General features: G+C 41.4%; 1 protein-coding gene across 1 annotated transcript; it reads left to right on the top strand.

The window, feature by feature from the left end:
* The first annotated feature begins 7,265 nt into the window (after positions 1-7,265).
* On the top strand, positions 7,266-46,588 carry tgfbr1b (transforming growth factor, beta receptor 1 b). Its single transcript, XM_071544424.1, has 9 exons — positions 7,266-7,296; positions 11,027-11,281; positions 22,214-22,489; positions 25,073-25,303; positions 28,543-28,710; positions 29,713-29,869; positions 37,039-37,163; positions 37,657-37,787; positions 46,056-46,588. Exons 1-9 carry the CDS (start codon positions 7,266-7,268, stop codon positions 46,179-46,181), a joined length of 1,500 nt encoding a protein of 499 aa, XP_071400525.1. The 3' UTR covers positions 46,182-46,588.
* The last annotated feature ends 21,387 nt before the right edge of the window (positions 46,589-67,975 follow it).

Here is a 67,975-nt window from a genome sequence, read left to right as displayed (position 1 = left end):
CTAACCCTGTATGGATGTGATATGATTGCTATCATTGTTGTATGGCCTGGCTCAGGTTAAACCCTTTGTAAAACATGAACAAACACATACAAACACATAGGCTACAGAGAATGAATGCCATAGAACTTTATTATGTAGTTTGACAGTCAATCATAACTGAAAAAGAACATAAATAAATAAATCTAGGAATAAATAACAATTCCTTTAAAAAAAACTGTTAAAGTGCAGGCACAATTTAGTAAAATAAAAGACATATAAAATTTTAAATAGTACAGTAACAGTATAAATTTAGTATATATAAGTATAGATTTCCAGGAAAACGGCCGTTTTATCTGGGTGAAACTACTTTAAAGTTGATTTTTTTTTCGGGGCTAATAAATTGCGTGATATCGTGTACTTTCTATCGTATCGGAACAACTCTACTCAAGAGTTCAAGTCGTCAACATCAAGCTACTTTGATAATCTGCACATCTTGGTACAATTTTGGATTTACCTGTTGGTGCAGGAAAGGACTTTTTTCCTGGGGTACACCTTGGCCATAAAACCATATTTCACGATGTGTCTAAAACCATATTGCGCAGTGCTTCATATCGGTGCGTGGGTACATGCCGTTTCCTGCGGGTCGCCGGGACCAAGGTCGTCCTAAGTCCAAACAAAGCCGCACAGGCGGTTTTTGGAAACGTACCAAGAACCTAAAATCTAAATGAACTTAACTAAAAGGGGGGAAAAACCGCTCCGGAGTTCAAAATAGCCGCTGTAAATTAACAAGGTCGTAAACCGCCTCAACACACACATATCCACACACACACACACTCTGCTCTTCCTGCCCGTCCTAATCGATCATCCCCCCCACCCTATCCCCCCCCCCCACATAACGCCGCAGCTTCTCCTCCTTTCTCTCTCCCGGGCTGGATTCTAACGGGCCAGAGAGATTGTGAAGGGCGCCGCGCGGGGGGAAGAATAAATACGACATATTTCACCGCGCCGCCATAAGTTTTTTGGTGGCAGAAGACGGACCTTCCTCCTCTCTCTCTCTCTCTTTATTGTGCTCTCCGTGCCAAAAAAAGCTGTCTCTGTCTGCCTTTTGTGCTCTCTCCGACGTTCATGCCGCGTTCACGTCATACGAATAACCGTTGGACTCGGACGCATTCGTGTGATCAAACCCGTTCGAACCCGTCAAGCCGCCGCGATTAGCTTTCTGTTGACTCTGATCAGCTTTTTCCACACTCGGGGTCCTTTCCCCAATCGGTCCTCTAAAGCCACTTCCCCTTCACCAGCAAAGTGTCGCTATCAATTGCTCCGTCTTGTCGGGTTTGTCCCGTCAAACGCGGGTTCTAAAAGGTTGTAAAATGAGATGCGCGGTCTTTCAAATGTATGGGCAAGACGTTCTTACTTAAGGGCCACAGTGATTGCTTCCTTTAGACGGTTCTAACTTGAAATATCTGATAGGATGTATTATGAACCACACGTTCCATGGTTTTGTAAGGGTACAAAGCCTTGGTTACCCTATGTGCATTACAGAAAATAGGCCTGCTACTTGACAAAATCAGTTGACAGGGAACTTAGATTTCTAAGACGTTTCCTCCGTTCGTCTTCGCCGTTGCACTTCGGTCGTCACGGGGATATCGCAAGCCAGTTCCGATGCGCACTTACTGTCGGAGGCTTCTATAGTCCACTTCCCCCCCCCCCACCCCCCCCCCCCCCCCCCCGCTAATTGGTTTGGGATGCCTGTCAATATGGCTGTCGCTTCAGGTGAATACGCAAACCCGAGTGGGTCAGGGTGAGGGCGAAGGAGAAGGATTGAGAAGAAGCCTTAGTCATCTTGCGTCCTTAACTTGATCCTGTTGGGGGGGGGGGGGGGATCATTCAGAAGTGTAAACCAATGGGATATCAGTTAGGACATGGCTTCATCTCCCTAACACGGATCATTCCCGACACTCGACTGCAGGTACTTCAGAATCCGAACATCCGTGTGACATGCTGCCTCGCTCACGTCCTTCCAAATTTTTTTTTTTTTTTTTTTTTTTAGGTCAGTGGAAGTCTCTCGGGGCAACAGACGCACAGATACTGACGGACTGAATTAAACATATGACCGGGCTACTTTGCATCGCAGCCCAGTGTCTAGAGACAGAGGGGGAGAGATGGGGATATGAGAAAAGGACAGAGAGGAGGAAGACAAGAGACGGAGGAGGGAAAAGTGAATATGACGGGACGAGACCAGACCGAATAGGAAGAGACAAAGATTAGAGACGTCCTGACAAGATGACAGCTCACATCCTCTCGAGCTATTGACACACACACACACACACACACACACACATGCCTTCACACCTCACTGACCTCTTGATACTCAAGAATGTTCTCAAACACAGGTGTCATTACTACTACTGTTCCACTATATTGGGCTGCTGTTATAACACTACTCACTCTTTGCATGTATAGCCTTGTTTTTGCATCTTCTATACAGTAAATCTTGATTGGGAAGCACTTTGGTTTCATACTAAAGTCTACAAAATGGTTTCTCTAATGGTTTTTTGAAGGCCAATACCAATTCTAGAATTTTTTGGTTTGAAGCTGCTGATAGCCAACATTTTATAGTAGGGCTGTGCGATAATTCAACATTATCCTATATCTTTAAACGGGGTCATATCGTGATGAAATTATGATATTGTGATAACCAATTCTGTTGCCCAAATTAATGATACCAAGCAAAAGTTTGGACACACCTGATTGAATGTAGACTATGTTTTTCATTTTGATCTAAAGGCTTATGCTTAAATGCTTCAAATTAGTTTTCTTCAATAAATATAAATAGTGAAATTCATCCTATGTATGAATTTCTTTCCAAAGCCTTTGCCTTTCCATCAAGGCAAAGGGCGGCTACTTTAAAGAATCTAAAATATAAGATAAGTTTTGATTTGTTTGACACTTTTTTTTGGGTCCCTGCATAATTCCATTTGTGTCATTTCATAGTTTTGCTGTCTTTACTATTATTGTAAAATGTGTAAAAAAAATTAAAAATAAAGAAAAATGTGGTGTGTCCAGAATTTTGACGGGCAGTGTACATAAACTTGAATTTCTAACAGAATGACATCTGCCATATTTTAAGGAATGTTATTTGAGTTACGTAATTTTGGATAGGGATCATACTTGTCATTACCATGCGGTTCAATGTAATGAACGTCATTTGGTTTATTTATATGCAATTTCACATATGGGAACACATATCGAAAAATGTCCCTAATGATTATCGTGATACAATTCCTTCCATACCGCCCAGCCCTATTTTTATAGAGAGTTCATTCTCTAGTAAACCCTACCACTCCACAAAAATTGAGGTCTGTGGTAATGCCTATCTGTCCACATGACCAACACACACACACACACACGCACACACCATATTTAAATAGGCCACAGCAGCCTTGACAGCGGCGAGGCAGCCCATTGGTCCATGTTATGTGTGTGTGTGTGTGTGTGTGTGTTTAGTCTGGCAGTCTGCCTGGCGTCGTCCTCACCGGCATCTTGCGTTAGTCCACTAGTCTGGCTGCATTGTGCGAGGCCTGGCCTTGTGTCCGTCTGCCCTTCAGCACTTTACTTCTTTTATCAGATCCGCCGCGATCCGTCTTTTGTTTGGGTCCCGGTGCCGAATTTAACTCCGTAGCTGTTTTTATTACAAGGTATCTGTCCGTCCTTAACAAGTCTCACATTCAATATAAGGCCTTGAAAATGTACTACAGTGCCTTAAATGCAGTCTTCAGAGGTTTTTGTGTCTTTGTTTTGCGTGTTAACTCGGGTCTTCAATTCAATTTGAGGTAGCATTACACAGGGCGGTAAAAAGTTGCAAATTTGACTTTCAGAAGTCTTACCTTATTATCATAATAATTCCGAACATTGGGGCCCATGCTTGTTTGTGCTTTTCAGGGTGTATTAATGTAATTTCCTATTCCTGTTCGTTGGAAACTACGATTCCCGTAATGATAATGCTGTTTTTATGATTCGATTTTTTGAACCTTTAAAGTTTGGCTGTAAGAACTAATTACAAAGAAAAGAAAGATGGATGTTGAATTTCAAGTGAGCGGATGGCAGCTTGGTGTTTATGTGCGTAGGGTTAGACATATTAGATAGGATATATTAGTATGCTGATATTGGTCTTTCACACCTGATAATGAAGGTTCCTCCCTGACCAGAGTTAGCGAAGATGATATTCTTATTTTTAGATCAGAGAAGGGAGGATTTTACTCAACAGTCTGTAAAACCTGTAATGAAACCTGCCTCACCCCACCTGAAGGAGCTGCTAACCCACCTGAAACTATTTCATTCATCTGGGTTTGAGAGTTTTTTAGTGTCCCATGATGCTCTAAATGCTGTTTCTGAGGCTTTTCCACCCTGAGGAGAAGACACTTCTGGGGGAAACACTGAACAGGCTGCTCATTTTTTTGGGGATGAAATGTTCAAATTTATCGGCAGTTTCAATCCAAAAGCATCAGCCTTCAAAAACTCATATCAGTTGTATCTTAGTGTACACATGGGACTCTAAGAACCTATTCTTACAAGCTGCATCCCAGCATCCTGTGGGCTTTTTTTTTTTAATCCCCTCCGCAGACTGCTGGCTAACAAACACTCCCTCAAACCCCCCCGTGCCTCAGGGCTAACCGGCGCTAATGCTAACTTTATGAAGGAAGTAAGAAACAAAAGGGAGGGAGGAAGGAAGGAGGGATTGTTGGGGTAGAGCCAAAGACAGTTTTAGTTATTTTTGTAGCCTAGCCCTACCTGGTAGATAAGTGTGAGTGTTATTTCCTGAACCAATTTGCCCAATATGGCACTTCCGTCTCATTTGTGATTATTACAGCAGAATAAAAAAGGAGCTAATATCACCATTAATATTTCTGCCCCGCGATGCGTATAGTCACGTTTTTGTATTGCGATATATTGAATTTCGATATATCGTCCCATCCCTAGCCATCTGCTATTGGCTGGTCTTAAGGTGCCAGGTGATGTCACCTTCTATACAACAGATCACCAAAGATCAGCCAATAGCAGATGGCAATTTCAGTAGCATGCTTTTTACTAGGGCTGGGCGATAATTCAATATTATCGTATATATCGTCTTTCAGTGGAATCATATCGTGATATGAAGATATTTTAATATCGTGACACACATTTCTGCTGTCTGAATTGATGATGACACGCAAATTTTACTTAAAAACTCTCATAAAAAGAGGTATGGTAGGAATATTATTTGAATATTTCTGTTTTGTTTGACACCACACCTAACATTACTATTCGGTTCAATGAGATGAACATTAATTTGATTATTTAACGTGATTTCGCATACATGAGCCATATCGTGATATATATCGATATCGAGAAAAATCCTTATGATTATCTTGATATTGATTTCAACCATATCGCCCAGCCCTAGGTACAACAGATCACCAAAGATCAGCCAATAGCAAGATGGCAATTTCAGTAGCATGTTTTTTTTTTACCTTTTTTAGATGTCAGGCTTTACACAGATTTGGTTTAAGTTGCTCTTTAAAAAGTCAGAAAAAGTCTTAAATGAACAGAAATGAAGGCCTGATAAAGTATTAAAATGTCTTAAATCCAATTAATTAATTTCCTGGGGTTCTTTTCTTATACTGTCAATTCATAGTTTCAGAACTTGAATTACATTTCTGAAACCCGCAGTAGTAATGACAGAAGAAAGCCATGTTTGTGTTTGCGTCTTCCTGCCTCTACCTCGGCCTTTCACTCGCCTGTTATTGTGTTAACCAGACGCCATTTAAAAAAAAAAAAAAAAAAAAACCCAGCAACAATAGCCTTCATCTAGAAGCCTGTCAGACTGTCTGGTTAGCTTTTCCTCTTCTGCGTCTTCCTCCTCCCAGTGACTGATTCGTGTTCTCCTGCAAGGGGTAGAATCACACCTAACATTAATTAACACTCGGCACACACGGGCATGGCACAGCGTGTGTGTGTGTGTGTGTGTGTGTGTGTGTGTGTTTGCGTGTCATCCGAAGCGTTGCCGTGAGCTTTTCTGATGCGTCTGGTTCATCTAAATCCACCCATCCACACCTTTTTTTTCTATTCCTAACTTTCACTATAGGCCAGTGATTCTCAACTTTTTCATACCAAGGACCCCTAATTTAGTCCACATTAGGGCCATGGACCCCCATTTGAGAGTCTTTCTATTGTTAGATATGATTTTGTCCAGAATTCCATGACTATCTATATTGTAGGTAGAGAGATAACAGAGAGACTACGATCAAAATAGATTCTTATACCTTGTCTAGTTGTGTTAACTTCTGAAATACATGAAATAACGCTAAAATCAATTCGCTGGGGACCCCCAGGAACCCCCCTCAAGGACCACTGGTGGTCCCCGGACCCCGCGTTGAGAACCACCGCTATAGGCAACACTTTTACACCCAAGTCACCGCGTAACTTTCCTACCAGCCGGGAACGTTTGATATTTACTGGTTCAGCATCTCGTTTGAGCCCAACAGCCAAAAGACAGACCCGTGTGGCCTTCAGGTGCTGTCAGAAATATCAGAATTATACGTTGGGAGGGCAGATCTCACTAGATTGGAATAACTTGATAATATAGCAGGCCAACAAGGTGCAAGTACAGTGTTTTGCCAGGCATAACAGACCATAACAGGCAATTTATGGTCTAGTTGTACACAGGGAGCCCCAATTAACTCGGTGCAGGGAAACTAGAATTTGTTGCAACATGTCTGAAAACCTACTCTGACTCATCCTAATGGTTTTACCTGTTTAATAACCTCAAATTGCATTGTTGGCACATAGTTTCTTTCAAGGCTTGTACCAGTTTTTCTAGTAACTAGCCTTAGAAAATGAGAAATATCTACAAAATCTACTCTCATTCTGACACACCCACACACACACACACACCCACACACACACGCGCGCGCATGCATGCAGCAAAGACACACACACACACACACACACTACGGCACATGAAACGTTTCATTTATTTATATTGAGGCTTGGTCGTCTAGACAGCTGAGACATCCGTCACTGACTCACTCACTCTCTGTGTGTGTGCGTGTGTTGTGTGTGTGTGTGTGTGTGTTGTGTGGGTTGGGTAGGGCAGACAGGACTTATCTGACTTCCTGTTTTTAGGTCGAGCGAGACCAGCTTCGGATGCCTTTTGTTTACTCGTGTCTCTCTCTCTCTCTCTCTGTCTCGTCTTCCTTTTCCCGTCTGATTTGAGAACGGAGAGACAAACGCATACAGAACTTGTTATGGTCATTTGCGCATGCATTCATATTCCATTATCAGTTTTCCTTTTCAGTTAAATCAGTTGGAGTACAATGCTGCCACCAGCCAAAACACAGCCTCCTGAGAGTTAAAGGCACCACTGCTATTAGCATTTAGCTTTAATTAGCAATGCTCGCTAATGAGGACGACACTGTGGAAATAGGCTTTCAGTCGGCCAGCCTGAGGCCAGATTTGCATTTACAACATTTATTTGATCCACTTAAGCATTCCAGCTGCCCCCTTTTTCCCAGTTTTTGACAGACATTTGGTATCAGTCAAAAGACCCAGATCCGCCTTGAGTCGCCATTCCTCCAGTGTGTCTGTGTGTGTGTGTGTGTGTGTGTGTGTGTGTGTGACCTGGTTTGTTCGTGAAGCTGCTAATGGTTTGAAGCCCTTGGGATTGCTACGCAGACTTCCTTACTTCTAGCACACTTCTGACTCGGCCAATGCCTGACCTACAAATCCGCGAGTATTTAAAGGTGCAGCGCTTTCAAACATCAATGTATCATTGTCACGTTAATTGCGATGCCTTGGTATAATCACAGTAAACAAATGAGACCTATATCTCACACCGGTGGTATTATTAGAGCGAATGTTGAATCTCTCAAAATGAAGACCACACTGTCCATAAACCCTGTTGCCTCCTGTCCCTTTACTGAAGATGATGGCAGTAGGGGGAAAAAAAATAAGACACCAACTTGATCCCTTTTAATCATGTTTACTGGCCAGCACCTTTAACCAGAAACCCCTGTCTGTGGGTTTATTCGGATGTGGGAACACAACAGCAGATATATCACTGGCACCAGGGGTTATTCCAGGCTGAAATCCCCCTTAAGGCACACCAAGGCATTCGGATTGAGTTTTTTTTTTTTCCATTCGTCATCACCGCACACTAACAAGCTAACTGACCGTTAGCGGCGCCCCCTCGGTTTGTTGGATGCTCCAATTAGTGGTTAGCTTTAATTAAACATGCAGAGAAGGGCACTGTTGAAGTAGCATTCCAATCAGCTGCACACTACAACATTCTTTGGATCCTTTTGCCATTACATAAACTAAAATGTAATCTGGAAAAAATATGAAGGCAGTTCAACTTAAAAACAGAAGTTTCCTTGCTGCCTTAAAATTGTGAGTTGACTGAAGTAGTGCTGAATAGTTAGGTCAAAGATCATTAGTTAGTTCTAATGTAGAAAAGCTGAGTGAACTTAAGACAATAAGTTCAAACAACAAATGTCTAGTCATGCTGATTCATGTTTCCAAGCTGAATGCATTAACTGATGAACTGAAATCCAGTGTTATTTATTTTTTCATAAGGTTTGCTAGGTTTAAGTTCCAGTTCCTCTTGTATCACATGATTAATACACCATAATATGAGTTTTTACAGTGATGACTAGTAGTACATTTGTACTCACTACCAGTCACTATTCTGCCAGTTACTAGTCACTTTTATAAATCCACTAGTTCATGTATTATAGATAATAGTTCTAATGTAATTAATTAAATTTTATTTAAATTTTATTTTAGGTACTAGTGACCAATGTGGTTTTAACTAGTCACGTTTCTGCTTTTACTAGCCTTAATTTACTACTTTATAGTTACTAGTAAATAATTTAATTGTGCTATTGTACTAGTACTAGCACCAACTAGTAATTACCAAATGGTAACTAATGCATACTAACTAGTAGAGTTGTATTTGACTGTAGTAACTAATAAAATAAGTGCTGGTTTTCATTAAATTATTACTTATAAAATCAGAAAAGTGACTGCTAAAAATGAAATTAGTCACTAGATTTTACACTATAAAATAAGTGCTAGTAGTAAGAACAGAAAAGTGACTAGTAAATTAGAACTAGTATCTATTATACAGCAACTAATTTGCAACAGTGACTAGTAACTTGCAGAATAGTGACTAGTGAGTAAAAATTAAGTAATAGTGTTTTTAGTGACCAGAGCATTTCGGGGAAAGCGCCTGTTGTGAAGACAGAGGTTGCACAACTATTAACCGTAACTGCACTTTATAGACTGTTGCCCTTTTTCTGCAGTCAGCCATATGCTCTCCAGCTGTACCACAAGTGTGTGTGACTGCGTGTGAGAGAGAGAATTTGGGAGGAAAATGAGACCAGGAGTGTGTGTGTGTGTGTGTGTGAGAGAGAGGGGGAGAGAGAGAGAGAGTGTGGCAACAGTGATGTAACGTCTCACATTCCCTCAGCGAGAGATCCTTCCCAGCTATTCACACACACACACACACACACACAAACAAACAGGGTTAGGAAATCTCTGTAGCCGTAGCCTCAGTCTCAGTGTTGAGTCATTTATTTTTTGTCACTGCACTACATTTCACTGCTCTTGTTATTCGTGTATGTTGGTCTTGTTATTCCGATGTTAACAGCAGGCTCAATGCCACTATACTTTTTTGTATATTTTCTCCCAATTGTAATCACAACTGCAATTCCATTAATTAAAAGCAAAACGGTAACTTAAATTCTCACTGTAGTAGTTAACTGTTTTTTTTTACATTCAGGTTAAGGGCTTCCCATAGTCAGTAGTATTAGTATTGATTGTAGTATTGATCAATTCTATGATAAATAGCCTATGCAATCAAACTGCATCCTCATATCAGAGGTGGACCACACTGACTGGACCAGATCTGATATTTAATGAAAGGCCAATATCGGTCCCATATAGCCTATTAGTTGAAGCCTACTCTGATGTGTATATATATACCAGAGGTGTGGCCAAGTCAACTTTACTCGAGTCCCAAGTCAGTCTCAAGTCTTGAGTCCCAAGTCTCAAGTCAAGTCCCAAGTCTAAATGTAGAACAGCAAGTCAAGTCAGAACAAATCAAGAGTCCAGTATCAATTTAATATCTTAAAGAAAACTAAATATCTAGGACTTTTCAATGCAATATGGTTTTAATAGGATAAAAACTTGGTAAGAGCATCATGAGTTTGATTTCTAGAATCAGTTTCAACTTCAAATAAATTCAATCATTCCATACAAATTCAGAAAACAGAATTTCAATTCAGTCGTCTGCTGGAACAAATCTCATCACTTTCAATCTAAGTCATTTAGACAAACACAAGATCTCAAGTCAAGACTTTAGAAACCTTTTCAAGTCATCAGAGTACAAGTCAGAGTCAAGTCCCAAGTCACCAGAACCTAAGTCAAGTCTCAAGTCTTCTCTTCACGCATCAAGTCAAGTCTCAAGCAGTTAAAATTGTGACTGATGTACGCTGATATGCAAGGCAGTGATAACACTGGCAGATTTTGTAGTCATGTCAGACACTGACACAACACATTGAGAACAGCAGGTATCTGGGTTGGATAATTCCAGCGCTCCACCATTCAGAGTCCTATGAAAGAGCTGCTTTGTTGACAGATCAGTGGATGTCGCTTTGGGCTAATTATAGGCCTCAACTATGAAGGTTTGTGCTCCAGCCGGATGATAATAATTCCTGCTCCACCTGAGGGAGAACGAAAATATAGAATGTTTTTGTCTCTAAATGGGACAAAAGTTGACGGGGGGATATGTGATTTTTGAAATTGGGGACGACATCTTCTTCTTCTTCCCCTGCGTCCTTCTTCTTCCTCCCCTCTCGTTTCCTCCCGGGCCTTCAGAAACCTAGGAATGCGTGTACGTCTGGTGCCTGGATGTGCTTGTTATTACCAATCTTACATCAAATCAGTCAAGTCTAAACTCTTTATCCCCCTCTCTCTCTCTCTCTCTCTTCATCCCTTCTTCCTCCCCCAGCCCTCCAGTGCTACTGTGAGCGCTGCAGCGCCAACTCCAGCTGCACGACAGACGGCGTGTGCTTCGTGGCCATCCGGAAGTCGGGCAGCCGGCTGACCACCGAGCGCAGCATGTGCGTGCACGAGAACGAGCTGATCCCGCGGGACCGGCCCTTCATCTGCGCCCCGTCCGTCAAGCAGGAGACGGGCATTTTCCCCATGTGCTGCAACACCGACTACTGCAACAGGAACCCCGACCCCAGCGTCTTCCCAGGTAAGAACACACACACACACACACACACACACACACACACTACATCTGTGAAGGCCTAACATTGACTGCGTTTCTAGCTTTTTTTAAAAGGAAGTGACATCAGGAGTAGGGCTGAACGATTTTGAAAAAAATATCTAATTGCGATTATTTTGACTGATATTGCAATTGCGATATGTTTTGCGATATTAGAGGGAATGACCATTTTTACATCATTATTCTCATTTTCATTGGAAAAACGTATTAAAATGATTATGGTGTGATATATTTTTTTTTTTTGCGGGGATCTGTACCAAACAAAGATGTTTTCTTAAGTCTGTAGACTATGATGTGTAGGCCAGGACATCTCTGCAGCACCACAATATTTCATTTAAAATTGTATTTTGACACACATTTCACCTTTAACAAATATTGCGCCTCCTGCAATTTGAAAAATGGCCGTATTGGGGCCATATTGTGATTTCGATAAAATTTTGATTAATTGTTCAGCCCTAATCAGGAGGGTTAACGGGTATAACCACTCTAAACCTATGCCTGCATATTCCATAATAGCCTGGATTGTGTGCCAACTTTGTTATAATCGGCACGCAGAGAAACAAAGTGCCCAACTTGAATGAAATTGTTTATATACTCAGTTTCCCAGCATGCCTTGCAGTACACTGAGCACTAGACCAATGACATTACCTCAGGGTGCGGCTAATTTTAAAAAAGGATGTGGCAGGTGAGGAAAGAAAAACACTGTTTGCTACCACCACAGATCTTGAATGGATAGAATGGTTCTTCCACTGTTTGCCATGGTAATTTGGCTAGTACAGCGTAAAATTTTACTGGTTAATTGCTATGGTGACGCAAGTCTGGCTGTCACGCTTGACTTGAACTGTCAAACTGTCAAAACTCAACTGAAAGCTGACGTTAGTGACGAGGCTAACGTAGCTTTATCACAGACTGGACTTCTCTCGCTAGCTCTTCTAGTCAGCATTAGCATGTTAGCAATCCATAGCAGCAAGGAGACAGAGAAGCGGCTTTGGTTCTTGCTGCAAAAACCTCTCAGCTCAGCGACTTGGTGTAAGTCGGTTCATACAGAAGCTAGCCCAACAGTACACATAGAAATGGCCACCGCTGCGACCGTCCAGGAACATTGATTTGAATGGGAATGCCTAGCTGGAGTAGCCTAGCAATAGTTGGCCAGGACACCTAGAAGTGGTAAATAAAAAGAGAAAAACCATAGGCTGCTTGACTCGTGGTGGCAGCTCGTTCTTGTCTCCTCAGCGATCTAGTGTGGTTCATACCAGAATGGCTGAAGTGTGAACTCTGATAAAATGTGGTCATGTTGCTGTCCATTATGTTTTTGACAGTGGTATTCCTCTCTGTAGCCATAGTTACCAGTTTGTGGAAATATATATATTTTTTTTTATAATTTGCGAGCAATTTGCTGCACTCCCGTAACAAATAAGCCCTTGCCTTTGAGAGGGGGGGAGCGTGGAGCCAACAGAGAGCCATCTCCTACAAGTTGTAGTTTTCAAAATCATCGCAGTAGGATTCAGAATGCAATTTTGATGGAGCGAATACTGAAACGCAGGCTTAAGAAAACTAATATATCTGAGCAGAGTTGGTATTTCCAGTCAGAAACACTGACACTCCTTTGTTTGCCTGTTGATCTACTAATCTGTTCACCAACGTGTTAAATGTCAGTTTTCAGGCTATTTTCATTCAAATGAATGGGAAGTAAAAACCTGAACGCTACAGACTCGTCCAGCTGCATCCGATCTTGATGATTCGTTTATATTCTGGTTTTCATGGTGGTCAAGTGCCAAATAACTAGAGCTGCAACGATTAATCGATTAATCGATTAGTTGTCAACTATTAAATTAATCGCCAACTATTTTGATAATCAATGAATCGGTTTGAGTAATTTTTTAAGAAAAATAAGTCAAAATTCTCTGATTCCAGCTTCTTAAATGTGAATATTTTCTGGTTTCTTTCCTCCTCTATGACAGTAAACTGAATATCTTTGGGTTGTGGACAAAACAAGACATTTGAGGACGTCATCTTGGGCTTTGGGAAACACTGATCCACATTTTTCACCATTTTCTGACATTTTATAGACCAAACAACTAATCGATTAATCGAGAAAATAATCAACAGATTAATCGACAATGAAAATAATCGTTAGTTGCAGCCCTACAAATAACCCCCATGTTAAAACTGAGTGGAATATTGCTTTAAGCCCACTTGCTTTCAGGGCAAGTCAGGTTCATAGAAAATGGCCCATCATTGGTAAGGGCTTAGTATCAGCAAATCTGTTCCAGACCAAAGTACCAGGATTCCTCAGGTCATTGAACCACTGGGGATTACTATTACTATTACACTGGGTTTTTTTTTTCCAAATTCTCTTAAGTCATGGAGTTACAGTTTTATTAATATGAATCTGAGCGATGTCTTCAAAATATGGGAGACAAACTTATTATCATTACTTAGCTTATACTATCGCAACTCTTTACAAAACTCTTTACAAAACCGCTGCTTTGTGCGAATTCCTCGGATACGTCATGACACCGAAGCGAACTGAAAAGGAAGAAACGTCTGAAAGTAAACGCCAAGAACAAAGAGCACAGATGAGCGCTGTTTACCTCAGGCAGCGGGGAAGAATTTGTTTGGACGAAGTGGCAGCCGCTCAGCGCTGACTGATTCAGTCTTCAGTTCACAACATCCACTTTGTTAGTCTCTCTCGGCTCTTTCATTGTCATTGTGCCTCTTTGAAAAAGCCCTCTGGCTTACAGGAGAGGCTAGCCGGGGAGAAGGACAACCTTTTCATTTTGTCGATGTGGATGTGTGTCTGTTCTCTCTCTCTCTCTCTCTCTCTCTCTCTCTCTCTCTCTCTCTCTCTCTCTCTCTCTTTCTCTCAATGCTGTGTCTGTCTAAAAAAAAAAACCTCTGCTCCAAACATGCGAATGCTAGTTTTGACTAATCTCTTTTTCATTTAAACTGCATGCACACAATCACAGACGGAAACCTGTCTTCAGCATAACTTGATAGGATTATCTATTATTCAACACGCACACAATGGTGTTCAGAAAATAGTGGCAATGTAACCTGCTTCCCCGAGCCTCTGATCACTTATATTCACCGGGGATTTTGCCTCGATACTTACCTAAAATTAGACTCAACATCTTACAGGCAGTAACAGCAACTGTAGACTCAATCTCTTCTTAACAGACAGGTAATTTAACGCAGGAATATTGGCAACGGTGGCAATTAAACTGTGTTGCGACACTTGTATATAGCGTGCTATTTGCTCAATATTGAGAGCAGTCACATAAAACAAGTATAACTGCTTTGAAAATGGCAAGATCTTCTCCCTGTGTGGAACAGCGAGACGGCACTGAAAGTACGGGCTTATTTTACTCGGTGTGATACAGGTGCTACCATCAATCTCCCAGCAGAATTCCACCGCAGTAACATGGATCACAGTAATACCTCCCTCCATCCCCTGCCTTCCCTTCCTCTCAGTCCTATCAGACCAAAACACTCATCCCTCCTTCCCATCCTCATGTATATATATGAAGTTTTCCTTCCCCTAGGCTATAAATAAACTTTCCCCTTCTCCTAGACCAATATGTGGGCCTGATAATTGGGTTTATATTAAAAATCTGCATGATGGAGGTATAATAATAGTCTGTAAAACGGGCAATAACATTTTTGCACATTTTATTTAGTCATTTTATTGTTCAAAAACATTTTTTTGTGAAGTAATTCTTAAATTGAAGGCCATTGCCTTCAAATTGCCTTAACCTTGAAGGAATAGTTCACCCAAAAATGAAAATTCAGTCATTATCTACTCACCCCCAAGTTTCTCAGTCCACAAAACAGTCCTGGAGCTTCACAGCAAAACAGCGTTGCAGCATTCTCCTAAACAACCGAAGTTGCTGGGGACTTGTCTTAAAACGTAAAAAAAAACAACCGTGAAAAACCCATAAAATGGCTCCATACAGCTCGTCCGGTGTAATCCAAGTTTCCGGAAGCCCCGAGATCTTCTTCTTCAGATCTCTTCATACCTCCATGTTTACACTGCTACCCAGAAGCTAGCGTCACACACAACAGAGAGAGCTCTGCTGAAGTTGCAGCAACAAGTGCCTCTGTCGGATCTAACGTTACATTTTTGGTCTTTGATCTGTTACCTAACCGTTGTAGCTTCTTTCAATAGGGCCGATATATAAAACGACATATCTTAGATAATCTTAGAGTAGATAATGACTGAATTTTCATTTTTGGGTGAACTATTCCTTTAAAATAAATGCATTTGTACCAATTTCAATGGACAGTTTTTGTGTCCCATGATGGTCTTCAGAGGCTTTTCCACTCTGACAAGAATTACATTTCTTGGAGAAACACTTAATACTTTTCAGCCATAAAAGCAGTCAAAATCAAAGATATTGAATATCAGTAATAGAAATCCGCTATTGGCAGATTCAGTTCAAATATATCGTTATCTGAATCTGCAAAACCCTTATCAATCAAACTCTTTTGCTCCTGTGCTGCTTAGTCACAGTACACCCAAACATCTCACCGCCCCTTTATCTACTTATATTCCTGTATCTGTCTCTCTCTTACATCCCATAGAAAGTAAGGTATTGTCTTCTCTCCATGTACTGTATCCCGTCTCTCACTTCTATTACGGCCGTCTCTCACCGCTCTCCATTCTTTGCCTCATCTTCCGCGTCTTCTCCCCTTGTACTTTTCACTCTATTATCAAGCGAGCGGTCCGTCAGAAAGGCTCTGCCGGCGGCGGGGCTCCGTGGTAAAAGCCTTAAAAGCGTTCGTCCTTCGATTCCCCTGCTCTTCAGCACTTAAGCGTTAGAAAATTGAAGCAGCCAAACGAGTCAACAAGAGGCTGTGAAGAGGCTCCTAGTAGCTGTGTGCACCGGAAAGCATCAGAAAGCCTGCTTGTACTGGAAGCTTCTAGCGTCACCACATTAGACCCAGAAGCCAAGAGCAGGAATTACTTCACATCAGGGTTTGACCGATTATGGGTTTTTAAGGCCAGTACAGATATTTTTGGCTGTCGATAGCCAATATTTTGCGTGACCGTTTTCATGCCCGAAAAATTACCAGTATTTTGTTTTCCCTCAGAATTAGATTCTTAGCAGGATGAAAAAGCCTCTGAAGCAGCTTTCAGACAATCGGACACTAAGGGTGCGTTTGACACCAAGAATTCTTGGAGAGGTTTACTAGAATTCTGGAGTGTTTACTCCTTTCGTTCGTTTGGCCGGGTGAGAGCGATGCCATTTGAACTCAGGTGGCACCAAATAGCCGCACCAAGACGCCAGCAAATGTGGGTCTTGGTCTTCTACCAAGGGTTGCGGTTGGTAGGTGGTTCGGGTTACGAACCACCTACCAACCACCTAGAAATGTCCCCAAACTGTAAGGCTTAATGGGTATATGGAGATCGATGTTGACTCCATATAGCCAGCAGTTACTCCTAGTTGGAAAGCCTGCATTCTTAGAAATCAGGGTTCCACGAGGTTCTAGGTAGATCTAGGTAGATCTTTTTGCCTCTGAAGAACACGTTTACTTGAACACTTGTACTTTTTGTTGAAGAGGTTCCTCGAAGGTTTCTTGTATGACAAAGGGTTCCGAAAAGAACCCTTCTTCATGGATCTTGAGGGCGAGAGAAGCCAAGATAGACGGCAAACAGTTCAGTCTTAAAGGAATAGTTCACCCAAAAATGAAAACTCTGTCAGCATCTACTCACCCTCATGCCAAATGAAACACAGATGAAGTTTGTTAGTCCATATAACACACAGGGAGGTTGCCAGCGCAGCTTGGTAGCAGCCTTCTCCGAAAACAACTGAAGTCAATGGGGACCTGTTGTTTGTTTCCAAAACAAAAACAGCCAAATAATCACACTCTGAACTGTGAAATGATGGTGTAAATATACTGTAGGTCTTTTTGGAACTCTGAAGAACTGGTCCCCACTGACTTCAGTTGTTTTGGAGAAGGCTGCTATGGAGTTGTGCTGGCAGCCTCCCTGTGTGTTATATGGACAAACTTCACCTGTGTTTCAACTGGCATGAGGGGGAGGAGATGATGACAGAATTTTCATTTTTGGATGAACTATTCCTTTAATTTTCTGTTCTATTGTTTGACTTAATTTTGAAAGAGAGAGAAAATAGCAATGTAAACACAAGGCATTATTCAATAATCTGAGAACAATGGGAATTACTGATGGACATTTGTACAATATAGGACTTACTTTTTATGAATTTCTACTACTTAATAGAGAATATAAAGTACTTTCATACGGAGCACCATGATTATGGAAAACATTTAGGATTTAATACTGGTTTTAGATCACACCACTCTAATATAGTAATCCAAAACAGAGTAAGGGCTGGAATGTGAGGTTTGAAAGCCAGAAATCACCTATCATCCCTTTACAGAGGACAAATATTTTGAAGGTGCATAAAGTAAGATTTTTCTTTAGTTCAAGTACTAGATTCAAGTCCATAGTCCATGAATCCCTGATGTTTTTGTACTGGTTTCTTCTGCTGCTGCTTCTGCTACTTCTGCTTCCTCTCAAATTACTGAGAAGGTACATTTTAAAGGCATGAAATTTGGCAGAATGTTAGATAATTGGTTTGCAAATGCTTCCCACTAAATCTGACCCTTGAGCCTGATGGAGGTGCTATAATTCCAGGCCAAATTTTAAAACTTCGAAAGGTCACAACTCCTACGCTGTAAGTCCCATAACCAAACTTGCTTTACTAGAAAAGAAGAAAGAAGAAAGTCTGCTATATCGGATTTGGTGCAAAAAAACGTGTATATTATAAATAGATTTATTTCATCTACATACAGTTCACTAGATAGAATGAAGACATTGTAGTAGCCTCTTGCCTTGCAGTCCTAAGTGAGAGTGTGTGTGTTAACTATAGGCCAAATATCCCATCAGGCTAGCAGATGGCATGTGCCCCAGCTCCACTCAGCCTGTTGCCTTCCTGGCTCGTGGCTAGCACTTTAGGCCTCGTACTGGCCAGGCATCAGTATGCTCAATATGGACGGCTGACCCTCCAGCAGCCTCCAGCCTCCCTCACTTGATCTCTCACTTGTGGATTGCACTTGCGGATTTTTTCTCCCACTAAAGTAATATTGATACATCTCACTCCCGTTTTCAAAATTTAACTGGTTTTCCCAAGGGGGGGCGCTAGAATTTCCAGGTCTTCATTAAACATTTTAACAACCGGTCATATCTCCCATGAGTTGGAATTAAATGAAATCCGGTGCACATATCAGGCTTTCCTTGCTCTATAAACTTTGGACTTCCGGACCATCGATGGACACAACATTGGATTTTCCACCATTTTTACCTTTTTTTTAAAGCGAGTTTTCCTCCCTAAACCTTTATCATGTATTTACTGATAGGGGTGAGTGCATCATTCGTAGATTCACCAATATGCCCAAAAGAAGTGCACACATGGACCTACAAAATGTATTTGCACTAGGCACGGGACGATATGAAAATTTCATGTCACGATTATCCTGGCCAAAATAATTGGGATTCACGATATTATCCCGATAATCATCAAAATATGCTTAAAACTCTTAAAATGGCACTAAAACATACTGGAATCACTTTACCTTACATTTTGTTAAGAAACAAATATTTCTAATGCATCATAAGACACATCTGTTTTTTTTGTGAACATCCTTTTTAGTAAAAAAACAAACAAGGACAGATTCAGACTCTTGCCAACACCCAGCAGGTAATCACGAGAGAAAAAAAATCCATTAATAAAAATAATCTACCTATCAACCTGATATCCAAGCATTCACATGGTTCAATTAGTTATGTGTTGTAAATGCACAGTAAATGAATAACTTGTTTTGAGGATATTCACGCTCATGTGAGGATATTCACGCTCATGTGAGGATATTCACGCTCATGTGAGGATATTCACGCTCATGAGGATATTCACGCTCATGAGGATATTCACGCTCATGTGAGGATATCCACGCTCATGTGAGGATATTCACGCTCATGTGAGGATATTCACGCTCATGAGGATATTCACGCTCATGAGGATATTCACGCTCATGTGAGGATATCCACGCTCATGTGAGGATATTCACGCTCATGTGAGGATATTCACGCTCATGTGAGGATATCCACGCTCATGTGAGGATATTCACGCTCATGTGAGGATATTCACGCTCATGAGGATATTCACGCTCATGAGGATATTCACGCTCATGTGAGGATATCCACGCTCGTGAGGATATTCACGCTCATGTGAGGATATTCACGCTCGTGAGGATATCCACGCTCATGTGAGGATATTCACGCTCATGTGAGGATATCCACGCTCATGTGAGGATATTCACGCTCGTGAGGATATCCACGCTCATGTGAGGATATTCACGCTCATGTGAGGATATCCACGCTCATGTGAGGATATTCACGCTCATGTGAGGATATCCACGCTCATGTGAGGATATTCACGCTCATGTGAGGATATTCACGCTCATGAGGATATTCACGCTCATGTGAGGATATTCACGCTCATGTGAGGATATTCACGCTCATGTGAGGATATTCACGCTCATGTGAGGATGTTCACGCTCATGTGAGGATATTCACGCTCGTGAGGATATTCACGCTCATATGAGGATATCCACGCTCATGTGAGGATATTCACGCTCATGTGAGGATATTCATGCTCGTGAGGATATTCACGCTCGTGAGGATATTCACGCTCATGTGAGGATATCCACGCTCGTGAGGATATTCACGCTCATGTGAGGATATTCACGCTCATGTGAGGATATCCACGCTCGTGAGGATATTCACGCTCATGTGAGGATATTCACGCTCGTGAGGATATTCACGCTCATGTGAGGATATTCACGCTCATGTGAGGATATCCACGCTCATGTGAGGATATCCACGCTCATGTGAGGATATTCACGCTCGTGAGGATATTCACGCTCATGTGAGGATATTCACGCTCATGTGAGGATATCCACGCTCATGTGAGGATATTCACACTCGTGAGGATATCCACGCTCATGTGAGGATATTCACGCTCATGTGAGGATATTCACGATTATCCCGATAATGGAAATTCACCAAGATGAAATTATCTTGAGTGTTTTAAAGGTAAAATCTTATATCCTCCCATCCCTAATTTGCACTGATACATAAGAGTTTGACCTTCCTCACATTTGTAGAACTTGGTACCGATTGGCCTCAAATGTGCCTGCATTGTTCATGCGGGACGAGACTCACTTTGGTAGAAAATCTATCCACTTAACAGCACAGACCTCACCATATAAGTTTATGAGCCATTTTTTTTTTTTTTTTTTTTTTTACTTCAATACAGCTGTCACGATGTTAGCCAACTCTAAATCAAAAATATTTGCCTCTTACCACTGTCTGCCAAATGTGAAATGGCATTGATAACTTTGTAATACTTGGCAGGCATTAAGACGGCGTATCTCCATCTCTGACGCAAAGCCGGCAGCTGGCAAGGCGCCGCTCGTTTTGATGCCGTCGGATTTAGTTTTGATCTCTCCATCCTTCCATCCGTCCTCTGCCTTCCTTTATCTGGAGGGGGTGGGTTGGTGCTGTGTGTGTGTGTGTGTGTGTGTGTGGCGGGGAGTGGTGATAAGTCAGTTCGGTTTGATCCTCCAACTCACCCCCGGAGGGAAGCTCGAGGGCAGTTCTGATGTTTGACAAGAGTTTCCATTTAAACGTCTTGGATGCCCGGTTCCTCGTCGCATCCGTCTCCGCTCATCCGTTCCCCCCCCCTGATAAGAGCGGTCTGAATAAACGCAACTGGTTGTCTATGGCTGAGCGGCTCTCAACGTGGGGCCCGGGGACCACCAGGGGTCCTTGAGGGCATTCCACGGGGTCCCCAGCATTGTTGAACTTCATTATTTTGTCATTTTAGAATGAGTATTTTGATCATAGTTTCATTGTTATCTCTCTACCTAAAGTACAGATAGTCATGGAATTCTGGACAAAATCATATCTGACGATAAAAATATTCTCAGATTTGGGTCCGAGAGACAAAATCTGCAACCTGAATTTAATCTAAGGATGTTTATGAATCAATGTTTATCATTATTATTTTTAGTGGCATGATTATTGGTCTGACAAGAATACAATTTTGGGGGGAAACATTTAAAGATTTCTTTTTTTTTTTTTTTTTTGCAGATATTTAACTGATATTGTCAGTATAACAATATCAGTGTTGGCCTTCCAAAACCCATATCGGTCAAACACTAGTTACAGCCAATATAAATTGAACCAAACCATTAATAATAACATACAGTATGTCTAGCTGTCATTCCTATAGACATGATTTGACTTAAGTAGGATCTATAACCAAAGCAATACAACTGAAGTAATATTACAAACAAATATTACAATAAAGTAAAAATAAATGAAGATGTTTGTCTTAATTTGTCTTTTTAATCTTTGTATTTGTTCCTGTTCCTTTTATTTGTTTTTGTCCTTTTCCTTTATTTTTATTCAATATGTTGAGCTATTTCTACTTTTATGTGAATCATTTTGTAAACGCTGATTGTAGATAAGTTTATTATTTTTATTATTATGAGCAGCGGCAATAGTGCCAGTAGCAGCAGCAATTCTTTTTTTTATGATTTACATTTTATTGGATTTTCAAGTTTTATACCATGTACATACAGATAGACAAATAATGAGGGATATAATAAATATATACTGTATATTAAATCAACAAAAATAATTAAAAGATAAGTAAAATATACCAAATTCTCTTGTTCACATCTGGCATCAATACAGTAATGTAGCATTTTCCATGTGTTCACTTCAAGTTCAGTGTGCATGGGGGAAAAAAAAAGTGTATACCTTTCATCCATGCCTCTCTTTTCTTTCTCTCCCTCCTCTCCCTCCAGTCCCCACAGTGAAGGCCCCCCCGCTGGGCCCCGTGGCCCTCGCCGCGGTGATCGCCGGCCCCGTGTGCGTGCTGTGCCTGCTGCTGGTCCTGGCGTTCTACGTCTGCCACAGCCACCGGGGCCTGGGCCTCGGGGCCGGGGGCGCCGGGGCCCACCACCACCACCACCACCGGGTGCCCAACGAAGAGGACCCCTCCATGGACCACCCCTTCATCACCGTGGGCACCACGCTCAAGGACCTCATCTACGACATGACCACCTCCGGCTCCGGATCAGGTGGGGACGCCGCACCCTGGGGGTCCCGGGGGGGGGGGGGGGGGCATTTGCTGCATGTCCTCCCCTCTCTCTCTCCCATACCTTCCTGTCTCTCTCTCACACTGTCGCTATCAATGAAGCATAAAAATGTGGAGCAGAAAAATGAATCTGCTGTAGTAATCGCAAATGAGACAAAACGTTTATTAATCTGCATTTTCATGTGGAATTAGCATAATCCAACTACATTTAAGTAGATCATTGCCTGTTTCCAGACCCATATAGGATACTGCTTTACAGCAATCACTGCTGCATTTACATTGCATTTCAGTGTATAGACCTACCCAACTAATGTAGCTCACCTTGTAAAAGCACCACGTTATTTTCCCATTATTCCTAATTTTGGCATGGGTGAACAAATCATAAATTTTGGTAGTAGTCAATCTTAATAATACAGTAATAGTTGATTAATTGTAGCAGCATTAGTGTGGTGGGATATGATGGGCGGGTGTGTGTGTGTGTTTTAAAGTGTAAAGGTCTGAACAAATTGGTGAATGCTAAGTCATGAGAGGATACACACTGCACACACTACTCTCTGCCTCTGTGTGTGTGTGCTTCTGCTATGAGCAACAGTAGACCTCTTGTTGGAGCAGCATATTATAATAACTGGCTGACTCTGATTCTAGCAGCCTACACACACACACACACACACACACACACACACACTACTGGCAAAAGCTGTACTTGACGCTAGCCATAAATTAGCACCTCTCTGTGGAGACTTGCACCTCCAGCAGGCTGCCAAGGAAGGACTTGGACTTAGTCTTTCTAGCTTTTTCTGCCATATTGCACGAGTATGTGTGTGTGACTGGTAGAATATATGTGTCACTCTATGTGTGTGTGTGGTAGAATATATGTGTGTGTGTGTGTGTGTTATACTGTGTAGGCTGTTTTTAATTACCGTGCTGCGCGAGAACGCGTGTGGAAACAGGAGAGCGATTTTGCATTTCGCTTCCCTCTTTCTATTTCCTCTTCAACGACTCCCCGCTTTGCCAGGCCAGCTGAGGTAGAAGGCGGCACAAGTGAAAATGATTTTCCATATATCATATTTGTACAGCCGGTACAGAATTTCAAGTCGTCGGCCTGCTGCAATTGCATCCAGCCAAATGAAATTGGAAGAGAAACAGAATGGCAGTTAGGTTGACTTCAGGCTGAATTATAGTCAAACGGGCTCGGGGAGCTCCGCCATGCACCAGACAAATTATCATCAACCTTCTGTTTTAATTCTGACTCGCCCGTGTGTGTGTGTGTGTATGTTGGTTGAGTGTATATGTGTGTCTGAGTGTGTCCGCTAGGGCTTAACCATTATGGGTTTTTGAAGGACATACCAATATTCTTTGATGGAAGCTGCTGACAGCCGGTATTTTGTGCTGACATTCAATCTCTTCAAATTTTACCATTTTGATGCAAGTCATCGGTCAAGCAGTCTGTGTCCGACCGGTGGTTCTCAATCATGGTCCACGGAGCGGCCAAGATTCTGCCTTTTTTTTTTTTATTCCAACCAAACTGCTGCACTGATTGACACGTCTTCAACCAGAGAGGAGGAACTCATCAGCGAAATCATCCGCTGTGGCGTTTGGCTGGAATGAAAACATGCAGACCTGCAGACACGCTAGGTCACAATGGCACACGGTTAGAAACCACTGGTGTAGACTATGGCACATCAAAACCATTGAAACGCAACGTAATAATAAAACATATTCATGCATACTTGTGTGGAATCTGATCAAAATGTCTCAGAATCAGTTCAGGTTAAGGGCTTCCCATAGACCAGTGATTCTCAACCTTTTTCCTATCAAGGACCCTAATTTAGCCCACATTAGAGCCACGGACCCCCATTTGATGAGATTTTGTCTCTCAAACCCAAATCTGAGAATATTTTTATTGTTAGATATGATTTTGTCCAGAATCCCGTGACTATCTGTATTGTAGGTAGAGAGATAACAGAGAAACTATGATCAAAACAGTCATTCTTCTACATTCTCTAATTGTGTTAACTTCTTGTAAATGAAATAATGAAGTTTAACAATTCATCAATTTGCTGGGGACCCCCTGGAACCCAACCAGACAACCAGTGTAGCATTCTTCAATTCTACTATAAATATGCAGTCAAATTACATCATATCCTTCATATTAGAGGTGGACCAGATCAGATTTTTGGTAACACTTTACAATAATGGTCACTAAGTTAAGGGTTTAATAGTTTATAAAGATGACTATTCAATAATGTATAAATTAATACCTTAGTTAACATGAACACCATTAGTAAATGATTACCAGACACATTAGTTAACTGTTAATTAAGGGTTAGTTAATGCTTATTAACCATTTATTAAGCATTAACTAACCCTTAACTTAGTGACCCTTATTGTTACCGATTTTTTTTTTTTTTTTTTTTTTATCGGCCCTATATATTGGTCTAACCCTAATGTAGACACATCAAAATTCAGCATCCAATGCATCTAACCCTAGTGTCCACATGTGTATCTGCTCTCTCACACTGTTGTCTTTTTGTGAACCTTTTTTTTTTTTTGTCTTTGTTCCCAGGCCTGCCCCTGCTGGTCCAGAGGACCATCGCCAGGACCATCATCCTGCAGGAGAGCATCGGGAAGGGGCGCTTCGGGGAGGTGTGGCGGGGCAAGTGGCGCGGCGAGGAGGTGGCGGTGAAGATCTTCTCTTCCCGCGAGGAGCGCTCCTGGTTCCGCGAGGCCGAGATCTACCAGACCGTCATGCTGCGGCACGAGAACATCCTGGGCTTCATCGCCGCCGACAACAAAGGTTAGAAACCTCCGGAAAAGAGCTTTGAGAGGTTAAGATGAGATGAAAGTTTGACGATCCATGTGGGGAAAATAATAAATGCATGTGGAACGAAAAACGGAATAGAAATAAGAATAGAGCAAACGGAGGGTATTAAACATAACACAACAATGTTATATATTATATTATAATATATGTTATATCTATATATAATCTGTTCTAACATATTAAGAAGTATATGAGTGAAATTATGAAAAGCATGTTACAGGGTTATGAGAGTGTACACAAAAACAGCAATAGAACATACAGAGACAAAGAAAAAATAATTGAAAAATATGTATATATAATATATACCAAAAAATAAAATTGATGCAGTATGAAGTGAATAATTCTAAAATAAGATATATGCAACATATACAACTGAGAAAGCATATGCAAATGACAATATGTGAATTTACAGCTTATATACGTGATATGGAAAGTGTGCATCAGATTCACATTAACAGGTCTACAGTAGGACATACGTATGAACAGAAAGTGTCTGTATATTACAATTACAACTTACAAATGTAGATAAAATGTAGAGAATGTTACTAGATGCTCACCTTATCAAAAACAGATGGAGTATTTATAGTTTGAGTTTACTCCATCCATTGAGAAACTGGTTCCAGTCTTTCCACAGCTGATTTGGATTGGAAAACAAGCAAACCTTTGGGTGTTGATGGCACATGATTTGCAGCCACTGTTCTAAATGCAATTTGAAAGGCTTTTCTCCTCTGCCAAGATAATAATTATCAAACGCTGAATCCTTGTCCTCTCTTTTTTTTTGAGATTGTGATATAACATCGGCTGTTGTCAATTTTTAAACCAAAAATATCAGAATTGGTATTGGCCTTCAAAATCCTTTGAACCCTCATCAGCTTATTGTCTACAGATGACAGTGTAGGTTGTTATAAATAGAACTGAATCTTCAGATGTCGTAGAATGGGAAAGCAGCTCTATTGAAAGTGGAGTTACTGTAGGCAAGTGTTACTATGTGAATAGACAGGCTGGTAGACAGTGTGGAGGATTTGAACGGTTCAATTTTGGATTTTGGAGCACCTTGCTGCATACATTTAAGATACAGAGCTCATATTAGTACCGCCATGTGAAGACAAGTATGTCGACATAGAAATGTTTGCTAATTACTGCATTAATTATTGTAATTAATGACCTCATTAGTGTAACTGGTTATGTTTAATAGCCATATGGTGGGGCATTAGGCAGCTCAAGTGCCTCTTGTTGGACTGAAGCTGCCAATATATCTGCATATTTTGTGCCGATACTCATTACCTTTTAAAACTGTCAATTTTAATGCCAAAAGATTCTCAAACATTTCCCCAGAATTTTAGACCCAATTTACACCCAGTGTTAAGATTCAATCTGTATTATTCAAATAAGAGAGCACACACATCAATGCAAGGTGTAAGTATCTGCACTCATGTCACATAGAAGCGTCATCACTGAGGGTAGAAACGACATCACTGAGGGCAGAAACGACATCACTGAGGGTAGAAATGTCATCACTGTAGGTAGAAACGTCATCATTGGAGGTAGAAACGTCATCACTGTGGGTAGAAACGACATCACTGTGGGTAGAAACGTCATCACTGTAGGTAGAAACGTCATCATTGGAGGTAGAAACGTCATCACTGTGGGTAGAAACGTCATCACTGTGGGTAGAAACGTCATCATTGGAGGTAGAAACATCATCACTGGGTAGAAACGTCATCATTGTGGGTAGAAACGTCATCACTGTGGGTAGAAACGTCATCATTGTGGGTAGAAACGTCATCACTGTGGGTAGAAACGTCATCATTGGAGGTAGAAACGTCATCACTGTGGGTAGAAACGTCATCATTGGAGGTAGAAACGTCATCACTGTGGGTAGAAACGTCATCATTGGAGGAAGAAACGTCATCATTGGAGGTAGAAACGTCATCACTGTGGGTAGAACGTCATCACTGGAGGTAGAAATGTCATCACTGGGGGTAGAAATGTCATCACTGGAGGTAGAAACGTCATCACTGGAGGTAGAAACGTCATCACTGTGGGTAGAACGTCATCACTGGAGGTAGAAATGTCATCACTGGGGGTAGAAATGTCATCACTGGAGGTAGAAATGTCATCACTGGGGGTAGAAATGTCATCACTGGAGGTAGAAATGTCATCACTGGGGGTAGAAACGTCATCACTGGAGGTAGAAACGTCATCACTGGAGGTAGAAACGTCATCACTGGGGGTAGAAACGTCATCATTGGAGGTAGAAACTTCATCACTGGGGTTAGAAACATCATCACTGGGGGTAGAAACGTCACCACTACGGGTAGAAACGTCATCATTGTGGGTAGAAACGTCATCACTGGAGGTAGAAACGTCATCACTGGGGGTAGAAACGTCATCATTGGAGGTAGAAAGGTCATCACTGGGGGTAGAAACGTCATCACTGGGGGTAGAAACGTCATCACTGGGGGTAGAAACGTCAACACTACGGGTAGAAACGTCATCATTGTGGGTAGAAACGTCATCACTGGAGGTAGAAACGTCATCACTGGGGGTAGAAACGTCATCATTGGAGGTAGAAACGTCACCACTAGGGGTAGAAAGGTCATCACTGGAGGTAGAAACATCACCACTAGCGGTAGAAAGGTCATCACTGGGGGTAGAAAGGTCATCACTGGGGGTAGAAAGGTCATCACTGGAGGTAGAAATGTCATCACTGGGGGTAGAAACGTCATCACTGGGGGTAGAAACGTCATCACTGGAGGTAGAAACGTCATCACTGGAGGTAGAAACGTCATCATTGGAGGTAGAAACGTCACCACTAGGGGTAGAAAGGTCATCACTGGGGGTAGAAACGTCATCAGTGGGGGTAGAAACATCATCAGCTAGCCTAGCCCAATAGAAAACAGTATGAAATGTAAGATGTACCCTTCTGTGGCAAAAGAAAACAAGGACGCATATAAATACCAGGTGTAAATGCAAGGTGGTGATCTATTATTAGTCATCTTGTTATCACCTCTAGCATATTCAGATGCAAATCACATTTTAATACCTGGTGAAGACTACTACTACTACTTGATACTACTACTTCATGACACTAATGAAGTTCTTTTAGGTGGGTTAGCAGCTCCTTAAGGCAGGGTTAGACTTAGAACAGTACCAGCATTGTCCTAAACCTGTACCTCCTATCTCCTCTCTCTCTCTCTCTCTTTGCCTAGATAATGGGACATGGACTCAGCTGTGGTTGGTGTCGGATTACCATGAGCACGGCTCTCTGTTTGACTACCTGAACCGCTACACCGTCACTGTGGAGGGCATGATCAAACTGTCCCTGTCCACCGCCAGCGGCCTTGCCCACCTGCACATGGAGATAGTGGGCACGCAAGGTGAGACGCACTCACTTACACTACAAGATTGTGTCCCCAGTATTAATGACAGTCAGCCTCCATTCACAAACACACATACCACCTCACCCAGTGGTCGCACAATTTCACAGCTGCCATATAGTTAAGTGAAAACGTCCACATTTGAATAATCTGGACACGATGGACGCACACACACTCTCTCACACAAACATTGTTATCAAGAAGAAGAGAGTGTGTATGTGCCGGGCTGTGCAGTAAAGAGTGTTTAACTGAAACTCTTTATTTAGTCAGCAGATACTCAGAGAGGTTGCGCTGCAAAGAGTTCCCACGGGAGTGTGTGTGTGTGTTTGTGTTTGTGTGTGCTTGTGGTTCGCAGTAAGTTCAGCTTATCCACATCTGAGTTGCTGGAGGAAAGGAATGAGAAACCACAAAACCCTCAATTTTTGTCTCTTTTAAGTTTTTCCAATTCAAAGGTACTTTATTAGAATGAAGTAGTAAAAAACATAAACAACAATGTTAGCAACCAAGACAATGTGACAAGTGGTTTGATAATATATTGGTCAATTATGCCAGCGATTCTCAACCTTTTTCATATCAAGGACGTTCAAATCTGAGAATATTTTTATTGTTAGATATGATTTTGTCCAGAATTCCATGACTCTCTGTATTGTAGGTAGAGAGATAACAGTGAAGCTATGACCATAATAGTCATTCTTCTACATTCTCTAATTGTGTTCACTTCTTGTAAGTGAAATAATGGCAAAGTTTAACAAGTCATCAATTTGCTGGGGACCCCCTGCAACCCCCGCAACCCTGGTGGTCCCCGGACCCCATGCTGAGAACCACTGAATTATGCTATTGACGGTTTTATTAAAGGACATACAATCTGATACGTGTTTTTTTGTTGTATTGTTTTTTCATTGTTAATATTAGTCCTTTGTGAAATGGTGAGGTTAATACATGTTTGGCACCATGTACTCTTACATATTCTAATTCTGATATTCCTACTGTGTATCTCTCCAGGTAAGCCCGCCATTGCCCACAGAGACCTGAAGTCTAAGAACATTCTGGTGAAGAAGAACGGGACCTGCTGCATCGCCGACCTGGGCCTGGCCGTCCGCCACGACTCGGCGACCGACACCATCGACATCGCCCCCAACCACAGAGTGGGAACCAAAAGGTAAACCGCCCGCCCCCCTCGGGACGCCATCTTGGGTATAATCTACACTGTGTTGCATTCGCGTCATCAGGGAAAACACAGTAGATACAAACATCTCAATAGGAAATACTGTTCGTCTCAGCTTTCAGGCAGCAAATGCAACTTGGGAACTACAAATGAACAATTCTCATCACATAAGTTCATTTATGATTGAACTACTTTCGGCTCATTTCGGCTCAATTCACCTCCCACTTCTGTAGAAGGCGGACAGGTTCTCACTCCAGTGCAACATAAGGACTAAATTCAGTATCAGACCTGCTCTTTCTCCATCTTACTATACACTTTGGTTCTGTCAGGAGGTATGGATCTTGCCACTTTTGGCAGGCCTAACATTCCAAAGTGTCAGTTGGTTGTGAAACTGGGTCTCAAACTACAAGAGATAGCATTGCATTTATACTGACAGCCCAGGCACACCTGGCCACTTTAGCCCCAGTCTCTACTCCAAAACACTGAGTTGTAGCTTGAGAAGAGTCAGCTCAGTTAACCTGAACACTCAGCCAGCCAGCTAATTTAGCAAAGGAACTAATGTCAATGTTAACCTGCAACTACCTAACCTTAGCTATTGTTCAGATGCGTTAACTAGGGTTTGACCAATAGATGACAGATGGCCGAGTGAAGTCGCTGATAGCCAATGTTTTGTGCTGATATTACGTATCTTAAAATTTGGAAAAATCCCCCAAAATACAAGGATTCAGTTTCCTCCAGAATATCATTCTTAGCAGGGTAAGAGATGAAAGGGTTTGAATGCATTTCAGAGAGCATTTTGGTTTTCAGACAAATCCATGGAAGGTGAAACTCTGCTACACCAAATACAGCTTAAGTCGCCTCCACTTCCCTGTACCTGCAGTTCGACTTCTCCCTAGTTCCCAACAGTACTGAATAATTTCTAAACTAGCTATTGATTTTAACAACAATAAGGCAATGGGACGGCTGACGCTGCTGGCTTGGAAGGGCCACTCACCCATTCAGAAACCAAACAGCATCAAGAATTAAAGGCTAAAGTGACGGCTGATTTTGCTGCCTTGAGAGACTCCGCTCAACACATCAGAAAACGAATTGTATCAGTAAACAATTATACCATAAACTTAACCATGTCTATTCCATACTGTTGAGATGGAAGTCATAGAAGTCATAGAGTCATAGAAACGCAATCAGCTGGTCTAATCCGTTGTTGCCCAAGAGCTCGGGACCTCCAATATTGTTGCCAGAGGATATTGCTTCACTTGAAAGCACTCTATGGGTTAGACACCAGGTGGAGAGAGAGAGAGAGAGAGAGAGAAAAAGGGGGGGGGGCATCATAAGTCCGTATATGAGTGTGATTCATCATGTGGAAGTACTCTGTCTCTAACAGCAGCATCATCCAGCCAAGCTTTTAAAAAAAACATACACACACAGCACGGGAGTAGTTGCTGTTTAGCCATTCAGTTTCCATAATTCATGTTCCAACTCCATTCCCCCGATATTTGGTGTATGAACACACCTGGCTGATATGGCTGTTTTCATAATACCACCTGTGGAGGTGTGTGGGTGTGTGTGCGTGCATTTGTACGTGTATTCCCATCTGTTGGAGTGCTTGCTCTGTTAGCCCGGCAGTCGTTACAGTTAGCAGTTCCTAGCTAAGGGCAAGGCTAGCGTGACCGACACTGGAATCCTAAGCTATCTCAACCGACTCCTTTGGGTGCTGTCGGTACATCTGAACTATAATGAGGTGTCTGTGCCGTTCTACTGCCAGACTGTGGCTGGATGAACACAATTCACACTGAACAAATGAACCACTTGTTTGGTTTTGAGTAGGAGCACTCACTTCGTAGCCACTTATCAGGATGTTGTTTTTAGTTGAAGACACATTTAAAAACAGAGAATGGCTTCTCTTTAAAATCAACCTTTTTGATGGGGAGCGACCTGCTAAGCCAAGCTAGCTAATTAGTAGGGGAGGAAAGAGTATGAAAATATCCTACTCAAGTAGGAGTTCTGTCACTTTGCTGAAAATATGACTGGTGTAAAAACTTGCTTAGGTTAAAGTAGCTCATTGAAAATGTACTCGGAGTTACTTAAAGGAATAGTTCACCCAAAAATGAAAATTCTGTCATCATCTACTCACCCTAATGCCAGTTGAAACACAGGTGAAGTCAGTGGGGACCAGTTCTTCAGAGTTCCAAAAAGACCTACAGTATATTTACACCATCATTTAGTGCAAATCTTAACTACAGCTGATTGATTTGCAACAAATAATGGTTTATAATTCTTTATATTCGCTGTGTGATTGTTTGGCTGTTTTTGTTTTGGAACTCTAAAGAACTGGTCCCCATTGACTTCAGTTGTTTTGGAGAAGGCTGCTACCAAGTTGTGCTGGCAACCTCCCTGTGTGTTATATGGACTAACAAATTTCACCTGTGTTTCATTTGGCATGAGGGGGAGTAGATGATGACAGAATTTTCATTTTTGGGTGAACTATTCCTTTAAAACAGGTGAAAACTAATTTATTGCTAGTTGTGATGCTTGCCACCCGTGAGCATCTTGACAAATAATGTAATAATAATAATGTAACAAATCACCAATCGTAGTTAACGTTACATCCTCATCAAAGGATTAAGCCCTCTTACAACAAACAAAATGCAAAACCTAAATCTAACAATTCAAAAAGACACAACTTACCTTATCAGGAAACCAGGGAACTTGAAATGCATCTTTACTAACAAGCCAAAGAAGCAGTGTGAATTGTAGTGAAATGTGAAATGGAAAAATCAATCTTCCAATGAGACTGCAGTGAAAACTAGGTCAGCAGGAGCAGTAACTCGCAGTCCATCAGCTGCTCTATAAAGGTTAATCCCACAGGCATTTCAGGTGTGGCAGTTCAACCAGGACCTAATGAAAATCCTACAGGCTCTTAGACACAGCAGTGCATGGAGATGCTGAACCATCTGGCAAGCAAAAAACAAAATATTTTATGATCTTTCTCATGCAGTGCAAGAGGACAGACTTTGAAGTTCTTTTAATACAAAAAAAACTTTGCAAAATAAAACCAAAACAAAGTAAAGCATGAATCAACAACAATTTAGGGACGTGCTGGTGGTGGTTTCTGTTAGCTAGATAGCTAGCTAGTTATAGAGCTTACAATGTTTCTACTCTGTAATTTAAAATGTAACTAAATGAAATGTATAAAAGTAAAATTACTGACTTGCTCAAATGTATAAGTACACAAAAAAGCCTCTCACTCACAGCAACAAGAGTAACTGTTCTGTGTTACTTCCGCCCTTGCTGCCTAGCTAGCTGGCAAATTGTTACACAAGACCACAAATGACTTCTCTCTCTCTCTTTCCCCTTCTCTCTCTCTCCCCTTCTACCTCCCTCCTGTTGTATTATGTAGACTTGTCTAGCCCCAGGGTTGGAAAGTGAGCATTATATTAAAACCATAGCCAACCCTCTCTTCTCCTCTCTCTCCATCTCCCACAGTGATCAGCGTTACCAGTATAGCTTTCCTCCCAATCTGTCTCTCTCTCTCTCTCTCTCTCTCTCTCTCTCTCTCTCTCTCTCTCTCTCTCTCTCTCTCTCTCTCTCTCTCTCTCTCCATCTCCCACAGTGATCAGCGTTACCAGTATAGCTTTCCTCCCAATCTCTCTCTCTCTCTCTCTCTCTCTCTCTCTCTCTCTCTCTCTCTCTCTCTCTCTCTCTCTCTCTCTCTCTCTCTTCTCTTTCACTGTCGACATGTCTGTCCTTGTGTGCCTCGTCTCTCCCTCCCCTTCCCCTTTTTCCCTCCCTCTCTGTATAGTGGTTTGATGCTTCGGGCATATTATAGCGCCACTGAATCATTCAGTAAGCCTCGGGTCAATGGAGACAGAAGCTCTGGCCTTGGCAGAAATCCATGTTACATATTGATGATATGATCCCACCAGTTTTTTTTTTCCACCCTACCCTAATGCTCAACATCCACTAAAGTATCAGTCCAAACCAAACTATTTTCTAGTAGTATTTACCATGTGAAAGCTGAGGTGAACAGTATTTTCTAGCCAGTGTACATCTGATTTTGTCGATGTGAAAGATTTTCTAGCACTATCTAAGGGGGAAAGTTTCATTTTAACTCGACAGTATTTAGGGGGTAGTGCAGATTTGACAGGATTTGATGGACCTAAAGCAAGAGATGACAGGCCAATCGATCAGAGCTAAAGATCGGATCCCCGTGATGCTTGTTGAAGAAATGCCAGGCCAGATATGATCAGAAAAGTCGAGTTGACACTTTGAGCAACAAACTCCGTGTCTGCGGAGCCAAAGTTCCAATCAATCCTGTATCAGTATCAAATATCACTTCAGCACTTAATGGTACAACTTGTACTGAGTAAGATGGTTATCCTACAATGAAAATGCATCATCTGCTAGCTAGTTAGCATACTAGCCGACCCAAAGAGCTTACATTGAAAATAGTTTTTGGTCAACCTGACTGATATGCTAGCAGCACACACTGTAGGCAGCTGTTACGGTCAAGTTGCAATATTTACACCATCATAAACGATGATATCGCCTAATTTCATTACAAAGTGACAGTCATTGAAAGTCAAATTACCTGGTCCAGGGATGCCATTTTAACTAGGGTGGGAACTATTTACCGGTGGGCCACACTGCCTGCTACACCTCCTTTGATAATGCAATACTTCATGGTTGTTTGGTTGTAGTCCGAACGTCATTTCAAGCACTTTTCGCCACCAGAGAGGCAGACAAAGCTTTTAAGTGGATACAGACAACTTTTCAACTTTCCCCCCGTTGTCCCCCTCTAGTGTTTCCAAGTGGTACTGTTGTTTGCGCTGCTCTCCCAAAGACAACCGGATCGCTTTCCGTTAGAGCCTAGCTCCGTGCAATAGAACAAACCATCTGTCTGCTTATCAACTCCTTGATCATAACACAATGTAGTAACTTTCACCACTGCTCATTTTAGAAAGGCCACTGCAAGAAAACCTGTTCTTCGTTTAGATTATCAAACAGACAATGGATTATTTGTTTGTTTCTGGCTGCTAGCGGTAGCGTTAGCAACATGGCTAACGCTACCGCTACCGATAGCTACCTATCCTATTCCTCTTTTGGTTGCGCAATGGATGACGCACTTCCTTTGTGCCGTAAACCGAGCCTTCATTCTCCCGGGAGATCGTACTCAGTGGCAGACAGAATTGCATAGTGAAAGCGAGGCTTATAGGGAACCAATCTAAACGCCGATGGTGTCATTATTCTATAGCCGTTACACTGTGCAATCAACATTTACTTCATAATGATAAGTTAAAGCAAAAAAGTTGTCTACAGGGTCTTTAAGACTGAAACTGCTTGACATTCGAGGGTCACCAGGGAAGAAGAGCATAATCCTGACAACCAGAGAGACACTCCATTTCAAGCTTTCTTCCAAGGATGCACTCCAGTTGACTAAAGCTGTGATGAATCAACTTTATACACTACATTAAAACAGGAACTTGTAAAAAAAAAAAAAAAAAACGCTGCTACAGATCCTTTTATGTGTTCCAGAGTTCTTTCTCTCAGACATAGTCATGAATTACGTGTGTGTGTGTGTGTGTGTGTATTTGTGTTTTTTTTTTAAAATATTCTAGGTGTTTGACAAAAACCGCGTTCTTTTTTATATTTTATTGATTCAAGGTTTTTTGATTCCAATGGGGTTTTTTCCTCTAATTTATCTGAAGCGGAGCTGGTAGGCATATTGGAACCACTGGAGACGAAGGCCAGCCATTCATTATCTGTACACCACACAGTTAAAAAAATAATAAATTAAGACTTTCTCTCTTATGCCTAGTGTGGGAGTTATTTGATTGCACTGTCAAGTCCATCTCATTAGACATCATCAGCGATGGTGTGTGTGTGTGTCTGCGTGCACCAGTAACCACAGGTCTCGGTTGCATGAAGACATTTATTTCGCTCTGATTGCCATATGAGCAGATATATGAGGTGTGTGGTTTGAAGCTTCTCAGCTTGTGAGATGCCTGATGCTAATAGCTCTCTAGATCCTCCGCAGTATTTACCAGCACCTCCCCAACAACGTGATTCTAATGGTAATAACTGCCAAATGGTATCAAGTACGAATGGGGACGATATGCTTTATCACACGATACGATTCGATATGCGATATGGGTTTCACGATCCGATAAGATGTAATGAATAAAAGTTCAATGACAACAAAGTTTGACCGTGCAAAATTTTGTTCATTTCTGAGTAGGGCTGAACAATTAATCGAAATTTTATCAAAATCGCAATATGGCCTACTGCAATTTTCAAATCGCAGGAGGTGCAAGATTTCTTAAAGGCGAAATGTGTCAAAATAGCATTTTAAATGAAATATTGTGGTGCTGCAGAGATGTCCTGGCCTACACATCATATTCTACAGACTTAAGAAAACATCTTTGTTTGCTACAGATCCCCCGCAAAAATCACACCATAATCATTTTAATGCATTTTTCAATGAAAATGAGAATAATGATGTAAAAATGATCATTCCCTCTAATATCGCAAATCATATCGCAATTGCAATATCAGTCAAAATAATCGCAATTAGATATTTTTTCAAAATCGTTCAGCCCTATTTCTGAGCCACAAATCAACATATTCTAGCAATGGCATTGGCTTGCTAGAATGTAAACAATTTAAAAATGTCTTTAAAAAGTGCAAATAATAAATAATATAATTAGGATGGAGAGTTTGTGAAATTGTGATGGTCAAGCCGTCTCATTTGTGATTACTACAGCAGAATAGAATGGAGCTAATATCGCGATTCATTTTTCTGCCCCGCGATACGCATTGTCACATTTTTGCCTCGCGATATCGCTCCCGCCTCTCCATTTTGTCAGCTGATCCTTTCAAAAATGCCAACAGTGCTTAGAGGACTTCCACATCCTTATATAACAGCATGTGCGTTTTTATGTAAGGCGCTTGTACCAAGACAGCATTTATGAAACCAGAGGGACTGTGGGACAAAAAATGACTGAGACCTTAAACCTGGAAGTTCCAAGGTGCTGCTGCCGGCCACATAGGACGCCGCTGTCCTCTTGACTGGCATGTTTTTAGAGTCAGACGTCTCTCAGCCTGTGCGCACGGGATCAGAAGTCTTTGTCCCAAGCCGTCAGCTGTGTCATCTCTCTGTTCAGGTACATGGCTCCGGAGGTCCTGGACGACTCCATCAACATGAAACACTTCGAGTCTTTCAAGCGAGCCGACATCTACGCCATGGGCCTCGTCTTCTGGGAGATCGCCAGCCGCTGCTCTATGGGAGGTGAGGACGGAAAGGAGGGGGGGGGATGGATTGGATGGATTAATGGATGAATCACTGGCTGAATGGAGGGGGGGGATGGAAGGAGAGGTTGACAGATTAATGGAGGGAATGATGGATGAATGGAGGGAGGGAGGGACAGAGGGAAGTATGGAAGGACTGACGCACAAGCGTCTGAATAGATAGAGGGAGGGATGGAAGATCAGACTGTGATGCTTTTTGCATGCAAACCACCTCAATGCGACTGTGTGTGGATTTTGCATCATCCATATTACCTCGGTAACATGCCATTAGAATATTCTGATAGCCTGAATTATAGATTACATATTCAAACATCACAATGCACAAAGCCTGCAGGTGGCTTCCAATACAAACGCTTGAAAGTTCAACACGGAACTTCCACTTCCTTGTAGAATCAGAAGATGCTGTGGTTCGACATGACAATACACAACCATACATCCTGTTGCAGTAGTGTATGACACATATTTTCTGTCAGGCATCCATGAGGACTACCAGCTGCCCTACTACGACCTGGTCCAGTCAGATCCCTCGGTGGAGGAGATGAGGAAGGTGGTGTGTGAGCAGAAGCTTCGGCCCAACATTCCCAACCGCTGGCAGAGCTGTGAGGTAGGACGACTATCACTAACTGTCACTACTGTGGTGGGATTTGGTATCTAGTTTGGTATCTAGTATCTACATTGGTTATTTTTATGATTTTTAACAGTGAGAACTCAAGTTTCCTCTAGTGGTCCATGGAGTGCCGAGAGTCTGCAGGTGTTCATGCCGACCAAACACTACAGCAGCTGATTTCACTGAGCAGTGCCTCCTCTCTGGCAGAAGTTGTGTTAATCGGTTCAGTCAGCTGCTGTAGCGATTGGTTGAAATGAAAACCTGCAGACTTGTGCGTCACAATTGCACATGATTGAAAACCACTTTTATACTTCAAGGTAATATTTTTTACCGAGAAAATCAATCGAGGCCTGAATGTGTATCGGAAAGCAAATACAACATCGGAAAATGAAATGTGCTCTCATACAACAAAGACCAGTACCTAAAAATATAAAACCCTATTGGTGTCAAAAACCACCGTTATATACCCAGTCCTTCTCTTCACACAGACTGCTGATGGATAGGATTGACTGATCACAGCCTAGCAATATTCAACCCCCTTTTCCCACACACGTTTTTTTGTGTACAGTTGTGTGGTTTCTTGTTTTCTTGGTTAATTGGTAGGTTACAGCAGTGGTTCTCAACCACCAGGGGTCCTTGCCGGGGTTCCGGGGGGTCCCCCAGCAAATGGATGAATTGTTAAACTTCACCATTATTTAACTTACAAGAAGTTAACACAATTAGAGAATGTAGAAGAATGACTATTTTGATCATAGCTTCACTGTTATCTCTCTACCTACAATACAGATAGTCATGGAGTTCTGGACAAAATCATATCTATCAATAAAAATATTCTCAGATTTGCGTGCGAGAGACAAAATCTCATCAAATGGGGGTCCGTGGCCTTAATGTGGACTAAATTAGGGGTCCTTGATATGAAAAAGGTTGAGAATCACTGGGTTACAGCACGGTAATAATAGGGTAATAACGGTAATACCACCATTATTACTGGGTAATTACTGTTTATTTAATGGTAATTAACTATGTAATATGAACATTATTACATTGGAATTACTTAATATTTTAGGTGGTAATTGCCAAGTAATATTCCCCACATTACTGGGTAATAACTGATTTTTTTTGAGTGGTAATTACATTAAATAAACCGTAATTACCTTGTAATAACGCTGGTATTACCCTGTTATTACAGTGCTTTAATGTAAATTGCTACCGCTAAATGGTATGTTTGGTTACACAGTGTAACACAGTGCAGTGCAGTTTAGTGCATATGCCTGCACTACCTGTGCACAGATGGAGAGTTTTAGTGTCCCATGATCTAAACGCCGAGGCTTTTCTACTCTGACAAAGTGCAAGAAACACTGAATAATTGGAATTCTTTTTTTAATTTTTGGGCATGAAAATGGTCAAACGGAAGATATACAATAATATAGGCACAAAATATATCAGCAGCTTCAATCCAGAATTAACAGTATCTGTGCTGTCCGATATTGGTCAAACTATACAATAATAAGTAATAGCATTTTAGAAGCAAAACAGTGATATTTGGGCTAGTTTTGATACTAGTGATAAGCAACAGAGACCTTTTCTGCCTTGGTAGCCAAGTTCTTATTATTGTCAACATAGGTAGACCAGTTGACTCCAGCGGTGAGTCTGAGCCCTGGTGTCCTTCTCAGTAACACTGTGCGGTCACATGAGAGACACACACACACACACACACACACACACACACTCACAAACATACGCACACACACACACTCTCTCTTTCTCTCTCACACACACACGCGCACACACTCCCCCGAGAGGAAGCAACCACTTAGCCTAAGGGAGGGGAAAGTGTGTGTGTTGTCTCTCCTGCAGTCTCGAGTTTCAGCTCTAACCTGACCGCAGTGGTGCTGTTACACACACACACACACACACACACGCACACACACACATTTTATTACTGTTTGTTGTGGCAGGAAGAATCGGTAGAATTTGATTTGAGCTAATGGGAGTAATAAGACAGAAATCTAACCAAATATCTGTTTAATGAAGTGTTTATGGGGCGCTCTGTTTGTTTGGACTAGTAATCTACTGGAATGATGATTTTTAGGAATATTTATTTATATATAGTATTGAACAGCGCTCCTCTTTCACACTGCCAAATGCCTCTGTGATTCCTAATATGATAGAGGCTGTTAAATAAAAACTATGGCAAAACCTACAGGTGTGGAGTCCTTGATGGAAGTGGAAAAAACTGCTCATGTTATACAGCTCTAAAATTACACAAAATTTGTAGAATTTATTCTGAAACTGGAACAAAAGATTTCAGTGTATTGGTTTATGAGTTTATCAATTTTAACCCACATCCTCAAAGAAATCCATCCAGTCCATAGCAATCACATGATCACTTTGGTATTTGGTTTATTTGTTGGCATTTCAGTCACCTGACCTTTCTCAAGACAAGTGGTCCTGTGTGCGGGAATCTGTTCCTTCTTCTTCTTTTCTTATGAAAATGACATATCTGTCTAACCCAGACAGACACAGATTTAGAGTAGATGTCAGGTTATTGAAAGCTGAGTGAAATGTCAGGACCACAGACGCTGCAGGATTTGAAGAAATACTTTCTTTTGAGGACATCTCACGCAATTTCATACAAACGGTCATGGGCATGGCGCTAAAAATATCCGCAACTGCCGACAGACAATATTAGGGAGACAGTCGACTCGACCCGGCCTTTCCTCCTTCATAAAAATATAGACTGATTTCATAAGTACTCAGAGATGGAGCCACAGGAAACAGAATAATTGCTCCGCGGTTTATATCTAAAGAAACAAGGCTACTGTCTTTCTCGCTTAATTGTTCAGAAGCCTGCGCTGTTTGATAGATATTCCCAAAATAGACAGACAGGAGATGGTCGGCTCCCACTGTGGCCACCAATGGCATAAAAATATGCAGTCATGGCACTGTAAGGCGCTTCGGATGAAAGCCTCCACCAAATAGCATGTTGCTGTCAAGTTACATAAACCTCTACAAAGCTTGATGCCGTTTGACACCAATGCAACATTAATGTTTTTCACGCTTGGCAGCAGCTACTCGTGTTCCCATTCCTAGCAGTAGTAGTTGAGATTGTGCAGACATGCTTTGGATTTTGTTTTGTTTTGGATTGTGAGCAGGTTTGGTCGACTACCTGATGAGGTAGCCATGTAGTCTTTGTTTTCCGTTTCTTCAATAGATACTGTAGTATAGTCACTGGTCAAATATGCTTCACCTGGTTAGATTTGCAAGACTGTAAACTCATGCTATGCAACATATTTCTACTCCAAACCCTTTGTTGTCTCAATAAAAGGTTTAGCTAAAAGATTAGAGGTGTTGAGTTATTGCAGAGTTATTGCAGAGTTATTACATGACTTGCCAAGCCCCTCACAGCTGACAGGTATGTAACTAGCGCTACTGTAGTTATTATTTGTTTCCTTTGTGCGTTTCTTCCATGAATGACTTGTTCTTTGTAAGAAAAGGTTTTTACCATTGAGAATTTAAACGATCCAATCTCATGACTTGCCAGGCCCAGATCTTAAAATCTGGTTTCTGATCAACTAAAGCGGCACACAGGGCACAGTGCATATGATTTATAATATATTATCTGTTGATTGCGCACACTATTTATGAACTAGGTAAAGCACGTCTTAAAACATGCTTTTTAAGAACTAGGAAAAGCGGTTGGTTGAAATGTTCAGGGAAATAGAGTAAACTTTTTAATAGTCCAATATACAGTATATACTGTATACAATATACAGTATATACTGTATATATACCCAACTGGAATAAATGTCAATTTTGAATTACAATAAACAATTTAGGTTTGGGATGTTTCAACTGTGTAAGAAAAACATCAACATTGAAAAGGTCTGTATTCATTTATTAATTTGTAATGATTTTGTATCAAGAAGAACACCCTGCACAAACACCTTTGATATTTAATTATAGGCCACACCAATTTGTGTTGTACTGTTATCATCATTTGTGCTCCTATGTGAGGCCATTAATTAAAATTTTGTCTGTAGTGCCCCTTGATGGTCTAACAATCCAAGGTAATCCATTTCGAGACAATAAAATTACCTGGAAAAGGACAGGACATTTTCCACCAAGGACAAGGCAACTTAAAAACGGTTTGGAAAATAAATAGATAGTCTGCTCAAAACAGATTATCATAGTCATTATGGTTAAACCTTAGACCCAGTCAATAGTGATGGTATGGGTACTAAACCGTAGACCTATTCACTAGTGATGGTATGGGTACTAAACCATAGACCTAGTCACTAGTGATGGTATGGCTACTAAACCTTAGACCTAGAAACTAGTGATGGTCAGGTTACTAAATCTTAGACCTAGAAACTAGTGATGGTATGGATACTAAACCTTAGACCTAGTCACTAGTGATGGTATGGGTACTAAACCATAGACCTAGTCACTAGTGATGGTATGGCTACTAAACCTTAGACCTAGAAACTAGTGATGGTCAGGTTACTAAATCTTGGACCTAGAAACTAGTGATGGTATGGATACTAAACCTTAGACCTAGTCACTAGTGATGGTATGGTTACTAAATCTTAGACCTAGAAACTAGTGATGGTCAGGTTACTAAATCTTAGACCTAGTCACTAGTGATGGTATGGGTACTAAACCGTAGACCTAGTCACTAGTGATGGTATGGTTACTAAACCTTAGACCTAGAAACTAGTGATGGTCAGGTTACTAAACCTTAGACCTAGTCACTAGTGATGGTATGGTTACTAAACCTTAGACCTAGAAACTAGTGATGGTCAGGTTACTAAACCTTAGACCTAGAAACTAGTGATGGTCAGGTTACTAAACCTTAGACCTAGTCACTAGTGATGGTATGGTTACTAAACCTTAGACCTAGTCACTAGTGATGGGTTTGGTTAATAGTTTATTTTTTGTGGGACAGAGGCCTTGCTTGCCTTTGCTTTGGTTCTTCTTATATTCTCCGGTTTGCAGTTCTAACTATTTGTCCCGTGTTCATGTGTCTTAGTAAATACTTTGCATACAGTATGCGAGACTAATTGGCAGCCAGACTGGTATTATTACTGTGCCTCAAGTTGTGCCAATGTTAGTAGATCCAGGTCATAAGTTCCAGCTACGACAGCAGCTGATTTAGTTATTTGAGTCAGACTTCACCAGACTGTCTCCACCACATTCAGCTGTGCAAACTAGACTTCTTCACAAGCAGAGACTCTCCCTCAGCCGGCCAACTCCGCCGCCCACGCAGGCTTCTTACAGTCACATAAGAACATTGGAACGGATCAGGATGTATAAAGCTGCCGTCTAATGGCAGTATGCAGTTTTGTATTTCTTGCATCGAGGTCGCATAGTGCTCATCTGCCTCCCTGAAAGCAGGAACTGGGGAAGGCAGACGGACTTTGACACAATCAAATTAGCCTGACATTTCTCCAACTAGCGCTGTGTGTGTCTGTCTGTCTACTGCTAATGACTTCTCCAAGGATGTGCTTTGCTGACCTAATCCGGTAGGCTAGACGTGAGTTGCCTTTAAGGGTTACCTCGACCTGTTGAACGCAAGTCTGGTATCATACTGTAGGGGTAAATTTCTACATTGGTCCTTCGGTTTCCCTACATACGGCTTGTCGGTATTATTTTAACTAAGGGGCATGGTTGGCCACAAGTTCACTCGCTAATTGCTAGCTGTACCTTCTGATTAAAATAAGGAATAGCAATGCCATTTTTAGGGAGAAGGACGTGTCTAAATCAAGGATCCTGAAAGGTTTTCATGTCATGGACCTCCCAATAGACCCATATTAGAAAACACATCCCCATTTGATCAGATTTAGTCCCATATGGGAAGATTTCAGGTATTGATTTAGTGTTGGATTGTAGAACTGTCTCCACTGTACATGGTGAGAGTGAAAGCCAGAATTACAGTAGTCATTCTTATACTCTACTTGGGGTAATTTATAGTGAATTAAGTTATAGTGAAATTTAGCTATTGGAACTACTGCTGGAACCCCCTCTAGGATCCCACTGACCTAAAGAACCCTACAATTTAAACTTTATAATTGAAGCTAGTGTGTATATATATATATATCTAAGCTATATATCTCAAATTCAGTGTAATATTCAGTAAGAGGCAGAGCACCACACCAACACACTCCCTCATCGCCCACTTTAGCAAGTGATAGACTCCACTGGTGTGTGTGTGTGTGTGTGCGGTTGTTGTCTAGTTTGAACCTGCCCAACCTGTATGTCTGTCTCGATGGATATCATTATATGCAGTCTGTGGTTAATCTTGCATCACGTGTTAGCATGAGTCAGTGAGACTGTGTGTGTGTGTTTATGTAGACATTTGTGTTTACGTCTAGACCAGAAGTTTGAAACCAGATCCCAGTCTTATGTACGATGAATGTAAGGAGATAGTATCTGTGCTGCGTGAGAGCACCGCAAAAAAAACACACACACACACCCACCCACACGCAACAGACAAGTACAGGCAGAAACAAACACACACACACACGCAAATACATGCATAGGTAGAGTTGTTTTCACACTGTGGGTTTAGACCAATTGACTGAAGCTGATATTTTAAAAATCCCCAAAATTCCATTTATTTCAGTTTTTGCCCCAGATTTTTTTTCTTGTCCGGGTGGAAAAGCCTCTGAAATAACATTTAGACCATCATGGGACACTAAAACTGTTAAGACTACTGCTGCCGCCACTAATACTACTACTAATAAGAATAATAGCAATGCAACAGGGTTCACTACAAGGACAATAGATGGAAATGACTCGGTTGCTATTGGTAAACGTTTGGGGCTTATGGAGTTACAGTTCAGCTTTTGTGCAGAGCAATTTTCAGAGTGGAGTCCTCTGCAGTCGCCTCTCTGTGATGTTGTGCTTCAGGCAAAGGTTTGAACAGTGACAAATTCCTAGCACTGGACATTTTCTGTCGGCTCGCTTGTTCATTCACCATTTAGCCAGCGGCCCATTAAAGCAAATGAAGTCGTCTCCGAAACCGTTTGACAGTCGGCATGGAGAAATGAGCTTCAGCCGGCTCTGCTGAAGGTGTGTGTGTGTGTGTGTGTGTGTGTGTGTGTGTGTGTGTGTGTGTGAGACACTGAGTACTCTGTGTTTGGTGTTGTAGTTTGGTGCTAATCCACCTGATGAATGGAGGCTGAGTGTGTGTCTGCTGTCTTAATGAGCGCCGCGGGAAACCCCCCAGATCGGCCGCTAGCATCTTACCAGACAGACGCTCTGAGAGATTGAGACAAATGACACACACACACACACACACACACACACAGATTTTGTTGACTCATACACACCAGATGCTGTTTACAGGCCCGGTATCGGTCCTGTTTCAAAGCCCAGTCAGTGTTTAGTTGGAACTGGAGCTATTTAGAACCAGTGGAAAATAATTCCACGGAGAATAGTTTGACGAATCATTTCCAGCCACTCTCTCCCAGTGGAAAAAAAACAAAATCAAACCAGACAAAGGTGAAAAGCTGCACAACAATAAGCTTTACATATGTAATTGATGGGATGGGACGATATATCGAAATTCAATATATCGCGATACAAAAATGTGGCAATACGTATCGTGGGGCCGAAAAATGAATCGCGATATCAGCTTCATTTTATTGGTAACACTTTACAATAAGGTCACTAAGTTAAGGGTTAGTTAATGCTTAATAAGCATTAACTAAGCCTTAATTAACAGTTAACTAATGTGTCTGATAATCATTTACTAAACTATTAAAAAATGTATAAATTAATACTTTAGTTAACATGAACACCATTAGTAAATTACACATTAGTTAACTGTTAATTAAGGGTTAGTTAAGCATTAACTAACCCTTAACTAACAGTTAACTAATGTGTCTGGTAATCATTTACTAATGGTGTTCATGTTAACTAAGGTATTAATTTATACATTATTTAATAATCATCTTTATAAACTTAAAAAATGTATAAATTAATTAGTTAACATGAACACCATTAGTAAATGATTACCAGACACATTAGTTAACTGTTAATTAAGGGTAACTATGTCGTGGGAAATATTGCGATATTTCGTGAATATCGCGATATTTCACTCAATAATATTGAATATCGGCCCAAGCCTACCCTAGATATAACATGGCTATTTCGTGCCATGGGACAGTAGAAATGTTGCTTCTTCCACCTTTTTAAATGTTCTGTTGTAATGAAGTCATGCTGACCATTGTTTTCTCCCCCCCCCCCCCCCCCCTCCAGGCCTTGCGGGTGATGGCGAAGATCATGAGGGAGTGCTGGTACGCCAACGGAGCCGCCCGGCTCACCGCGCTACGAATCAAGAAAACCCTATCTCAGCTCAGCCAACAGGAGGGCATCAAGATGTAGACCCGACCACCAAACACACGCGTACACACACACACACCTCCGACCGGCATCCATATCGTTACCATTACTACTATTATTATAGACAGTATTATTATCCTCCTTATTATTCATCGATTGCTCCTCCCCTTTGGTTTGGAAGGGAGGTGAAAACTTCTTTTTTTTTTTTCCACCCTATGCTCTTTTTTTTTCTTTTTCCCCTTTTTTTTTTTGTTCGTTGACAAGCAGATGATTGTTGCATCTAAGACTGAGGAATCACGCATGTGTGTGTGTTGCAATGGGTTGATATACACACACGTCAGGGAACGGATGGATGGATGGATCGGATCGGAAGAGGAATGGCTATCTCTGAAGGCAAAAACGGAGGGATCGGAAGAAGGGTGGCAACGCGATCCCTCCACCCCCACCCCACCCCCCCATTGTTCCCCCGTCCCCCTCTACTTCCCATGATGTTTCTGAAGGACCTATCGCGGCAGCCGGTGGCCGTCTCTCAAGTCCCGCCCCCCACCCCCACCCCCCACCTATCCACAGCAGACCCAACCAGTAAGCCGCTCAAACTGGAGAGGGGGAAAGGAAACGCAAAGCCAGCCAGCCAGCCAGTCGGGACAGCCAGAAAATCACCCGGGAGGTTCCTGAGGGGGGGCGGGGCTTAGCTCTCATTCTGGTGACATTTCCGTCATTGTTGCCTCGTTTGGTTTATTAGCATTTCATTCTTCAGTTCAGGGGGACGAAGCTACTCGTCGGTGGGGCTGCAACTCCATTAGCGATTGTTTCCGTTTTCGAATAATCCATTGAAATGATCTATAATCAAGAACACGCCTTTTTTTTCCAACCATTCAGTGGGCAAAATATCAAAATGTCACTTTTTTGACCAATGCAGGTTCCATACAGTATAATCTGTAAACTAAATATGATAGCCCAAACCAAAAATATTAAGATTTTCTAAATGTAAAAGAATCAATAATTAAAAAAACAAATAGACATATATCTTGGATTTTTAACTGTTACACTAATGAGTTTCAGAGAAATTATTTTCTGACCATTATAGGAGTTTTGCGTTACAATGAAGGAAAGTCAGCAGATTGGCGATATGAATAAAAATCATGAATTTACATTATGAATACAGTAGGCAGGTGGTTGAGTTGTGCCAAGTAGGCTTGGGTGATATAAAAATTGACTTCTTGACAATATTTCTTTGAGGTCAATGACAATGTATGATGATAGACCACTGCAATTACTACATATGGCCCATAAACAGTAGACCTTTTTCATCCTTTTTCTCCCTTGTGTTAACCTCTGGCTCTCTCTCTCTCTCTCCTCCCTTCTTTCTCGCAGTTTCACTCTCACTCACTCATACTCTGCCTCGCTGTCTCTCTTTCACTCGATAAAACACTTACAAAATGCCCGTTTGGCACTCAAGTCTAGTGAAAACTGTCCTACAAGGCTGTTCAATCTGCACATTCATACCAAGAAGTCTTAAAAGAAAACCTTGCCCCCCTCACTTACTCGCTCGCCCCAGCTGACGCTTTGTAACTGCAGTGGTTCATCTAAAACTATTTTTCTCACTGAATATCTAGTTTCAAGTAGATAGAGTGAGTACTCTCTTTTCTCAGCTTGAACCCAAAGAAATGCCCAATAGGCGCACTCCCATTTTTTCTTTGAATAAGATTTGCCATCTTGCCACTATTACAGAAAGAAATGTGCTCATAATTTTACATTTGTGATTGGCATCTGTAGATTTTGAGACATTTGTGATTGGCAACTGTAAGTTTTGAGACATTTGTGATTGGCATCTGTAGATTTTGAGACATTTGTGATTGGCAACTGTAAGTTTTGAGACATTTGTGATTGGCATCTGTAGATTTTGAGACATTTGAGATCAGCATCCGTAAATTTTGAGACATTTCTGATTGGCATCTGTAAATTTTGAGACATTTGGCACAAATAGCCGCTGACTATTAATTGTTACATTATCATAGCCGAGTGGCAAGTATTATCGCGGCCTCCCAGTATCATGCTGAATGATAATATCGTTATATCGTCCAAGCCTAGCGCCAAGACAACTCACTTTTGCCAGGTGTGCACATTTTGTTTAAATTTTGTAAAATAAATTTGAGAAGACGCTTTCCGTTCTCTTTCAGTTTTTTTTTTTTTTTTTTCATTTGCCAGTTTTCTACTGCCAGGAAAGACTGAGCAGTGGATGAACAGTGGATATGCAGTTTAGGCCAGTGGTTCTCAACGGGGTCCTTGAGGGGGTTCCAGGGGGTCCCCAGCAAATTGATGAATTGTTAAACTTCAGCATTATTTCATTTACAAGAAGTGAACACAGTTAGAGAATGTAGAAGAATGACTATTTTGATCATAGTTTCTCTGTTATCTCTCTACCTACAATACAGATAGTCATGGAATTCTGGACAAAAATCATGTGACAATAAAAATATTCTCAGATCTCATTAAATGGGGGTCCGTGGCTCTAATGTGGACTAAATTAGGGGTCCTTGATATGAAAAAGGTTGAGAATCACTGGTTTAGGCCACCGTTAGTCCATGGAGGAGAATCTTCTTGCGCTCTGAGTTCGTGGCCAATGAGCCATGGAGGCGATCGGTAGCAAATCGGAATATAAAGATTATTCAAAAACGGAACTTGTTTTTCAATTGGGTGGGGGAGTTATTGAATTTCTTAAATATGTGTTGCAGCCCTACTCTTCAGCCATTTAGCCAATGCTCGTATCCGGAGTGAGCAGGTAGGGTCTCCGGTGTCTTGCTCAAGAGCGCTTCAGGACACGAGGCTGCCGCTTTGCATCGGAGGGTTGAACCTTGGACCTTTGCGGTTACAGGACCGTCTCTATAAGCCGCCCTGTCACCCAGACACATGGCTTCATCTGTTCCTCATTTCGTCGTGATCACGGAGTCGCACCTCTGCAACAATTTTGCACCTCTTTTTCTCTTTCTCATTTTGTTACTGTCGTCGCTCCCCGTCTCCCTTCTTTATTGCCAGGGACTCGGACAGGTCAGTTTAATTTATTCAGTTTTTTTTCTGTGTTTTTTTTTTTTTTTTTTTTTCTTTCTTTCTGGTGGCAGGGGATGCGTATCTTTTTTTTTTTTTTTTTGCAAAACAACAAAACTGGACACGACCTCATTCATTTTTTTGGCGAACATGCTGCAACATATGCAATATACAGTAGATAAATGTGTCTATTTTCTATACTCTGCTCTGCTAACCACGGCAAGAACTACAACAACAACAACACCAACAACAATCAGCTGCCACCATGCCTTCCAAGCCAGCTGTTACCGGAAAGTGCCACTGCTTTAAAAAAAAAACAAACCCGAGTCCTCTCATGTCGGCTGGTGTGGACTGCGTGTGTGTTGTTTTATTTTTTATTTTTTTGTGTGTATGTATTTGTGTGTGTGTGTGTGTGTGTGTCAGAGAAGCCCTCTGGGAGCCCTTTGCCGAGCGTACAGCAGCTCATACTATGCACACTGAAGGAAGGAACTGGGAAGGACGGCGAGAAGGGACACACACCGCGCATCGCAGCACCCGCAACCCCATCCGACTCTCTGGTGCCATGTCACCCAACACCCCACCCCCCCTCACCCAATCACCCAACCACCTCAGCAACAACTCATCAATACAGCTCATTTATCCCAGTGACTCGAGTCTGGAAATTGAGCTCCAGAAACCTGAAGCGGACTCTCGTTGTAAAAAAGAAAAAAAAAGAAAAAAAAAAAAAAAAAGAAGTCGCCGCAACAAAAGCCACGGCGGCTTTTGAAAAAGAGACACACTAAAAAAAAAAAAAAAGAGACTTGTAAGCATTACTGATGTTGCCCTATAAACGTATACCGTACTTCTGTTTTCGTTCTTCTTTTCATGTGCCGACAGCGCGGCGGCGGCGGCGGCGGCATCTTTTCCGATTCGTTTTTTTTCTTCTCCGTATACGGATAATCAACGAAAAAAAGAAAACAAGGTGAGGTACATTCATTTAAATATAGCAAATGGATATTTACTAAGCCATAGGTTTTCCAGTGGTTCTTTTTTTTTCTACTAGAATGTACATTTCTGAAAAACAAAAGACGGGGAAAAAAAAAAAAAAAAAAAAAATCTCTGTAACGTGGACAAACTTTTTGTCATTTCAGCTTAGCAAGCCTTAAGGGACCAACGCATAAGAGTCGGGATTTGCTCTTATTTGGTTTATTTCTGTTTGTCTATTTTTGTTATTTTGTAAAAGAAAAATGATTATAACTGATTCCTATGATAAAAGGTAGTGTCATTATTCTATCTAAAGGACAAAAAAAGTATATGTAGCACCTGATTTAACAGTTTTCTGTTTTGTTCAAGTGTCTGTCCTGTTGCCAATATTGCCATACACCTAAACCCATTCGCTTCATCTTATCTTACTGACTTGCTTGTATGTAGGGAAGCTCCATCAAAAGCATTTGTCTTGTAGTGCACATGGTCAAAAATAAACGCATGAATAGATAAATTATAAACAAGTGTAAAAAAACAGAAACATCCGTACAGTTAGATCCACCGGACAGGGATTTGCGTGAACGGATCCCGCAGAATCTCTATTGATTGTTCAGCAATAAGTGCACTTCTGAACCACTGCGAGGTTTACCTGTGTGGCAATATGGATGTCAGTGAGTCAGTCTTACCTGTCGTTTATCATTTTCTTTATGGATGCATAATGTATTGATGTGCTGCTACTTAGTTGTCCGCCTCGCTTCTCTGAGCTGGGGCGAGAGCCGCCGTTGGATGTAAATATCCTCGAATTGCCTAGATTTTGATCATTCTGTGCCATGTTGCTCTGTCCGCTAGTCAAGCTGATTGTCGTCTGGCAGGCGGTCCGCTGAAAGATCTGCAAAAGTATGCTGACACAGTTCGGTATCGGCCGTGGTCCACGGAGGCCCGGGAGGCTGCAGGTCGTTCGAGCCAAACACTACAGCAGCTCATTCCGCTGATTTCCTCCTCTGATTTCACCGATTTCCTCCCCTCTGGTTGAAGGCGTTGATCAGTGAAATCAGCCGCTGTAGTGAGGGGTTGGTATGAAACCCTGCAGACTCTCGGACCTCCTCGCCACATGGTTTGAAAACCACTGTGCTAAGATCACTGGGCATTGGAGTAGCTTGTTCTTTAGCCCTATCCGACACACAGATATAACCCTGTCAGAAACGCATTAAGAGATATTCTCCTTTATCAAAGCCTTTACCAAGGCTGTCAACATGATCTGTGTGTGGGTATCAAAAGACATCCAGATGTTTTGGATGTAGTGATTTGGTTTGTAAAGAGAGCTTGTTCCTCCGCAAACCCCCAGTAGAAGCCCTTGTAGCAACTGATAAAGTAATAACAGCTGGATAACGTAATAATTGGCCAAAATGTTACAAAATTTGCCTCTAAATGGGTCGAAACTGTTAATGAAGTTAACTGCCAGATTACAATTTACAATTTACAATTTCACATTTGGCAGACGCTTTTATCCAAAGCGACTTACACATGAGATTTTCATACAACACAAGCAAGGTTCTAGTCAGGAGAGAACAACGAGCGTAAGTGCTATAAAGCTAAGTTCTGGATTACAAAATCAATAATGAAAAGATAATATAGTAGTAGTAATATAGATAATGTAGTAACATTTTTTTTTTTTTTTTTTTAAATATGTTACACCCCTTATAATGTGATAATTGCCAGGTAAAGGGGAATTAAATCTATGACTTTTATCAGCCTCATATTCAAAAAATATGCATTTTAATGAAATGGAGACAGAGCATTTTCAGCTGTCATCTTACATTATGTATTTTATAACCCATCAACAGAACTATCTTTACACATAACTTCTTGTCACTAAATAATGGCCTAGACACTAGGCCTTAAGTTATCATAAAAATGTAATCAGTGTTAACAAATCAAATGTATTTGAGTAAATCAAAGGTGCAAAAACACATTCAAGTAAATTCAAGAGCTCCATAACCACTTTGTGCGTAGGATACAGATATGGAAATATGGAAACTTTAACCCATAGATCATGGTTCAAATTGCTGAAGCCAAATATTAAGCCTAATATTTTACCCATATATCATAGTTAACAATCAAATATGACAAATAACATCATACCACAACTGCTTAACCCTCAATCAGATGTGTTTTTAATGTAACTCAAGAAATGCACCAAGGGTATTTTAGCCAATCAAGAGGAAAACTGGACATAAAACACTGAAAGAGGCCAAACATTTAGCCTGTAAAACAGTTCTGTATGTTGTGGAAATGTCCCTAGTTGTGACTATTGTCTCTGGTTGGTGAAAACTGGGGACCTTTGATGAGAACTAGGAATGACTGAATGCCCAACTGTGCTTCAGTGACATCTAGTGGCAGTGATACGCAACTGCACAGCATTTTTGAGATTTTTTTGTTAGAGTTCCGTCACTTTCTCCGGCACAGAACCCAGAATTTTTCGCAAAAAACAGGGACGACCATTCAAAAAGAGCGTCATTTTCTTACATTTTGACAAGTTATTACATCATCTGACTGTTATTATCAGTTGCTACGGGCCCTGTTCAGCATTCCGTTACCCGCCGTTCAAGAAACGCCGTCACGCGACTTCTGCCACGGCGCAAAGCTCGACAAAGAACAGACAGTACGATGTGCCATACGCACCCGTATCAATAATTCTACTGTTACAACCTGTTCTCTAGAATGAAGTATGCTGAAAAATGTAGAGAGGTCGACAGGGGCAGAAGTGACATATTAAGCCTTGTAAATATCTGCGTCTATCTTGTGGATTAAACAAAAGCGAAAGACAGAAAGAAAGCTATCCTGATATTTGAAGAAAGTAAGTGGATATTGCTGCTATATTAAACAAAAAAAAAAGGGGGTGGGAGACTATGCTGAATTAAATCTTGTGTACAAAGGCTCTCGAACCAGTAGGGCCAACCGGGGCTTACCAGGGACGACCAGGGCCAAGGATTCATGTTTCTAAGCTAAGCGGGGACTTGGGTGGCGTCAGGAAACTAGCGGACTACAATTCAAAATATCAGAACGTCCCGTCACGTAAGCCTCGGCTGGCCCTGCTGGGCCCTCGAGTGTACTCCACTCAAGTGTTTTGTGTATTCCATTAGCAAGGTCATTCTCTGGGACATATTAGCAACAACAGCAACAGCTCAACTCAACAGCACCTCTGGTATGCCTCTTCTAGGACAACAACCTTCATTCTGTCTTAAAATCACCAGCAGCCTTGTTCTTTTTTCCTTTTTCCGAATCCAAGGTGACTTAACTGTAAAACGAAACTGTTTGCACCCGGCTATTTCTCTCTCTTGTGCTCTTTATACGGCAACCTTTCTATCTCCGATTCTGTCTTGCCTTTCGTTCTTGTCATTTCATACACTCTCTTCTTCATCCCTCTCTCTCAGTGACATACCGATATCTCCTAGCCGCAAGGGTCGCACTTCACCACAGCCGACCCCCCAACCTCCCCCCCCCCCCTCCTCGCACCGCCGCTCCGACTGAGTTAACCGGCTCAAACGTGTCCCTAGCTTCTTGTATCTCCACCGTAAACTCTTATTGAAGTTTAAGCGTGGAGAGGAAAAGGTGCACGCTAGCACGGATGATTGTCTCTTAAATGGGCTATAAATCATCCTTACCTTTCTTTGGAAAGGCACGGGGATTAAAGCATAAATCCTCTTTTTATGTTTTTTTTTTGTGGGTTTTCTCGGTTCTTCAGGCTCGGGGTATTTTTCGCCCCGGTCCTTTAGACACCTTCAGGGCTACAGAACCATTTCAAAATCGCATGACGTAAAACAAAAGAAAACCCACCGTACCTCCTCTCTGAGACACTTAACTTGCCTTGTCTCTCCTCCCGTGTCGGCTCAGGCTGAAGGGAGGAGGAGGTCACATTACGCTATTGAAATGCAGCCGCTATCCGTTTCACGTCTTGGGTCGCCGGTCAACGCAGTGGAAGCTCTTGTGTGCTCTTGTGGGAGCAGCTAAGTGAATTTTGCCAAGCCCTTTCGTGACTCAATCCAGTAGGTGACCTGTTCATTAGGAGGTCAATTCAGTGACTAGCTCAATATGCAGCCTTTTCATTACTGTACTTTTTGTTTAGCCGAGAAAGGTACAAAACCGAGCTTAGGTTTTCTGCTCTGTGTGGATTGATGGAGGGCCGAAAAAAAACAGGGGACATGACGTGAACTATGCCAGCAGCTCTACCGCTTCAAACCACGCACTGAAAAACGACAACAGCTGTGAATGTATCAGCCCTCTCAGAGTCTTCAACCAATCCGGCACAGCCGAGCCAGAGCACAATCCGCATAATTTAGCCCAAAGGTCGTGGCGGAGCTCCGCAACTTCACGAGCATGCAAATATCCACCACACGGGTCTATTTCTGTCTCTCTCTATCTCTTTCTCTCTCGTTATGCAAATTTAGGGCCTACCATATCAGCCCGCTCAGTTAGTCCCACTGGATCACACAGGTTGAATGATCTATCTATGCTAGCACGATCCACACACTGTGACGAGGACCTCGTTTGGGCCTCGAATCCAAAAAGCCGTTAGGGACGCAGGACGGTGGCCCTCCAGGACCAGACAGAGCGGTGGCATTTCAGATAGAGAGGTCGCCCTTTTGATTAGTGGGGGAAGAGGCTGGATCTCAAAAGACCTCTGTCAAGCCCTCCCGTCATGGCTGCCCTCCATCGTCTCAGAGACATGGGAGGAGAGGACCCAAGGAGGCTGTTACTTCATTGACCTTGGTGCTCCGAAACGTTTAGGAAGCCGGGACAAGTCTTGAGATTGAGCCGAGGAACGGTTTGGGTCACTAAAGGGTTCTGGCTTAGCAACAGGGCAACTGATGAAAAGGTTTCTTTTCTGTGGTTGGCTGCTGCGGTGAGGCCTTTGTGGCAACATGGGTAGAAGAAAGCTTTATCGCATTTTATTTGGTGCCTAAGTTTGACAAGACCTCCTCTCTTTGATTTCCGTTTTCCTTTTTATTTTCCACCTTGAATGACAAGACTGCATGTGATTGTGTCTCTGCATCGATGTCGGCATTACCTGCTTTATAGAGAAGTCATCCAAAAGCTGAAAAATATTTTAAAAAGCATAATTAACATATTAAAAAGGTCATTTAATCAAAAAGAAAATACCTCCTTTAAAGACCAATGTGTTTTACCTCACTGTATATATTCTCAATTTGTTTACTCCAAGTTTGCAATTTATCTTTTTTTTTTGTTTCTATGAAATGCTTAAAAAAATCGAAGAGAATACAACTTTTTTTTCTTTTCTTGTCAATGGTACTTTTTTGTCAGATGGCATTGTATCGTGTTTGTGTTTGTGCCCAAGCAGTATACTATTCCTCTTTTTACCATGCTCTGTATATGACCTGTTGGTTGTGTTCTGCGTGAGCTGTACAGTCAAAAGCGCTTTACAAATGTCCAAGCCCCGTTCTGAGCTCTGGTACAAATGCCTTGTTCAATACGTTCTTTTGTAAAAAATAAAATGGAAAAAAAAACTCTGTCAAAGTGGAGGCGGAGGAGGGTGGAAGCGAGGGAAGGGACTCTGAAGCTAAAAACCCTCAACAAACTGTGTCCAGCCCTCCTCACCTCGCAACCCTCTTGGATTTCTAAACACATATTATAATCTTGACTTTTTTATATAGTGTGTACAGACAAATGAGAGATCAACATAGGAACTAGAGGATTGACACTTATGTTAACTTCTAACATAGCTGGAGTAGAAAATGGTGTGAATAAAGAAACAAAGTTTCATTACAAAAAGTGTTTGTCTCCTTTATTTGTTGGCCTCTCTTCATTCTTCTATACATTGAAGCTACCAAACTTTTTTTTTTTTTTTTTACGGCATTCTAAAATTATTTTCTACAAATCAAGTCCTTTATTCAACAGTATCTACTTAATAAAAGGAAGCAAGAGTTGTATTATTATGAAGATTAAACTGTAATTATAATTCTTCGTATCTTAGCTGCAAATTTTTTCACCCAGCTCCTATATGCCATCTATACAAATGAATTTTGATGACATCACAATGGGAGAATTTACCTGTTTACATACACTGCCATTTATTATAATAAAATGAGCAGTGTGTATTTATGTATTATGTTTGTTAAAGGTTCAGCTGCTACCTGTACATTTCATGAACATTAAGAATAATCTTTCACAATAATTCTTCACCATCATTTGAGAATATCATACAAATTTATAACCCAAATTATCATGTACAAGGGTCCCCCTGAAAGACAAAAAAAAACAGAAAATGAAATAAACAAAGCACTTTGTAGCATAAATTTAGAATTTCATCAATATCAAAAACAGCAGAAATTGATCGTGATGGTAAATGTCTCAGGTGCTGCTCCGGAATCTTCTAAAAGTGCTGAACTGGGTTCAGATCCGGTGATTGGGATGGTCATGGTATGTGCATTACATTGTTTTCATGCTGATCAAACCATTCAGTGACCATTCTGCCCTCTGGATGGGGACATTGTCATGCTGGAACATTACACTATTTGAAATGCTTCACCCAAGGATTAACTTGAGTTCTGTAGACCTAAACCATGCACATCATAACATAACTGCTAGAACTCTTCACCATGGGAAATAAGCACTAGGGTCTTGTAGATTTATTTTGACTTGGTGAGAACAGGTAAAGTATAACCAAATGACTTATGGCCTAAAAAATCCATCCTGGGTATCTGGTTGATTTATCTGTATTGTATTTAAGAATGATGGGAGCATGCGAATGGAAAACAGGATAGGGCCTAAAATTGAACCTTGAGGAACGCCAAAGGTAATGTATGCTTAAGAAGAAGAAGTAGTTTCCTATAGTGATCGAGAATGTTCTATGTGAGAAATATGAGCTGAACTACTTCACTGTTGTGTCTTTGATGCCAACTCAGAATTGAAGACGGTCATTTTAAACTAGTCTGGTCTAGAATGTCAAAGGCGGCGCTAAGATCTGAAAGGACAGAAATCGAACGCTCAACTGAATCTGCTGCTAAAAGAAGGTCATTGGTTACTTTAATGAGGTCAGTCTCTGTACTATGCCTTGCTTTAAAACCAGACTGGAATTCAAGGGGGGGAAGTGGTAGACACCATATAAGATAGTTTCAGCCAGAGACGAGAGGGAAATGAGTCCACAACAGCTAAAAACAACAGAGACAGGGGATCTGAAACCTTATAAGCTGAACTTTTTTGCTAAAAAAAAAAAACAGTTAAAAACTTTTCACAATTCTTAGCTTCAGTACCATCACTAAGGGATGCCGATGACAGTCTATTGCAATTTTTTTACTGAGAGCCGCTCTAGCATCTTTAACCGCTGTCTGATATTTTCTCATCAGTTCTTTCAGTATGTCATAAAAGATCTCTTTGCCTTCCATTGTTGTTCAGCTCTCATAAACATTCTCTTTAACACTTGAGCGTTCTCTCTGAGCCATTGTAGTACTGTATTAGATTTCTTATGAGAAGCACAGTCAAAATGGTACTATTTCAAAAAGGGGGAGCAGCTCATCAGTATTAGATTGCAAATCTGCAGTAGTTAAAGCAGATGCCCTTAAAATCCTTAAAAGCCACAAACTCAGGGACACGGGGCAGTACTGTAGTTTGTTTTAGTTTAGTTTGCGATTCTTCTTATCGACTTCAACTTCAATTTTCAGCTTTATTTATTTTTTTATGGGAGGGGGGGGGGGTGTCACTGAATGTTGCGGACTCGGGGAGAACAGTGGTCCCAAGTTGACCTTCCCAATCAAAGAATTGCATACAAAAATAAAGTGCCAAAGTGCTTACGCAAATAAAACACAAATAAAGTGCTGAATTCCAGGACATAAGTTACAAGATCAACATGTCACCAATATAAATACAACATGACTATGTAAATACAATCATCAATCTTTATCGATTCTCTTAGCGATTCCTACTGTATAAATTGTCAGCTGTAAACGGCTACACACTGCTTTAGTGGAGTTACATTTGTTTTGTTACTCAAGAAAGATATTGCTGTGTAGAGTTACTTTTGTCTCAGAATTACTTTTCAAAGCAGCTAAGGCACATTTGGCATAATGCCTTACTTTTTTTTGATCAATATGTTTATTGATTTTTCTTTTTAACAGAAAATGTATAAGTAAGTAAATGAAAAACAACATCAGCATAAAACAAAAGTCAATAATCACATTAAAAAAAAATAATTTGCAAGAAAAAAAAAATCAACTAAACTATCAAAGTCAACTAAAATAAATAGAATATAAGAGATAAATAAATAATAATAGTAAAAAAAAAAGTAAAATAATAATTGCAAAAAGAAAAAAAATTAAACTTCTCAAACAAAACAGAAGTGGTACAGAGGCGAAAAACTAACAAAATTACCTTCTAGAATGGTCTGATCCAATAATATATAACATATAACATAATTGGGACATATTTCAAATTAAATACAGTGCCACAAGCCATTTAGATAACTCTCTCTCCACCACCCCACCTAAACACAAAGCATAACAAGTTACCCAGAATTCCCCTCATTAGCCAGTATTACACCCACATCACTTCGCCTAACAAAATCCAAAAATGGTCCCCAAACCTTTAATGCCTTACTTAAGAGTGAGAATGCCACACAGCTCGGCATCTTGGGTATAATGTAAAATTCGACTTTCCCATTTACATTTTCCACTTTATTGGGTCGCTCTACCCGGAATTACAATATTTCCGGCAGCATTTAAAGGCAGCATCTGCTTGCTACTGATGCGGCGCGGTGCAGAACGAGTGCGTAAAATCTAGGAGATAATGAGGTAAACATTGGACTTTTGGCCTCACAGTGCAATCGTTTGGCTTCAGAACACTTTGATTATGCTGCACAAGCTGTTTGGAGTCATTTTATGGTGATGCTGTTTTTGGAGCAGTCAGTGTTTTGAAGAAGGCTGCTACGGAGCTGTACCAGCAAGCTCGCTGTGTTGATGACATCCAAACCTCCCTGCTGTTTCTATTGACATGAGGGTGAATAAGTAATGACAAAATTATTGTTCACAATTGACGCAGCTGTTCAACATTCTTAAAGAGTAACTAAACCCCACACCCAAATTTTGTGAAGCCTGACAGTGAACACTTTTTCGCCTTTTTAGCTCATTCAAACTATCATACCATACACTTATTTGACAATTTATTCCAAACAAATGACAATTATTTTCTTGAATTTTTATATCAAAATTTCAAAAAAATACTTTTACTTCCTGAAAAACAGAAAATATTTAGTGGTAAACTGGACCAGGAGGTGTACATAAAGACTCACAGATTTTTGAATAATCCCGCCCCTCCACCTCTCCCATTGAATAAAATTGCCTCTCTCCCACACTGATATCCCATTGCACTTTACACTTTTGAATGATCCATCCCCATGATATATCCCGCCCCAATATCCTGTTTGAACAGGAAATCACATTGAGGAAGCAAGATACTCTCAAAATGCAGTTTCATTGTGACTTTAATGCTTTGTTTAGTTGAGCCTACCTGGTCCTTTCAGGCCAGTGAATGGTTTGGAGCAGTTGATGTGCTGCTGTAGTATGTGGTTGGAATGAAAACCCCCAGACTTTTGGGTCATGAACACCTGCAGACTCTTGGGTCATGAACACCTGCAGACTCTTGGGTCATGAAAACCCCCAGACTCTTGGGTCATGAACACCTGCAGACTCTTGCATCATGAAAACCCCCAGACTCTTGGGTCATGAAAACTTGCAGACTCTTGGGTCGTGAAAACCCGCAGACTCTTGGGTCGTGAAAACCCGCAGACTCTTGGGTCGTGAACACCCGCAGACTCTTGGGTCGTGAAAACCGGCAGACTCTTGGGTCATGAAAACCGGCAGACTTTTGGGTCATGCTGGTACATACTTTCTGTTTCCAGCTTCTTCACAACTCTAACCAGACCCAGGCAAGAAAACCTTCTGTAAAGGCTCCAAAGTATTTCTGACATAAGCCGAAGAAGAGTTTGCTCCTTTAGTCCAAACAAAGAAAACCCCATATTCCCCATATTACTACACCAACTGAATAAAACCCCACTGAGTGCACAGGGAGCAGAGTCCCAGGACATCAAAGAGCATAAGTTGTATAATTTACAGCCTAGTTTGTTATAGTCTGCTACTTTCTTGGGTAACAGTTAATCAATCAGTCTAGCCCAGGGGTTCTCAAACATTTTCATGTCAAGGACCCCCAAATGGACCCACCTTAGGCAATGTACCCCCATTTGATAAGATTTTGCCCCAGGGACCCATATGGAAAAGTTTTTGTTGTTTTTGATTTAGTATTATAATGTATAACTATTGCCTACTGTAGGTGGGGAGATAGTGGTGAGGGTGAGACTTCTGATCAGAATAGTCATTCTCTAATTGGAATAATGTCTGGTTAAAGAATAGTGAAATTATATTTCACCCCCTGGAACCCCCTCAAATACCCCTGGGGGTCTCCGGACCCCATTTTGAGAACCACTGGTCTGGCCTACAGATTTCTACAGATCTGTGTCATTTTGCAGTGCTGTTCGGTTCGGAGCCCCTAAAGTCCCAAAAAGTTAATTATCTTGTGGGAACAAGTTATTATCTTGTGTGCACAAGATAATAACTTTTCGGGACTTTAGGAGCTCCGTAGTTCGGCCTATCAAATAGTACACATTCCAAGTCAGGTGAATAAGGCCCTAGGGGCACGATCAGAGTTTTGGACTCCACTCTACATTACAATGTGTGATTCATTCCCGTCGTTTCATGGTCGAAAAGGCTGCAGTGCACAATGTAGATATAGCAATCTCGCTACTCTAGTTATTTTCCCCGTCGAAGTTGAGAGAGAAACGCTGTTCTGCAGTTCTGCAGTTCTGCAGGGACAACAGGGAGAGTTCATCTTTTATTACTGAAGCACTCCACCTGTCTAAATCAAAGCATACTTCTGCCCTTTCAGGTATACAATCGCAGCAACATAAAGAATCGAGATTGCTTCTTCAGGCAGACTTGTCTCTGTCTCTTACAGGGTTCTGCTCTCATGCCGCATTCACTTCAGAATGGAAATGGACGGTGGTTACGAGGGAAAAAAAGAATACTGTTCACCTCAGCTTTCAGATGGTAAATACTACAGAAAATACTGTTCACCAGTTTCAGATGGTAAATATTACAGAAAATACTGTTCACCACAGTTTCAGATGGTAAATACTACAGAAAATACTGTTCACCACAGCTTTCATATGATACATACTATTTAGGAACTCAGGGAATGGTAATGGACACCAACTTCTAGAATTTGCTGTATTCTGACTTCACCAAACAGGACATAGCTGTAGTCAAGTGTAGGCAATGATATATTTATTTCAAATAAAATGACCAAAATTAGCTATTTTTATGACATAAGTCATGTTGTGGTCACGACTTTTAAAATGCCATGCCAAGACACAACTACTTGCAGGATTTTTGGTTTTTGGGTGACAATGTGTTTTACAGCAACGCAAACATTGTAAAGTCGAATGTATCATCACTAATTCATGTCTGTTAAGTGTGAAAAAGCTGATCAGGAGCGACCAAAGTCTCTAGAAAACTTCAATCATGGCATCTTGGCGGCTTCAAACCAGTTTGACATGTGAACCCTTCGAAGTCATTGTGTTTAATCAGTCTCCAGGCTTCAGCACCTACTGGAGAACATGGATGTTAATGGGAATCAGATTCCACTCAGATCACTCCTCGCCTCTTTTCGCTTTTCATGTGTAAGCGCTATCAAGGACCCTCTTTGCCTATAAATTTGTTGATGTGCATTTATTGGGGAGGCTAAGCCTTAAAATGCCAACTTAATCCCTCTATTGATTCTTCTGGCATTGACTAACCTAAGGCCAATAGCTCATTTGTGAGTGGAATTGATTACAGGGTGTTTGAAGTTGGCCTAGGCCAGTAGTGCAGTATAAGGGCTTATTTTGTTCCATTGGCTCCATTGATTGGTGTGACAGAGCTGATTATGGCGGCTCAGCCTGAGGAGAAGACTCTGAATTACAAAGCTCCCAAACAGTAACTGACACTGGAAATGGGCTGTTGTCTGCGGGCTTTTAACTTACAGGTACGCTCACACACACACACACACACACACACACTCGCCTCTCAGTCTGCCTGTTTTATCTCACTGTCTTTCTGCTTTTCATCCATGGCTCCTTTCTTCTGCACTATTTTTGTTTGTTTTTAACGTTCTCTCGCTATTTCTGTCCCATTTCTTTGTCTTTCTTTCTTGTCTCTATCGCAGCCTTAATTTGCCTCACTGTTTAACATGCTGTCTAACACAATGGAATTGATTTGATACTCATGTAATGAGAATGCTAATGTATGCTGCCTCCCCTGCTTCCACAGGATAACTGTAGGCCTACTGTTAGTACTGGGAAGGTTTGACCAGGTTTCGCTTGGCTAGCTAGGTAGCCACTTAGCTAGCTAGCTCGCTAGAGTAAAACACAATATCAAGACTACATTTTCCATACTTATTCTTATGGATTATATTTTGGTAAAAATGAAGTCAAGTAAATGCTGAAAACATAAACAATGTTAAACAAACTGAGAATTTGCTTTGTTGCCGGTGCCCAAAACACACCAAACGAAATGCCCAAGATGACTTTTGATAGAGCAAAGTAACGCAAACCTTAACCGAGTTGTTTTAGTTGTCTAAACTTAACCATAACCTTAACCCAAACCTTAACCAAGTTGTTTTAGTTGCTTAAACTTAACCATAACATTAACCCAAAGCTTAACCAAGTTGTTTTAGTTGCCTAAACTTAACTGTTAGCCAACGTGAAGCTGAAAATACCGTGTCCAATTCTTGCTGTTGCCAACTTGTGAATCCAACTCGTGTTATTGTCACAAATCCAGTTCATGGTGGAGGAACGTAGCTGGTGTCCACAGCACGTAAATCTGTGTTTTCCAACTTTTTATGAGACCATGTTGCTGAGTGCAACAGGTTGCAGTAAGTGGGGTTGGGGGTGGCAGCAGGTGGGGATGATTGACAGCTTGTATTTCATCTGAGATTAGCCCCATTTTTTGGTTTCTGTGCATTAGACAACCAACTGCAAACAAGCTTAAAGACAGCAAGGACATTTTGGAAGCAAGCCCAAAAAAACGCAGCCCACAACACCTAATATTTTTAAGCGACTTCAAAATATCTCCAAAAAAGTCAGTCTGTGAAAACAATATGGTGACCAACCGATGTATTTCTATCCACGGCCCGTACAGCAGCAGCACCGCGCCATTTCCACTCCTCTACCAAACTCTACTGTTTACAATCTGACCTGACTGTCCAAAACTACACATCACTCTGCCAGTAACACACTTTCACCCCACAGCAGTCTGTGCTGCAGCAGAGGAAAATAGTTCTGTGATTTCCTGAGTAGTCAAAGTGTGTGTAATGGTGGAATTCTGTCATGTTTACTGTACAAATAGCTTTTTTGGAGATATTTTGACAAACCCCATTTTGACTTATTGTTAGCAGCAAGAGGCCTAGCAATTTCAACTGACAACTGACTCTGGAGTCAATATTCTCTGCGGGTCCAAGTACTACAGGTATGTAAGAAACCAATTATATATAGGTCCAGAATCGCCAAACTTATCCTTTAAGGGAAAAAAAATCTCTCCACTCTCCACGTTTCTCCACATAGGAATATTGCTTCTTTTTTATAACATTCCCAATCTTTATTAAATCCCAACACAACTATAGAGAAATGCCTAATTTTAGTTTAGTGGCTTTAAAGTTACAGTTTCTCCATACACCCATACAAAACCCAATACATACTGTATCTTCCCCAAGCTCTACCCTTTCTTTGTTTGAGTGTGCGTGTGTGTGTGTGTGTGTGTGTATGTGTGTGGAACTCTCAAGGCCTGCAGCAAGCAGGCGGGCTTGAAAGGTCAATAACAAAATGAGGAAATCGATGGCGTGAATCATTAACTGAGCTCCTGCCTTGCCTTGCCTTGCCTGCCCCCCCACACACACACACACACACATACACACACACACACACACGCTGCAGTGCCGCGGTGCGACGCTCTGCCTAGGAGCCATTGAGCCGAGGACTTGCCGCAACAGCAGTTTCTATAAGTGCAAACTGGGGGACCTGAGGGGGGGGGGGGGTAATTTCATATGGGTTTATATGTATTATGTACAGTATCCATCTTTTTGTATAGAGGATGTATACACAGACGTTCCCAGCGGAGAGAGAGAGAGAGAGGGAAAAACCTGAGCTGCAGCAGAGTTTTTTATTGAGATGTATTATGCAGAAACACACCTCTGGCTGTCCATCTCTTGGTTAATCTAAGCGTATGTGTGTGTGTGTGTGTGTGTGTGTGTGCGTGTGTGTGTGTGTGAAAGAGAACAGTCGGCTATGAGAAACACATCGGCGCGTGATGCCGCATGGTCCGCCGCCATCATCCCTGGGTAATACTAACTATTTCCACTCCTCTTCTTTATTATATTTGCCACAGGGTGCCGGCTGCAGCGGCCCGACCATGAATCATTTAAAACAGTCTGATTACGGCTCTGACAGGCTGAATCATCCTCCGGGAGCCCGAAACCGGCTTTGCACTGTACTTCGGGGGTAATGATAATATTTCACCTGCGTCGAGTCGCTAAACGCACCTCAGGGATGCGGAAGGCGGGGGGGGGGGGGGGGGGGGGGGTGGAGGAGGGAGGGAGGCCTTTGGGTAAGTTACTGTGTGAAAGCAGGGAGTCGTATTTTTTTTTTTTTTTTTTTTTTTTCCCTCTTCGCTCTGTTTGTGCGGCGGCTAAGAATAGCTTGACGGGCGCTCTGCAGACAGACAGTGATGTATGGGTGTTGGCCCCCGATGCCCGCCGCCCGCCGCCCGCCACCCGCCCGAGGAGCGTGCGTTTCCAGGGTCTGGCAGGAAACGAAGGAGCCGAGGCGTGGCGTCGTGCCGCAACGGCTCCGAAAAAGGGAATGGGATATTTAGCCGGTCGTATTCGAGAGGTTTCATCTTTCAGACGCTGAAAGATGAGGCAGTTTATCTCATGAAATGATACACGATACGCGATATGCGATACACAATACGCGATACACGATACGTGATACACGATACGTGATATGCGATACACGATATGTGATACACAATACACGATACGTGATACACGATACACAATACGCAATACACGATACGTGATACACGATATGCGATACACGATACGTGATACACGATACACAATACGTGATACACGATATGTGATATGTGATACACGATATGTGATACACGATATGTGATACACAATACACGATACACGATACGTGATACACAATACGCGATACACGATACGTGATACACGATACACAATACGTGATACACGATATGCAATACACAATACATGATACACGATACACAATACGTGATACACGATATGTGATATGTGATACACAATACGCGATACACGATACGCAATACACGATACGTGATACACGATATGCGATACAAGATACGCGATACACAATACGCGATACACGATACACAATACGCGATACGGGGTTCACAATACGATACAACCACGATACAATGTCATAAATAAAAGTTCCATGACAACAAAGTCTGACTGTGCAGAATTATGTTTATTTAAGTTCAATTTAAAAACGTCATTACAAAGTGCAAATAATATAATTTTGATAGAGAGTTTGTGAAATTGTGGGGCAAGCCGTCTCATTTGTGATTACTACAGCAAAATAAAATGGAGCTAATATCGCGATTCATTTTTCTGCCCCGCGATACGTATTGTCACATTTTTGTATCGCGATATATTGAATTTGTATTAGGAGCTGAGGCTTGACATCGTGCTGCAACAGCTCCAAAAAGTGAATGAGATATTTAGCCGGTCTTATTCGAGCAGTTTCTCAGCTTATCTCATGAAACGATACACAATACGCGATACACGATATGCGATACTGGGTTCACAATACAATACAACCACGATACAATGTCATAAATAAAAGTTCCATGACAACAAAGTCTGACTGTACAGAATTATGTTTATTTCTGAGCCACAAATCTTTCTAGCGATGGCATTGGCTTGCTAGAATGTAAACAACAATTTAAAAATGTCATTACAAAGTGTAAATAATATAATGTGGATGGAGAGCTTGTGAAATTGTGATGGGCAAGCCGTCTCATTAGTGATTACTACAGCAGAATAACATGAAGCTAATATCGCGATTCATTTTTCTGCCCCGCGATACGTATTGTCACGTTTTTGTATCGCGATATATTGAATTGCGATATATCGTCCCATCCCATAGTGAAGTGAGTCTCAGATGGATCTGCGAAGGAGTAAATGTAATATGGTGATTCAAGGGCTCTGCTGATGTTTTTTTTGTTTTTTTGTTTTTTTTATCATGCAAAACACTCAGTATACCATCTGTGCCTTGCCTGATCTGCCTTCTAGAAGACCAAACAGGAGATAATGTGATGTGTTTTTTCAAGCTATCACCACTTAACCATGAATACATTTTGGTCTCCTCCTCCTCCTCCTCCTCCTCCTCCCTCCTTCATGTCAAGGGAACAAACCTCTTTCTTGTATCTTTTCTACATGGCAGAACCCCAAATTGTAATAACTAGGGTTCGACTGATATGGGTTTTTGAAGGCAGATACTGCTATTTTTGTATTGAAGCTGCTGATATTCAATATCTGAAACAGCATTTGGACCATCATAGGACACTAAAACTCTAATAATCATCATCATCATCATGTGTACTTGTGTGGAATCTGATCAAAATGTCTCATTAGAATCAAGTTAAAGTCTTCCCATAGACAACCAGTGTAGTATTGATCAATTCTACAATAAATATATAACCAAACCAAACTTCATCATTATTATTAACAACTAATACATCCCTCTTCCTCCTCACTTCCCATCCTTCCCCTCCTCTGTTTTAACATCACCAGCATCATCATCATCATCATCTTCATCATCATCATCCCCTCTACCAGCAACAGTCACTATAGTTTCGTCTGGGGAAGTTGTGTTTGTTAGTAGCTGTTGCCTCTTGTTGGGCTCCCAGCAGCTGTGGGAAACAACCACAGGGGGGCGCTGGTGTCCATCATATCAACATACAGTACATACACACACACACACATACACATCACCTTGCTTTCATGAGCAGGTCCAGCCCAGGACACTCACTGTTTTCATGAAGCACACTGCTGAGGTGAATCCAGGTAAAAGCCATTATCCCTTATTGATTTCCCTTATTAAATCTGCACCAATCACAAAGGAGGAGATGTAGAAAAAAGAGAAGCAGACGAGTTAGAGAAGGAGATGAACAATTGAGATGTAGATTGTACAAAAGGGACTGCAACTCGATATGAGGAATCTGTCTCTAATATTTCTTACAGTAGAGTAAAAAAAAATTACATTCAAATTAATATCATGTCATTAACTATACAGTTGCCCCATAAAGTATTCAACCACCTTAACCTTTTACACATTGTGTTGATTATATCATCCTCTGGTTCTATTATCACGCACTCACAATGTGATTATAATGCCTTATACTGCCTTATGCTGCCTCTGATCACCACTTAATAAAAGTGTTACCAATGCTCATGTCAAATATGAAAATAACTGGCCAAACATAAACAAGACAATAATTCCAGCACAGATACAATGAAGTAGGTGAAGTCGATAAGTGTGTTATTTAATAAAATTGAAATTCTTTTTGGAGTCAAACTGGAATTCGCCATTGTCAACAGAACAGTGATGTCACTGCAGGTCATGGAAAGACCAGAATGCAATGCAGCAACAAGATATGCTGAGTAAGGGGCGTGGCCAC

Source organism: Centroberyx affinis, unplaced genomic scaffold, assembly GCF_046629955.1.
Source record: "Centroberyx affinis isolate AG114_WGS23_722 - 3 ecotype Tasmania unplaced genomic scaffold, CSIRO-AGI_Caff_v1 ptg004571l_1, whole genome shotgun sequence".
Lineage (NCBI taxonomy): Eukaryota > Metazoa > Chordata > Actinopteri > Beryciformes > Berycidae > Centroberyx > Centroberyx affinis.
Note: the sequence above shows the minus strand (reverse complement) of the source record. Positions and strands in the feature narration are given on the sequence as shown.

Excerpts from the sequence above, each read along its gene's own strand:
- tgfbr1b (XM_071544424.1), top strand. The coding sequence starts at position 7,266 with ATGGTCATTTGCGCATGCATTCATATTCCAT. Across the intron at positions 11,282-22,213 it reads CGACCCCAGCGTCTTCCCAG|TCCCCACAGTGAAGGCCCCC; the intron begins GTAAGAACACAC and ends CTCTCCCTCCAG. Across the intron at positions 29,870-37,038 it reads CACAGAGTGGGAACCAAAAG|GTACATGGCTCCGGAGGTCC; the intron begins GTAAACCGCCCG and ends CTCTCTGTTCAG.